This window comes from Hyperolius riggenbachi, chromosome 5, assembly GCF_040937935.1.
Source record: "Hyperolius riggenbachi isolate aHypRig1 chromosome 5, aHypRig1.pri, whole genome shotgun sequence".
In the NCBI taxonomy this organism is placed as follows: domain Eukaryota; kingdom Metazoa; phylum Chordata; class Amphibia; order Anura; family Hyperoliidae; genus Hyperolius; species Hyperolius riggenbachi.
The window spans coordinates 441,950,145-442,022,233 of record NC_090650.1 but is presented as its reverse complement, the minus strand read 5'-3'; the positions used below and the strand labels follow the sequence as shown (position 1 = coordinate 442,022,233).

The following is a 72,089-nucleotide window of genomic DNA, read 5'->3' as shown; positions in this document are numbered from 1 at the left end:
ATGAGAAGATATCATACAATATTACACTGTTATACAAGCTGTACACTGACTGCCTTACATTGTATCACAGCGTCACATCTGCAGTGTTGTCTCATGAGAAGATATCATACAATGTTACGCTGTTATACAAGCTGCACACTGACTGCTTTACATTGTATCACAGTGTCACATCTGCAGTGCTGTCCCATGAGGAGATATCATACAATATTAGACTGTTATACAAGCTGCACACTGACTGCTTTACATTGTATCACAGTGTCACATCTGCAGTGCTGTCCCATGAGAAGATATCATACAATATTTACACTGTTATACAAGCTGTACACTGACTGCTTTACATTGTATCACAGCGTCACATCTGCAGTGCTGTCCCATGAGAAGATATCATACAATATTACACTGTTATACAAGCTGTACACTGACTGCTTTACATTGTATCACAGTGTCACATCTGCAGTGTTGTCCCATGAGAAGATATCATACAATATTACTGTTATACAAGCTGTACACTGACTGCTTTACATTGTGTCACAGTGTCACATCTGCAGTGCTGTCCCATGAGAAGATATCATACAATATTACACTGTTATACAAGCTGCACACTGACTGCTTTACATTGTATCACAGCGTCACATCTGCAATGCTGTCCCATGAGAAGATATCATACAATATTACACTGTTATACAAGCTGTACACTGACTGCTTTACATTGTATCACAGTGTCACATCTGCAGTGCTGTCCCATGAGGAGATATCATACAATATTTACACTGTTATACAAGCTGTACACTGACAGCTTTACATTGTGTCACAGCGTCACATCTGCAGTGCTGTCCCATGAGAAGATATCATACAATATTACACTGTTATACAAGCTGTACACTGACTGCTTTACATTGTATCACAGTGTCACATCTGCAGTGTTGTCCCATGAGAAGATATCATACAATACTACACTGTTATACAAGCTGTACACTGACTGCTTTACACTGTATCACAGTGTCACATCTGCAGTGTTGTCCCATGAGAAGATATCATACAATATTTACACTGTTATACAAGCTGTACACTGACTGCTCTACATTGTATCACAGCGTCACATCTGCAGTGCTGTCCCATGAGAAGATATCATACAATATTACACTGTTATACAAGCTGTACACTGACTGCTTTACATTGTATCACAGTGTCTGTGTATCTGCAGTGCTGTCCCAGGAGAAGATATAATAACATATTTACAAACATAAGGTTAGCAGTTTATTTGGAGAAACGACGCCTTAGAGGGGATCTAATTAACATGTATAAATACATCAGAGGGCAATATAATAGCTTGGCGGATGAGCTTTTTGTCCCTAGGCCTTCTCAAAGGACTAGAGGACATGATCTGTGCATGGAGGAAAAACATTTTAGCCATTTATTTAGGAAAGGGTTCTTTAAAGTAAGAGTGATTAAGATGTGGAATGCATTGCCACAGGAAGTCGTTATAGCAAACTCTATACCTGCATTTAAAGGGGGCTTAGATGCTTTCCTTGCATTGAAAGACATCCATGGCTACAATTACTAAGTAATGCCCAGTGGTGCTCAGCAGAGCTCGAATATTCGAGTAGCTCGAATATTCGAGCTCTTTTTTTAGCTATTCGAGCTCGAATACCGAGCTCGAATAGCTGCAGCTACTCGAATGGGCTATTCGAGTGAACTCGAATACTTAGCCCATTCACTATTCGAGCTATTCGAGCTAACAGCGCTATTCGAGCTCGAATACCGAGCTCGAATAGCGTCATAGCCCAGATTGATGTCCTTAGAGCCAATCAGAGGGCTCCCAGGCCCTCTGACGGCAGCCAATAGCAGAGGGGGACCCTGGCCAGCCCCTACCCTATAAGTAGCGGCCGCCATGTTCAGTTTTTCCGTCCTTGCCTGACTTTGTACAGAGAGAGATCTGCTCCTTTGTGCTTTGGCTTAGCAAGAGCTTTATTGTGGTCAATTACCTAGCGTTTTTGCTCACATACACCTCCTATACACACCTATATTGGGCCTTGCCTGTGTGGGCAGCTGTCCTCCTGTGACTGTCCTCTGTTAGTTTATTATACCAGTGTTTCTGCTGTCCTACCTTTACTACTGAGTGATTGTATTTTGTAGTAACTGTACTAGGACACTCACTGTCACTGTTTGTTCATAGCTCCTGCGTGTGTGCGTGCACAGTACACACACTCTTTTTCCTTCTGATTACTATTGATTATTGTAATTTCTAGTTGTACACTTACTTACTACTACTTACTACTAGGGACACTCAGTCACTGTTCATAGGCTAGCTCCTGCGTGTGTGTGTGCGTGCACTCAGTACACACACTCTATTTCCTTCTGATTACTACTGATTATTGTAATTTCTAGTTGTACACTTACTTACTACTTACTACTAGGGACACTCAGTCACTGTTCATAGGCTAGCTCCTGCGTGTGTGTGTGCGTGCACTCAGTACACACACACACTCTATTTCCTTCTACTTAATCTGATTACTACTGATTATTGTATTTTCTAGTTAGTGTACTAGGGGACACACTCACTGTTCACTGTTCACACTTATACTGATTACTGAATTATTGTATTTTGTATTAGTACTGTACTAGTAATCACTTAGCGATCTAATCACTTAGTGATTAGTGTCACCTCACCCACCAATCCACTCCATTAAAGTACCCCACTTTTTCACCCGCCCTTTTAAAAAACTTTTTTGTTTACGCCCAAAACATCAAAGATGTCTGGAAGTGGCAGCCAGCGCGGTTTGGGCAAAGGGAAGGGCAGCAAGGGAATCAAGAGGAGAGGGAGCAGCATAGTGGCAAGCCGCGGCCGCGCCACGATGCACAGTTCCGCAGCAGCAGCAGCTGCATCAGTGGCTAACATTCCTCCTATAGCCACTGGCCGTGGACGCCTTGGGCGCCGCCCAGCAGGAGCAACTCACGCTGCAAAGACACAGCAGCAGCAGCGTGTAGTACCTGCTCCTATTTTCCTCCAGCCGGGTCGGAAACGTCCCATTGAGGAAAAGGATGCAGACACTGTGGTGCAACTGATGACGGAGGATGAGCAGCCCGCCATCAGCTCTGCATCCGAGGCCTCCACCCTCACCACCACCACCACCACCCCTGTTCGCAGCAGCCGCCCAGTAAGGCCTGGGGAGGAGGCCAGTTCACCGTCAGTCGCCGACCTGTCATTCAGCAGTCTTTTGACCCCAGGCATCATGAGTAAATTGTCTGCTGTTGTTGGCGATCTTGAGGAGGAGATGCTGATGGGCACTTTGGGGGAGGAGGGATTGGACAGCAAGACTGTGGCGACAGTCAAGCAGCCCATCCATGCATCAGGAGAGGAGTTTGGGGGGTCATCATCCCAGCAGGACATGTTTCAGGAGGGGGAGGATGATGATGATGATGATGACGTGGTGACAGACAAAGACTGGGTGCTGCCACGACCAGCACCTGGGGATGTCGTCATCAGCAGCTCGGAGGAGGAGGATGCGCTTGTGGGCCTTGCAAGGAGGCGCATCATTGCAAGCATTGGCAGCAGTAGGCAGGTCCCACAGCCTGCTGGTGTCTCAGGCTCAGCAGCAGCAGCAGCAGCAGCATCTGCCAGTACCACCACCAGCCGCACCCAAGCCCCCGCCCCAACCACCACAGGGAGACAGGCAGCAGCGGCTCCAGGCCGTAGGGGGTTGTTTTTGTCACCAATCTGGCGATTTTTCACCATGCCCACAGTGTACAGCAAGGACGCCACTTGCAACCACTGTCAGCGGAAGTTGAGCAGAGGTGCAGACCCCTTAAAGTTCAGCACCAGCACGCTCATCAACCACCTTGCTGCGAAACATTTCCACCAGCATGAGGAGTTCCAGAGGCTGAAGGCATCTGGTGCTGGCAGTGGCACCACACCCATCACTGCACAGCCTTCAGCAGCAGCAGCAGCAACAGCAGCCACCCGCCCTCCTTCTCCTCCAGCAGCACCAGCAGGAGTGCGGAAACGCACTGCTCCTCCCCCCTCTGCAACTCCTGCTGCCGACACTGAGGCCTGTTCTGGCAGCCAGTCCTCAGTGGCCTCCTCTGCTGTGTCCGCTGATTCCCGTGCCAGCAAAAGGCCACGCCAGAGCCTTTTGAGCGAGTCCTTCCAGGGGGTGGTTAGGGCTCTGCCTCCCACCAGCTGTCGCGTGCGTCAGCTGAACGGCTTGCTGGCACGGGCCATGTGCTCCCAACTCCTGCCGTACACGCTCGTGCAGGAGGGGAGCGACATGCGTGCGCTGCTTGCTTGTGCAGCCCCAGACTGGCAGCTCCCCAGCAGACACTTTTTCGCCCGCAAGGCCATTCCTTCACTGCACCTCTTTGTGATGGCCAATGTGGAGCGAGGGCTGGAGCACGCGGTTGGTGAAAGGGTCCACGTCACCATGGACTCCTGGAGCAGCCGCTTCGGGACAGGCCGCTACCTGTCCTTCACTGTCCACTGGGTCAGCTTGGTGGAAGGGGGTGAGGATGGGAGAGCAGCAGCGGGCACAGCAGCAACAGCAACACAGTGGGTGGTGCCACCCCGCAGGGTCAGGGGAACTGCAGCAGGTTCCTCCGATCCTCTGCCATCCTCCGGCACACCTGGCCAAACCCCCCGCCTCAGCAGCAGCGTGAAGGCCCGCCACTGCCAAGCGCTGCTGCAGTTGGTCAGCCTTGGGAAGACCAAACTGACGGCAACCCATGTGTTGGCCAAACTCCAGGAGCAGGAGAGGAGTTGGCTGACCCCCAGAGGCCTCAGAGTCGGAGAGGTGGTGGCCGACAATGGGGCCAATCTGGTTGCCGCAATTGACAGGGGAAACCTGACCCACATCCCCTGTCTTGCCCACGTGCTGAACCTGGTGATGCAGAAGTTCTTGCGCACCAACCAGGGGATGGGCGAACTGCTGGAAACGGCAAGGAACGTTGTGCGTCACTTCCGGCGCTCGGCTGCAGCCTGTGCGAGCCTGGAAGACGTGCAAAAGGAGCTGGAGCTGCCACGCCATCGGCTGATCCTTGACGTTCCAACTCGCTGGAACTCCACCCTGGCGATGTTGGAGCGTCTGGTTGAACAGAAGCACGCTGTCAACCAGTACCTTGCCCAGGCCACTGTTTCCGCCGCTCAGAGAAGGGACAAGACCAGCAACATCCCGTCCATCGTCCTCGATGATGACTGGAGGCACATGCAGCAGGTGTGCTTAGTGCTGGCTCCCTTTCTGCAGGCCACTAACATGGTGAGCAGGGACCATGCTATGGTCTGCGAGTGGGTGCCCCTGGTTTGTCTGCTGAACAGGGCCCTCGATGCTTTGCTGGAACAGGGAGCGGCAGCCTTGGACCAGCAGGAGCGGCAAGCCTCTGCACAGTCCACCTCTGAGGGGGAGGAGGAGGAGGACTTGGTGGAGGTCCCTAACCTTGCTGCTGATGAGGGGGATCAGCACAGCGCAGCTGAGTTGGTGCCGGGGTGGAGAGAGGATGAGGCGGCAGAGGAGGAGGATGAGGACAGCACTGCCGTCGATGTGCCAGCACACGTGGCCCGCCTCTTCCCAATGGCAGTGCACATGCTGACGTGCCTGCGCAAGGACCCCAGGGTGATCCAGATGAAGCAGAGGGAGGATATCTGGATCAGCATGATGTTGGACCCACGCCTCAAGGGGAAGTTGAGCCAGTTCCTGCCGCCTGCAGGAGGAGACTAGAGTTGGGCCGAACCTCCGATTTTAGGTTCGCGAACTTCCGCGGAAGGTTCGGTTCGCGTTAAAGTTCGCGAACCGCAATAGACTTCAATGGGGATGCGAACTTTGAAAAAAAAAATAATTATGCTGGCCACAAAAGTGATGGAAAAGATGTTTCAAGGGGTCTAACACCTGGAGGGGGGCATGGCGGAGTGGGATACATGCCAAAAGTCCCCGGGAAAAATCTGGATTTGACGCAAAGCAGCGTTTTAAGGGCAGAAATCACATTGAATGCTAAATGACAGGCCTAAAGTGCTTTCAAACATCTTGCATGTGTATACATCAATCAGGTAGTGTAATTAAGGTACTGCTTCACACTGACACACCAAACTCACCGTGTAACGCAGCGCAAACAGCTGTTTGTGTAGTGACGGCCGTGCTGGACTGGTGCGCACCATGGCGAGAGTGCAGGTTTTGGTGGCTTTACAGCCCATATGGTCGCCTGGCTGATGTAGCTGAATGACAGAACAGTGACTGTCCAGCTGATCAAATTTGGTCTGACCACAATGAGGCAACGACCTTATTATCGTGGGTGTGCCCCCCGAGACACTCATCTAGGCGCCGGTCATTGCTTCTTTGTGATACGCAAGCCCCTTCACCACGGCAAGGTAATGATCACGAAGGGGAATGGGCGCATGTACATGCCTTTTCTTTTGTTGTTGCAGCTGCCCGCAGTGCAGCCAGAAAAATTAGGCAGTCATGTACACGCACCAGAAAAATTATTACAGCGGCCGCTGCTAGCAGCGGCCTAAAAAATTCAGCAATCCGCCTGGAGTCCCGGACCCTGTTGGTGGTGGCGGAGAAGGTAGTCAAGCGGCCTGCAGGCAGACATGCTGTGTGGAGGGACTGGGAGCGACTTAGTCTTCTTGGGGCAGGCCAGGCAGCCAGTCACACGGCGTGCAGGCAGAGATGCTGTGTGTGCGGGGACTGACTTAGTCTTGGGGCGGGCAGCAGCCCTCCGGGATCCATGCCTCATTCATTTTGATAAAGGTGAGGTACTTAACACTTTTGTGACTTAGGCGACTTCTCTTCTCTGTGACAATGCCTCCAGCTGCGCTGAAGGTCCTTTCTGACAGGACGCTTGCGGCAGGGCAGGAGAGAAGTTGGATGGCAAATTGGGACAGTTCTGGCCACAGGTCAAGCCTGCGCACCCAGTAGTTCAAGGGTTCCTCATCGCTGTTCACAGCAGTGTCTACATCCACACTTAAGGCCAGGTAGTCGGCTACCTGCCGTTCCAGGCGTTGGTGGAGGGTGGATCCGGAAAGGGCTACGGCGAGGCGTTGGACTAAAGAACGTCCGCATGTCCGACATCACCATGAGATCGCTGGAGCGTCCTGTCTTTGACTGCGTGGACACGGGAGGAGGATTAGTGGCAGTGGTACCTTGCTGGCGTTGTGCCGTCACATCACCCTTAAAGGCATTGTAAAGCATAGTTGTCAGCTGGTTCTGCATGTGCTGCATCCTTTCCACCTTCCGGTGAGTTGGTAACAGGTTCGCCACTTTGTGCCTGTACCGAGGGTCTAGTAGTGTGGCCACCCAGTACAGCTCATTCCCCTTGAGGTTTTTTATACGGGGGTCCCTCAACAGGCAGGACAGCATAAAAGACGACATCTGCACAAAGTCGGATCCAGTACCCTCCATCTCCTCTTGCTCTTCCTCAGTGACGTCAGGTAAGTCAACCTCCTCCCCCCAGCCGCGAACAATACCACGGGAAGGTTGAGCAGCACAAGCCCCTTGCGATGCCTGCTGAGGTTGTTCTCTTGCCGCTGTCCCCTCCTCCTCCTCCTCCCCCAAAGAAACACCTTGCTCATCATCCTCTGAGTCTGACTCGTCTTCTGCACACGACTTCTCTTCTTCCTCCTCCTCCCCCCTCTGTGCTGCCGCAGGTGTTGAGGAAACAGCTGGGTCTGATGAAAATTGGTCCCATGCCTGTTCCTGCCGTAACGGTTCCTGGTCACACTCATTCACAGCTTCATCCGCCACTCTACGCACAGCACGCTCCAAGAAGTAAGCGTAGGGAATTAAGTCGCTGATGGTGCCCTCACTGCGGCTCACCAGGTTGGTCACCTCCTCAAACGGCCGCATGAGCCTGCATGCATTTTCCATCAGTGTCCAGTTGTCGGGCCAGAACATCCCCATCTTCCCAGACTGTTTCATTCTACTGTAGTTGTAGAGGTAGTGGGTCACGGCTTTCTTCTGTTCTAGCAGGCGGGAGAACATGAGCAGGGTCGAGTTCCAGCGAGTCGGGCTATCGCAAATGAGGCGTCTCACCGGCATGTTGTTTTTGCGCTGAATTTCCGCAAAGCGTGCCATGGCTGTGTAAGACCGCCTCAAATGCCCACAGAACTTCCTGGCCTGCTTCAGGACATTCGCTAAGCCAGGGTACTTTGCCACAAATCTTTGAACCACTAGATTCATGACATGTGCCATGCAGGGTATGTGTGTCAGCTTCCCCATATGCAAAGCGGCAAGCAGATTGCTGCCGTTGTCGCACATCACGTTGCCTATCTCCAGGTGGTGCGGGGTCAGCCACTCATCCACCTGTTTCTTAAGAGCAGCCAGGAGAGCTGCTCCAGTGTGACTCTCCGCTTTGAGACAAGACATGTCTAAGATGGCGTGACAGCGCCGTACCTGGCATGCAGCATAGGCCCTGCGGAGCTGGGGCTGTGTAGCTGGAGAGGAGAACTGCCACTCAGCCAAGGAGGAGGAGGACAGCAAAGAGCATGTAGCAGGAGGAGAGGAGGTGGCAGGAGGCCTGCCTGCAAGCCGTGGAGGTGTCACAATTTGGTCCGCTGCGCCCTGCTTGCCATCGTTCACCACCAGGTTCACCCAATGGGCTGTGTAGGTAATGTAGCGGCCCTGCCCGTGCTTGGCAGACCAGGCATCCGTGGTCAGGTGTACCCTTGACCCAACGCTCTTCGCAAGAGATGACACCACTTGCCTCTCAACTTCACGGTGCAGTTGGGGTATGGCCTTTCTCGAAAAATAAGTGCAGCCTGGCATCTTCCACTGCGGTGTTCCGATGGCCACAAATTTACGGAAGGCCTCAGAGTCCACCAGCCGGTTTGGTAACAGCTGCCGAGCTAACAGTTCCTCCACGCCAGCTGTCAGACGCCGGGCAAGGGGGTGACTGGCCGAAATTGGCTTCTTCCGCTCAAACATTTCCTTCACGGACACCTGACTGCTGCTGTGGGCAGAGGAGCAGGAACCGCTCAAGGGCAGAGGCGGAGTGGAGGAGGGTGCCTGTGAAGGTGGAAGGGAGAAAGCGGCAGAAGCAGATAATGCACCTGATGGAGGAGGAAGAGGAGAAGGAGGGTGGCTTTGCTTTTGTGTGCTGCTGCTGCTTTTGCTCAGGTGGCCATCCCATTGCTGTTTGTGCCTTTTCTCCAGGTGCCTTCTTAAGGCACTTGTCCCTACGTGAGTGTTGGCCTTTCCACGGCTCAATTTTTGTTGGCAGAGCGAACAGATGGCTTTGGTCCGATCTGAGGCACACACATTAAAAAATTTCCACACCGCTGAGCCACCCTGGGATGTGGGCACTATGGATATTTTATTATAAAAATCAAATTCAGCGCATACAAGATGATAAATAGAAATAAAAAGTATGCAAACGTTACAGAAACCAAAAACTGTACAGGAAACAGTTGTATACAAACATACTCCTGAAAACAGAAAAACTTATTGTACAGATGATCCCAAAACAGGGAAAAGTATAAACAGTTGTTTACAAACAATATCAAGAACTATATACACACAAGAAGAAAGAGTCTAGATCAAAAGACTCCAGAAACACATTAATACTGATGAAGAGGTATCATTCACTAAAAACTTTCACTCAGACTAAGACAACCAGACAAAAATCAAAGGAAAAAACGTGTAACATGAAACCACCCAAAAAGGAGACAGTGACATCACCTACACTACACCATTCAAAAACAACAGGACATAAAATAAAGAAAGGAAAGCAAAAACACATAACATATACCACCACCTAAAGTGAGAGACAGAACCTACATTACACCATACACTCCACATACACACCGCGAGACTTTTACGCTCGCAAAAACAATAAAACTTCACATAGGGACTAAGGACGCCACATAAAACGGGACAAGAAACAAAAATTTAAAACCCCATAACGAGACAAGAACCACACCAACAGGTAAGAAGAAGCATAAAGGGACACTCCTTTTGTGCCTGCGGCCAGACTTCAAAAATGGTTAATGAAAAAGTCAAAATCTACAGTGAAAAGAGAAAGAGACAGGAAGCTTACACCCAGGAGAGGCCTCCACCAGTTCAAGGGGGCTTGATGTTCTGCCACGCCAGAACCCAAGCTCCTCTCCCTAGCTTCTTCCTCTCCAAGAACCGAATTTTCCCAACCTCACCGAGAATGCCGTTCACCACCACCTGGACAGGCGAGATTTTCTGCCTAATTACTACATCACACCGTGCCAACCATACGTGTCTCCTAACCACTAGGCTAACTACGTATAAAGTGCATAAATCAAAACCCTGGCGTTGGTTGAAAGCTCCATAAGCCCACTCAGCATAACTTAGATGCTCCAGAAATGGGATACCTAGGGCCCTCCCTACCTGTTTGTACACTTCTATATTAAAGGGGCATGCTGTCAGAAAGTGGTCCATGTCTTCCTCAACAGAACATTCCTGCCGAGGACAGCCACGAATCTCAGCTCTCCGACCCCACATGTTCCCTCTAACATAGAGTTTGCCCTGGAAAGTTAGCCAGGCAATGTCCCAGAATTTGTTCGGAACGCGCGGTGAATTAAGTAACCGCAAACCCTCCTCCAAAATCGGGCCTGGGCAATCCTTCAAGGCCAATGGGTCATGGAAATAAGAATCCACCACTCTAGTCAGCAGGACTTTCCTGCCGACCGATCTGATGTCCTCCACTCCCAATCCCCACTGCCGTAGTTTCTTCATGCAAGGCAAAACATAGGCCGGAAGGTAGCCATGACGTGCGTTCAGACTCTTCACTGAACCACCACTCATCCAATCCCTGAGAAAAGGTCCACACCAGGTCTGAAAGAAACTTACCCAAATAGGCGGGCTCTCTGCTAACAGACTACCAATATTAAACTTAATAAACATCAGAGAGAAAAAGGCGATCGGGTTGACCATTCCTAAGCCACCCTCCCGTCTGGTTCTGTAAGTGATGTTCCTTCGTACCGGGTTCGTTTTGTTCCCCCATAACATCAGGAAGAACAAAGCGTTAATCCTGGTGTACAGTGATGCTGGCAAAATTGTAACGTAGCTAACATATAACATTATTGGCACCAGGTAGGTTTTAATCAAGTCAACCCGTTCCCTGAGAGTCAAATGCCAACCCTTCCAGCGAGCTACTTTAGTGTCGACATCTTTCAGCTTGCTTTCCCAATTTCGCAGGCCGTAATCGCCTGGGCCAAACTTGATGCCTAGAATTTTGATCTCGATCTGAGGCACGGGAAAAGAGCCAGGAAGTGTAAAGGATTCTCCTTCTTTACCCAACCAGAAAGTTTCGCACTTATCCGGATTAACTTTTGAACCAGATGCCAACGAGTACAGAGCAATCTCTTCGGCCACCACCAACGCCTCCTCCGCCTTCGAGATCACAACTGTAACATCGTCAGCATAAGCCACCACCTTTAGAGGCGAGACACCAGAGATGCCCACAGGAACCCCACCGAGCGTGCTACCCTCTAACCTTCTCACGAAGGGGTCGATGGCAAACACGTACAGTAAAGAACTCAGCGGACAACCCTGGCGGACCCCCGAGCTCACCTCGAAAGGCTGGCCGACCCATCCGTTGATAAGCATAAAACTCTCAGCCTCTCTGTACAAAGTCTGTAACCAATTGATGAACCTCCCCTGCAAGCCGTACACACTAAGCAGCCGCCATAGGTACTTATGATTGACTCGATCAAAGGCCTTTGACTGATCCAATGTTAGCAAGAACTTTCCCCAGCCCTCAGCCCTGCACCGTTCCAGGACTTCCCGAACAGCTAACAGTGCTGAGAAAGTACTCCTTCCTGAAACCGAGCAGTGCTGGTGGCGAGAAAGCACATCCGTTACCTGGGACAGACGCCAGAATAAAATTTTTGCCAAGATCTTCCTGTCGACATTGAGAAGGCTGATGGGACGCCAATTCTCAATCATCTCAGGATTACGACCTTTTGACAGCAAGATTACCACGGATTGCCTCATGGAAGGTGGTAAATGACCCTCAGCAAGGCAGTCATTAAAGGCACCAGCCAATTGGGGGGCCAAGACAGACCTGAAAGCCTTGTAAAACTCGGCCGTCAGGCCATCTGGGCCCGGGGATTTTTTAGGCGCGAGACCATCAATGGCCCTCGCTACTTCATCCGTGGTAATCTCAGTTGCCAAATCAATACCAGAAACATCAAAATCCCCCAGACCTGGTATGGAAGCCAAGAAATCATCCATCCTTGCCTGGTCAAGGGGCTTCTCCCCAAGCAGTTTAGCATAAAACTCTCCAGCGATGGACAAGATCTCCGACCTGGACTTTGCCAGAGACCCCGATCCATCCCTGAGACCGTGGACCGTCCTAAGCGCTGAACTTCGTTTGAAACTCTGGTAAGGGTCAGGCGAGTGGTACTTACCATGATCCCTCTCCAGAGCCAAAGAAGCCAACCGGTCATACTGCAACTGCTTGAGGCGGAGTTTGACCTCAGAGATCTCCCCCGGATCCCCGCCCTCAGAGACAAGGATGTTTAACTTCCCCCTCAGTTCTTGGTAAGCAAAATCTCTATTAATACTTTTTCGAATAGCTAGGCCCTTGAAGAGTCTGGCAGCACGTTTTTTGACTTCCTCCCACCACTCAGACCTATTGTTAAAACAGTCCAGGATGGTAACCTGTGCCTGAAAAAACTCCTCAAAGGATTGTCTTACCTCACTTTCCAGCAGCAAGGCCGAATTCATCCTCCAGATACCCCTACCTCTGGGAGGAGCGTCTAGAGCATTCAAGCACACCGACAGAATAAGGTGATCGGAGAATTCCACCGCCAACAGCTCAGGGGCCGAAGTGATGAGATTCTTCGAAACAAAAAACCTATCTATTCTAGACCTACTGCTACCGCTATAAAAGGTGTAACCCGTGAGACCTGGTGAATGTCGAATGTGTACATCCACCAGATCAGCATCTTTAACTATCCTATCTAAAAACTTACCATCACTGCTTATCCGGACCCGGGCACTCGCCCTGTCTCTGGCCCTAGTGACGGTGTTAAAATCACCACCCAGGATCACAGGACAAGCTGAAAAAAGGAAAGGCCTGATCTGTGTGAAAAGGCGCTTCCTCTCCCCCTTAATTGAGGGGTGAGCATAGGCGTTGATAAGCCTGAGGTCCTGCCCTTTCACACAGACGTCCAAAACCAGACACCTTCCCATCTCCGCCTCAATAACTCGCCGGCATGTTACCATATCGGTCCTAAAAAGAACCGCTACACCACTTCCAGGCTCTCCCGCAAGAGACCAGAAACTCTGACCGGACACCCAGTCCCTCTCAGCTAACCAGAGGTCAGCTACAGAGGAGAGCCTGGTCTCCTGTAGGAAAATGATATCAGCCTCCAGGCTGGCCAGAATTGTAAACGCCAATTTTCGAGCTCTGGGGGTTTTGATGCTAGCAACGTTGATTGTTGCCAACATTAGTGGTGAGGGAGCAGCCATTAGAATGATTGAGGTTTCCTTTTACTCTCCTTTGGACAATGATACTGAAAACAAAGAAAAAAGGACAACATCAACAAAAAAGAAAACATAGACACAGGAGACTATACCCCTTCAATCAGTGGCAGTATTGCCAACCACCATATCCTCCTCCTCTGATGACAGAGGACCTTTAGTTAGTAGGCAAAAACGATTGGCCAGTTTAATATCCTGGCGCTTCTGCTCCAAGACTTCCCAATTCTTTTGAGAAGTGTTTTTTATTAGAGGCCCAGTCTTGGGTCCTCTTCTTGTTTTTAGCCTCTCTTTCAGGAAAACTTTCGCATCTGAGGGCAGGGGTTCCTTGCCCTTAAGCTGCGAGCGAATACTCGCAAAAGGAGTAGGGCGAGACGGCCCAGTAACTACTGATGTGGTCGAAGGGGAGGGAGATGAGGGATCAGGAGCTGTGTCATCCGGAGGGGGAGGGGGGGGGGCAGGAGCAGAGTCATCAGGAGGAGGAGGGGGGGGAGGGGGATCGACGACAATGTCGTCAGGGAGGGGAGGGGGGATGATAAGGTTATCATCAGGGGGGGTGGAGAGGGGAGGGTCTGTCGGAGGGGGAGGGGGGGGAAGATGATCAGAGGAGGGAGAGGGAGAGGGAGGGGGCAAAGAAGAACGATTCGAGGAATAAGGCTTGAGGGCCCTTCTACTTTTAACAGACCTCGAGGGTCTTATACGTTGTGCTTTGGGAGGAGAGCCTTCCCCCCCATGAGCAGCATCCCTGAGACGGCCAGATCTCCTGAGCCCAGACTGCCCCTCAGGGGCCATGCCGGTCTTAACAGGCCGAGAGGAAACAGCAGGGGAAGCAACAAGAGGAGGGACAACAACAGACTCTGGTGTGGTAAGGACTGGATCAGACTGGACAGACACATTGAGGGTCGGCAAAGGGACGAGCTGATTCCCCTCGTCCATGCGGACCAACATGGCTCTCCTGAGATCCTCAGGCATAGTCGCCCAGGAGATCGGGCATTCCGTATATGGATGACCATATTCAAAACAAAAATTGCACTTTATACGGCGGCAACTACCGGAGGAATGCCCGAACTCCTGGCACTTGCTACACCTGGGATCAGGGCAGTTACTGGCGAGATGGCCCCGTTTTCCACACCTATTACAAGTCCTGGGCTGACCGGGATAATATACTATAATTTTATCACGCCCTATGAGGGCAGACCGGGGAATATGGGTGACGATTCCCTCCTTAGTATGAAGCTTTATCGCCACCTCATATTCCCCCCACCAAATTCCCAGGTCGTCCAGGACTCGCTGCGGAGGGGCCATCACGTCAGCATAATGCTGAACCCAGGACATCAGGTCCCTCACAGGGATGCTCTCGTTCTGCACTACGACGTGAGCTTTCTTCTCCAACGACTGCCGGGATAGAGGGAGGACTGAGAAACCATGCCACTGGTTGTTGACTGACACTCTCAGCCTCTCCTCTAGGAAAGACTCCATCCCATGCAGCGACAAAAAGCTCACGTCATAGTACTGAGGGGGATCCCCTGGAGCTATGATCGCATTCAGATCACATGGTTTTGTCCCTAGATCCATAAGAAAACGGACAAATTCCTTTTTGTTAGGAATGGTGGTAGAGTGTTCCCATCTAAGTCTCACCACATTCTTTCTACCAGGAACAAAAGTCTCGGACTCTAGCTCCAGGGGAGCTAGTACTCTCCTCCCAGAAGGGGCACTTCGTATCGCTCGAGAGTATGATCGAGGCTGGGCAGCAGGTGCCCCCTGAGCCGGGGTCGCCATGGAAGCAAGGGCTCCCGGGTTGGAGGCAGGACCCAAGGCAGGAAAATCAAAGCCTACCCTGGTCACGCTCTCCAACTCTGGCAACCCCGACCCAGCAGGCACCCCACCAATCCCAGCCCCACCAAGCTTGTCACCAGGCGCCTTTTCAGGCACCAAGGTGACCACAGGGGGCACAGGGGGGGGGGGGGGGCTCATACTTCGGGGCATGTGAACTCAGACCAAAGATGGTCTCACTGAATTCAATTTTACCCGCATAGTTGAACCTTTTTATTATTTCGTTTTCCACCAAAAATTTTCTGCCTTTTGCTCTGAATTCAAGTTGGTGACCGCAGTTTGGGTTGCCTTTGCCCACCATGTAGAGACCTTTGTAGTCCCCCCCTGGTTCCACTGGATAGATCTTTGTCTCTCCTGAATGACCTTCCATTATTATTAACCTCTCTTTTTCCAATCTGTAAACACAATCCATTGTGCGGAATTCCGTTATCAAGTCTTCCATCACAATGGGTGGTGGTTCTATATGTTTTTCTTTAAACTTTTTTTTCTTTTTCCTCTCCCTATCTGAGTCAGAACTATTGTCATCAGAAAGGGAGTAAAAATTATCGACTAGTAAGGAATCTAATCCTTTACAAACTTGACCATTCTTTACCATGATAATTTCTCCATTTTCTTCCCTATAAAGGACAAAAGCCCTTTCTGCATTGCTATGATCAGGGAGAAGAGACGGATCTTTTGCTGCTGTTTTCAAACTTAGGGTGAGGTCTGCAATGGAAGTGTTTGGAAAGGCTTCATCTGCATCTTTGTCTCCTCCCCCCTGCAAACTTAGCCCCACCTCAGCACTCCCATCCGAGCCACCACTAGGTAACACACAATCTTTAACAACAACATCAGTTTGGTGGACCTCTTGGGCACCACCCACTTCTACATTTATATTTGCATTTTCTACAACAGTGACTTCCTCCTCCATTGAGGATATTTCAGTCTCCTCTACTACAGTGACATTATCAACATTTCTTTTTCCCCTACCCCCACCCGTCACAGCAAACGTAGCCCTCTTTAACTTATTCCTTCCCTTTTTAATTTTAACCTTTTTGGAAGAAATCATAGAAGACAACTGTTTCTCACCCGTCTTCTTTTGCTTTGCTCCTCCCACAGGGAAGTCCTGACCATCAGCAGGGGTTTGGAAGTCCTTCCCAGATATGCTGATGCCAGCTCCAGACTTGGAAGTTTTGGGGACTTTTCCTTTCTCCTCTAGAGACACCCCTTGTCCATTGGGGCTCAAAGGTATCTCTTCACATGTTACATCCATCTCCACTGCAACTTTCGCATTGGAATGCGGACTTCCGGTTGCTTCAGATTCACCACTGTTGATACGCTTGGTCGTATCCTCTGTACGCTTATGCGGCTTCCCAGCCGCATTAGGATTTTCACCATGCGTCCCCCCGGCCGCTTCAAGAAAGCCTGTTCTTATGGCGCTATGCGGACGGATGGCCGCGTGGGGAACGCTTGCCGCCTTTCCATGCGGCTGATTGGCCGCTTCAGTTGCACACATCACTTCCGGTGGGCGGACAGGAAGTTCCCCCGGCGTCTCCTCGATAACATTCGGCGTCTCGGCGCCATCTTGGCCCATTGAAACAACGCTGCTGGCGCCACCGCGGGAAACCACGCTCTCAGCACCGCCAGCTCCATTACAGGTCTCCTTCTCCACAACGTCAGGTACTGTGTCACCGGCACCATTGCGGGTCTCCTCCCTTATAGCCACAGATGTAGTAGGGCTAGTGCCACCACGAATCTCCGCACCCTCATTGCGGATAGGTTCTGGGGGACTTTCCCTAAAACCCTGGGCGCACTTCTCACCCCCCGCAGCATCCCCAGACACCACCAGAGGACCGGGTAAGGCCCTGCTAGTAGCATCCAGGGGAGCAGGGGGAGATTCAGTGCGGGCACCCGGGGAGGCCATCACAGCCCCATCAACCCCACCGCTAGATGACATAGCAGGGGGCACAGCTTTTACAGCCTTGGTGCTAGCAGCACCCACCCCACCACCCATTACCACTCCAGGGGCCCCAGCAGTAGTTACACCACTTAGACCCCCGGCAGCAGGGGAAACAGGGCAGGCACTACCCACACCCTCCCGGGCACCCACCTCAGGGCTAGGTACTCCGTCCCCCTCACCTTTTTCTTTCTTAACCCAGTCAGGTACTTCCACCGGTGTACTGGCAGACTCCATCACCATGCACTCCTCATCCTCACTGCTGGAAACGATATCAGGATCCGGGCCCAACATACTGCGGAAACGCCGTCTGTGTTGATAATTCTCCGCCAGAGGCCCTCCGGTTTTCTCCAGGTGGTATAATTTCTCCTTTTGTACTTTCAACTCTTGTCTAATCAAAACCAGGTCTAGGTTCGTTTGGGACATCTCTTTCTTCCATGATGCCCCATATCTGTACTTTATCGTTTTGTACTTTCTCCGCAGGTCCTCCACCAACTCCATTCTCCATTTTACTTCCCTGAACCAGGACACAGCGTCCACCTGGCCAGGGGCATCCCCTAGGTAAGTTGTTGAAGTGTTAGGGGGGGTATGAGCCGGCCGCTCCATGGCTGGAGCGGCCGGTTAGCACAGGCAAGGCCCCTGCTAGGCCCAAGCCAAGCAGGGACCTCAAGTGAAAATGATGCCCAGGAAAGTGCTCCAAAATCGGCTACAAGAATCAGCAAATAGACCCTCCTCTGGAAGTCCGGGAGCTCCTCAGCACACGTCCTCTCACTATGGGGACCTCAGCAGCTGATGCTGAAGGGCAAGTTGGCTGGCTGTACATAGGTGGCGATACATGGTGCCGGACTCTGCCACCAGCTGTTTCTGACGAAGAGCTGCCCCAGCTTCTTTCAGCAACTTCTCTCCTCCTACTACTCTCTGACTCCCCCTCTGAACTGTCCCCCTCTTCATCTCCTCTATTGGGAACATACAGAGGATCCCTATTACCGTCATCATCGTAGTCATCCTGCCCAGCTTCGCTTGCCTCAGACAAATCCAAACTTGCACCATCAGTAGGTCCTTCATCCTCCTGACACGTTACATCCATAGTGTTGCCGCGTAACTCAGACATATTAGCTGGTGAAAATTCATCTGGCTGTAACAACAATGGCTGTGCATCAGTGATTTCAACACTAAATAATTCTTGCGAAGTGTCAAATGCAGCGGAAGTGGTGCTAGTAGTAGCGCTGGTGGCTGAGCAAGATGAGGTGTTCTGTGTCGCTAAATACTCAACCACGTCCTGACAATCTTGGGAGGTGATGGGACGTGCCTTCTTCCGAGCACTGTACTGTGGGCCAGGTCCACACGAAATTACATTTACACGACCTCGCGCAGACCTGCCGGGTGGCCTTCCTCTGGCTCTGGCACTACCTCTTCCTCTACCTGTTTTGTCCATATCGGGTATGCACGGAGTGGTATATCACACTGCGTGCACTCACGTAGGTAGGTGGGTTCACTTAACTGCACAGGTATGCGCACTGATGCGGTGGGTTCACTAAACAGAACAGGTATACAGTGGCGGGTTCACAGAACAGGTATGCAGTGGCAGGTTCACTGAACACAACAGGTATGCAGTGGCGGGTTCACTGAACAGGTATACAGTGGCGGGTCCACTGAACAGAACAGGTATGCAGTGGCGGGTTCACTAAACAGAACAGGTATACAGTGGCGGGTTCACTAAACAGAACAGGTATACAGTGGCGGGTTCACAGAACAGGTATGCAGTGGCAGGTTCACTGAACACAACAGGTATGCAGTGGCGGGTTCACTGAACAGGTATACAGTGGCGGGTCCACTGAACAGAACAGGTATGCAGTGGCGGGTTCACTAAACAGAACAGGTATACAGTGGCGGGTTCACTAAACAGAACAGGTATACAGTGGCGGGTTCACAGAACAGGTATGCAGTGGCAGGTTCACTGAACACAACAGGTATGCAGTGGCGGGTTCACTGAACAGGTATACAGTGGCGGGTCCACTGAACAGAACAGGTATGCAGTGGCGGGTTCACTAAACAGAACAGGTATACAGTGGCGGGTTCACTAAACAGAACAGGTATACAGTGGCGGGTTCACTAAACAGAACAGGTATACAGTGGCGGGCTCACAGAACAGGTATGCAGTGGCAGGTTCACTGAACACAACAGGTATGCAGTGGCGGGTTCACTGAACAGGTATACAGTGGCGGGTCCACTGAACAGAACAGGTATGCAGTGGCGGGTTCACTAAACAGAACAGGTATACAGTGGCGGGTTCACAGAACAGGTATGCAGTGGCAGGTTCACTGAACACAACAGGTATGCAGTGGCGGGTTCACTGAACAGGTATACAGTGGCGGGTCCACTGAACAGAACAGGTATGCAGTGGCGGGTTCACTAAACAGAACAGGTATACAGTGGCGGGTTCACAGAACAGGTATGCAGTGGCAGGTTCACTGAACACAACAGGTATGCAGTGGCGGGTTCAATAAACAGAACAGGTATACAGTGGCGGGTTCACTGAACAGGTATACAGTGGCGGGTCCACTGAACAGAACAGGTATGCAGTGGCGGGTTCACTAAACAGAACAGGTATGCAGTGGCGGGTTCACTGAACAGGTATACAGTGGCGGGTCCACTGAACAGAACAGGTATGCAGTGGCGGGTTCACTAAACAGAACAGGTATACAGTGGCGGGTTCACAGAACAGGTATGCAGTGGCAGGTTCACTGAACACAACAGGTATGCAGTGGCGGGTTCACTGAACACAACAGGTATACAGTGGCGGGTCCACTGAACAGAACAGGTATGCAGTGGCGGGTTCACTAAACAGAACAGGTATACAGTGGCGGGTTCACTAAACAGAACAGGTATACAGTGGCGGGTTCACAGAACAGGTATGCAGTGGCAGGTTCACTGAACACAACAGGTATGCAGTGGCGGGTTCACTGAACAGGTATACAGTGGCGGGTCCACTGAACAGAACAGGTATGCAGTGGCGGGTTCACTAAACAGAACAGGTATACAGTGGCGGGTTCACTAAACCGAACAGGTATACAGTGGCGGGTTCACAGAACAGGTATGCAGTGGCAGGTTTCACTGAACACAACAGGTATGCAGTGGCGGGTTCACTGAACAGGTATACAGTGGCGGGTCCACTGAACAGAGCAGGTATGCAGTGGCGGGTTCACTAAACAGAACAGGTATACAGTGGCGGGTTCACTAAACAGAACAGGTATACAGTGGTGGGTTTACTAAACAGAACAGGTATACAGTGGCGGGTTCACAGAACAGGTATGCAGTGGCAGGTTCACTGAACACAACAGGTATGCAGTGGCGGGTTCACTGAACAGGTATACAGTGGCGGGTCCACTAAACAGAACAGGTATGCAGTGGCGGGTTCACTAAACAGAACAGGTATACAGTGGCGGGTTCACTAAACAGAACAGGTATACAGTGGCGGGTTCACTAAACAGAACAGGTATACAGTGGCGGGTTCACAGAACAGGCATGCAGTGGCAGGTTCACTGAACACAACAGGTATGCAGTGGCGGGTTCACTGAACAGGTATACAGTGGCGGGTCCACTGAACAGAACAGGTATGCAGTGGCGGGTTCACTAAACAGAACAGGTATACAGTGGCGGGTTCACTAAACAGAACAGGTATACAGTGGCGGGTTCACAGAACAGGTATGCAGTGGCAGGTTCACTGAACACAACAGGTATGCAGTGGCGGGTTCACTGAACAGGTATACAGTGGCGGGTCCACTGAACAGAACAGGTATGCAGTGGCGGGTTCACTGAACAGGTATACAGTGGCGGGTCCACTGAACAGAACAGGTATGCAGTGGCGGGTTCACTGAACAGGTATGCAGTGGTGGGTTCACAGAACAGGTATGCAGTGGTGGGTTCACAGCACAGGTATGCAGTGGTGGGTTCACTGAACAGGTATACAGTGGCGGGTCCACTGAACAGAACAGGTATGCAGTGGCGGGTTCACTGAACAGGTATACAGTGGCGGGTCCACTGAACAGAACAGGTATGCAGTGGCGGGTTCACTGAACAGGTATGCAGTGGTGGGTTCACAGAACAGGTATGCAGTGGTGGGTTCACAGAACAGGTATGCAGTGGTGGGTTCACAGAACAGGTATGCAGTGGTGGGTTCACAGCACAGGTATGCAGTGGTGGGTTCACTGAACAGGTATACAGTGGCGGGTCCACTGAACAGAACAGGTATGCAGTGGCGGGTTCACTGAACAGGTATAGAGTGGCGGGTCCACTGAACAGAACAGGTATGCAGTGGCGGGTTCACTGAACAGGTATGCAGTGGTGGGTTCACAGAACAGGTATGCAGTGGTGGGTTCACAGCACAGGTATGCAGTGGTGGGTTCAATGAACAGGTATACAGTGGCGGGTCCACTGAACAGAACAGGTATGCAGTGGCAGGTTCACTGAACAGGTATGCAGTGGTGGGTTCACAGCACAGGTATGCAGTGGTGGGTTCACAGCACAGGTATGCAGTGGTGGGTTCACAGCACAGGTATGCAGTGGTGGGTTCACAGAACAGGTATGCAGCCAGACAGGAACAAGTTAAGCCTAACTAATCTTTCCCTGAGAGACAGTCTGCAGCAGCTCGCCCTACTCTCACTAACGCAGGCAGTACACGAGTGACCGTAATGGCCGCCGCTGCCTGCCTTATATAAGGGGGGGGTGGGGCTCCAGGGGCTAGTGTAGCCTAATTGGCTACACTGGGCCTGCTGACTGTGATGTAGAGGGTCAAAGTTGACCCTCCATGTGCATTATGGGGCGAACCGAACTTCCGCAAAGGTTCGCCTGCGGGACGCGAACGCGAACCACTGAAGTTCGCATGGAACCGTTCGCAGGCGAACCGTTCGGCCCAACTCTAGAGGAGACCCAGCGCAACAAATAAGGAGCTTGCAGCAGGCCCTTGTTGAGCGCTTGGAGGAAGCCTTCCCCCAGCCTTCCACCCCCACTGTGCAGCCAGCACAGAGGCAGCAGCAGGTGCCTGCATCCAGCAGCAAGCGCCCCACAGACCTGCTGTCTCTCAGCAACGAGCTCTACAGGACTGTAGAGGCTCTGGCAGCAGTGACTAGAGAGGAGGTGCATGCAGCAGCATCCTCCTCCGGTCACAGCCAGCGCCTGACCCGAATGGTGGCTGACTACATGGGGTCCTACAGCGGGCTTGACAGCGATGCCCCTGTTGATCCCATGGAGTATTGGGTCAAGCGCCTGGAGATCTGGAGCGAGCTGGCGCAGTACGCCCTGGAAGTGCTGTCCTGCCCCCCTTCCAGCGTGCTGTCCGAGCGCTGCTTCAGTGCAGCTGGTGGCGTGGTCACCGAAAAACGCTCACGTCTGTCTCACAAGTCTGTGGACAGACTGACGTTTCTCAAGATGAACCAGGCGTGGGTGGAAGGCGAGTTCCTGGCCCCTGTTGTCGGCGAGAGGGGGACATGAACTGGCTACCGGAAGAACCATCGTTAATGTGCCTTACGACCCTTTACCACCTCCTGGCTCCTGCTCACTAAGCCAGCCTGGTTCACTTTGACTATTACGTCGCCTGCAGCCACACATTTTACATCTACAGTGGGCTGCTGTGTACTGCCCTTCTGCTGTCTGTCTGTCTGTGTTTCCCACTGCCAGGGTACACAGATTTACCTTCTGCTGCCACTCTGCCACCAGCTATTACGTCAAACAATAGCTATATCTGTGTAATTTGCTGTAAAAAAAAAAAAAAAAAGTAAACCATTAAAAAAAAAAAAAAAAGTTTAATTTTTCTGAGGTGCCCGGGTTGAAAACTGTGTTGTCCCAGTTGTGTATTGGACACGATGTGGGCTGCACGACCGCTGTCTGGGACCTCCTGTTGTGTTTATTTACAGCCCTGGTATCAACGCTAGGTACCAGGGCTATTATGTCACGCTGCCTACCTACCTGCTGCCACACTCACACTACTCTCCTCCATTCCTCCTCCTGCTGCTGCTGCCTGTCTGTGTTTCCCACTGCCAAGGGTACACAGATTTTACCTTCTGCTGCCGCTCTGCCACCAGCTATTACGTCCAACAATAGCTACTCTCATTACTCCTCCATTCCTCCTGCTGCTGCTGCTGTCTGTCTGTGTTTCCCACTGCCAGGGTACACAGAATTACCTTCTGCTGCCACTCTGCCACCAGCTATTACGTCCAACAATAGCTACTCTCATTACTCCTCCATTCCTCCTGCTGCTGCTGCTGTCTGTCTGTATTTCCCACTGCCAGGGTACACAGAATTACCTTCTGCTGCCACTCTGCCACCAGCTATTACGTCCAACAATAGCTATATCTGTGTAATTTGCTGTAAAAAAAAAAAAAAAAAAGTAAACCATTAAAAACAAAAAAAAGGTTTAATTTTTCTGAGGTGCCCGGGTTGAAAACTGTGTTGTCCCAGTTGTGTATTGGACACGATGTGGGCTGCATGACCGCTGTCTGGGACCTCCTGTTGTGTTTATTTACAGCCCTGGTATCAACGCTAGGTACCAGGGCTATTATGTCACGCTGCCTACCTACCTGCTGCCACACTCACACTACTCCTCCATTCCTCCTGCTGCTGCTGCTGCTGCTGCCTGTCTGTGTTTCCCACTGCCAAGGGTACACAGATTTTACCTTCTGCTGCTGCCACTCTGCCACCAGCTATTACGTCCAACAATAGCTATATCTGTGTAATTTGCTGTAAAAAAAAAAAAAACAGTAAACCATTAAAAAAAAAAAAGGTTTAATTTTTCTGAGGTGCCCGGGTTGAAAACTGTGTTGTCCCAGTTGTGTATTGGACACGATGTGGGCTGCACGACCGCTGTCTGGGACCTCCTGTTGTGTTTATTTACAGCCCTGGTATCAACGCTAGGTACCAGGGCTATTATGTCACGCTGCCTACCTACCTGACTGCCTGCTGCCACACACTCATCCTCCTCCTCCTGCTGCTGAATTTACCTCCTGCTGTCTGTGTGTTTCCACTGCCAGGGAGCACATACAATGGCGCTTCCAACATGCGTGCGCCACCAGCTATTTATTACGCTCAAAAATAGCTGCATTTCTTTAAAAAAAAAATATATAAAAGAGAAATAAGTGAAGAAGAAGAAGACGATATAGAAGAAGAAGAAGATATAGAAAAAGAAGAAGACGAAATAGAAAAATAATAATAAGAAGAGGATATAGAAAAAGAAGATATAGAAGAAGAAGAAGATGAAGAAGAAGATGAAGAAGAAGAAGAAGAAGAAGAAGAAGAAGAAGAAGAAGAAGATATAGAAGAAGAAGAAGATATAGAAGAAGAAGAAGAAGATATAGAAGATAAAGAAGAAGATATAGAAGATAAAGAAGAAGAAGAAGAAGAAGAAGAAGAAGAAGTATATACACTACTGAGCAGAATTTTGGACACAACTTCTCTTCTCTTTCCACCTTTTTTTTTAAAGGAACATCCCCACATAATCACTTGCTGTTGTTACTTGGGAAAAAAGATGTTTCTTGCATCATTCACCCTCAAAACAAGTGTTGGAAGCTATTTAAGGCCAATTCGAATAGTCAGCTCGAATAATGAGCTTGAATACCGACTCGAATAGTGAGCTCGAAGTCCGAGGTCGAATCGAATAGCAAAAAATATTTGACTTGAATATTCGACCGAATTCGAATAATTTACTATTCGAATTCGACCAAACTCGAATAATAAAAAGGGGTATCCGAGCATCACTGATGCCCAGTGGTGTTGATGCAGGGATTTTATCTGATTGCCATCTGGAGTCGGGAAGGACTTTTTTTCCCTTTTGGGGCTAATTGGACCATGCCTTGTAAGGGTTTTTTTCGCCTTCCTCTGGATCAACAGGGATATGTGAGGGAGCAGGCTGGTGTTGTACTTTGTTCTCTGGTTGAACTCGATGGACATATTGTAAGAAACGAGGCAGCTGCGGCGAACAGCACCGCCGCCGCAGCTGCCTCCATGCGGCCATCCGTCCGTTCGGCATCCAGGACGGCGAGGACAGAATGTCCTTCCGTGCAGGGGGTTGCCTTAGCGCGGGGGCGTGCGCACAGACGGAACCTTTATGCGGGGAGGAAGCCCGTCAGCTGACCTGCTGGTCGGCTGACGTCAGTGGAGACCCACGGCGCCCAGGATTGGCTGATGAGAGGGGGGCGTGCCAGTGAGGTCTCCTCTGCTTCATAAGCCTCCGGGCTTCATTGTTACATTGTCTGTTGTCGTGAATGCTTGCGTGTTAGCGCTCAGACCTTAGGCTAGTTCCCTGGTGTTGATGCTAAGGATTTCACACCTAGACTAGGATATTGCTATCTTGTTATTGTTATTTGTTTAGACTAGTTCCCGGGTGTTGATGCCAAGGACTTCACACCCAGACTAGGATATTGCTTACTGTTTGATCTCCTGTGTATGACTCTCTGCAATTACCCTGACTCTGATCCTGCTTTCCGATCCTGTACTTTCGCTTATCTGTCTACCTGTTGCTGAACCTCTGCCTGATTACCGATTACTCTTTTGTCTCACGATCCTGTACTGATACTTACCTCTCTGTTGCCGAACCTTGCCTGCCTGACCATTCTACTCACCGGTGGGCCCTCGCCACTGGTGAGGTGTTAACTACGCCAGCTCCGCTGGTGAAGCAGTTCTGCTAGGCTTTAGTTCAGCCTTAATTACCTGCTCGTTAGGTACCTGCCATTTTAGTATTACTGTGTCTTGCAGGCTGCAGTACAGTCTGTCTCACCCGCCCCTCGGGTGTTCATTTGCCTACAGTATATTCTGAAGCACCCGCTCCTCGGGAGATTCAGCCTCTTCAGTATTGTTCCTCCAGCTTGCTGGAGGTTGTACGTTAGTACACGGTCAGTGTACTGTTTGTACCTCACCAGCCCCTCTGGTGAGGTCTCATTAACCATTAAAGTTACGGTTGCACCAAATCACTACATTTTTTGCTCCTTGTCTGCTATACTGGTATTGTTGGTGATTCTGCAGATCACCCATAATCGGGTATAGCGTCTGTATTATTGGTGATTCTGCAGATCACCTAATAATCAGACATCTGAGCTACGACACCCTACTGTTACACATATGTCTTTTTTTCAACCCAAATAACTATGTAACTATGTAACATGTAAGAGATGTACTCACTTTTGCAAGATAATATACATCTGTTATTTTCTGCTCTTTTTTTCCCTCTAAATCATTTATGATTATTGCTTTCCTTTGTCAAAGTTATTCTCCATAGTCAGTACATCTAAATATGAATTGACTGAAATTGCCAGCTATTTATTTTTTTAAAGTACCAATGCCAGCCATCTTTGACCTGTGCACCAAAGTCCACATTAGTCAGCAGGATTGTCCTCGAGACGCATATACATTTGAGAACATTCCATTCAGAATTATGCTAATTAATGATACATAATGATGATAATTATTATGAAAATCTTAACTGAACTAATCAAATCTTACAGTGAAAGCATTTCATAGGTCTATTTTCAGGCTGCATAGACCAGTAACTAATATTTGCAAGGTTCAGCATCAACTTAGAAATATTTTGCATATTGCAAGAAAAGAATAAAGTTGGCACCGAGCGTAAACTTTGCACTAAACGCCAGGGCAGTTTCCAGGCTATAGAGCTCCCAGGGCGAGGGTGTGTTGCCCCCCCCCCTTCCTGTGCCCCAGGTGATGCCCCGCCTTGCCTTGTAGCTGTCCATGACTTAAGAATATGGGGACACAAAATGGCCTGTAGACGTACTTGGTGTATGGATGTGAAAACAAAGAACTCCTATAGATGGCAGTATAAGGGTTGAAGAACAGCTCGGGTGTAAAGTAATATTTATGCATGGCTAATTGTATCTAGTTGTAATGCTCGAGCACATTCTGATATAGAAAAAGATGAGACCGTTTTCTGCAATCGGTCAGAGATATGTGCGAGTTCCCAGCTGATACCGGCATCGGTGAGACTTCTTACTAACAGGGAGTAGGGATTAGATTGTGAGCCCTTCTGAGGGACAGTTAGTGACAAGACAATATTCTCTGTACAGCGCTGCGTAATATGTTGGCGCCATATAAATAAATAAATAGAATAAATAACAAACTCTGCACGGACGTTACAACTTGATACCATTATTCTATGTAAGATTTGTTTTGCGGCTCAATCATCTATTCCTCACCTACTAAAGAAGAACGTCACCCCAATCAGTAGCTGATACGCCCTTTCAGAGGTATCGGGGGGCTGTATGGCTGATATTGTGAGGAAACCACTCCCACAGTGTGATGTCAGGGCCATGGTCCTGGCAGTTTCCTGTCTGTGAACCACGTTACATTGTGGGAAATAACAGCTGTTTCCAACTGCCAAGCAAGTAGTGTCTACAACTGTGAATGTATGAAAAAAATCACATTGTTAGTGGGCGTGATTATAGATGCTGGTAGTTGGTGCTTCCTAGTTTTTTTTCATGGCTGCCAGTAGTAAGGATGATGCCCTGCAGGCTGATTGTGGATCTAACAACATGAATGAATTACAGGGTGAATCTCAATCACTTCTTGATCTCTCTTCTATGTTTTAACTTCTTACTTTGCAGTTTACTGATTTTTTTTTTCTCCGTACTATTTTTTGGTTCCTCTTAATGATGCACCGCACAATTTGTGATAGTCATGTTACTCTATGGCAACACCATTTTTTTTTCTTTCCAAACGCCGGTGTTGCAATACATTTCCATGTACCCAAAACAGGAAGTGACCACAAGCGCGTGTCACTTCCTGCTTGGCTGGTGGCCAGACAGGGAACACCGTGTACTGGAGGCTTGTTTTTGGCGGTGTGGCACGGTGGGTGCGCCGCACCGCTGACGCTGGCTTGCAGTGTGAAACCAGCCTAAAGGACACCTGAAATGAAAGGGATATAGAGGCTGCCACATTTATTTCCTTTTAAACAATGCCAGTTACCTGGCTATCCTGCTGATTCTCTGCCTCCAATACACTTATTACGCTATAGGGCCAGGGCCGGGCCAAGGCAGAGGCAAGAGAGGCTCCAGCCTCAGGGCGCAGTGTAGGAGGGGGCAGTGTAGGAGGGGGCACAGGGCTATGCCGGGGCAGAGGCGAGAGAGGCTCCAGCCTCTGGGCACAGTGTAGGAGGGGGGCACAGGGTGGGGCCGAGGCAGAAGCGAGAGAGGCTCCAGCCTGAGGGCGCAGTGTAGGAGGGGGCGCAGGGCCAAGGCAGAGGCGAGAGAGGCTCCAGCCTCAGGGCGCAGTGTAGGAGGGGGCACACAACTCACTCAGCTATCATTCCCCTATTGTGTTTGAAGCAGAGAGAAATAAGAAAAGGGGATACATGACTTTGACTGCAAGCCAGATAACTAGAGATTAAGGTGTTGGGGGCCCTGGGGCGTTTCATAGTCTAACAGCAATCAGTGTGTGACGGCTGGGGTGGGAGGGATGGAGGGGCCTCTTAGTCTAATATCAATCAGTGTGTGATGGCTGGGGTGGGAGGGATGGAGGAGGGGCCTCTTAGTGTAATAGCAATCAGTGTGTGACGGCTGGGGTGGGAGGGATGGAGGGGCGCACTTTGGTGGCTCAGCCTTGGGTGCTGGAGGACCTTGTCCCGGCTCTGCATAGGGCCCATGACCAATGAGTGCAAATTCACATTGCGAAAATTCAAAAATTCAAATTAGCACTGAAAGCAATGCCATTTCATGTAGTGATTGTCAATTCCGCTAGACGCATGTGAAAATTTGCCTAAAAATTAGCATACAACAATAATTTGCATATAATAATGATTGCGCCATGTTCCTGTATCAGAACGAGCACAGCCACACTGCGCAGGCACAGGGCTCAGCATAAAAAGCAGAGCGTGATCAGCTCCATGTTACTGTGCAGGTGCGCACCAGCCTGCGCACTGCACCCACGCTCTGTCAGCAATCCCTTATCGATAAAGTTTGGGGGTCACATCACTGGAATAGCCAGGTGGAGGGGGGCGGGGAAGCATCCTGACTGAGGTAAGTATCTATATTGGGCCGTTTGTTTTCTCTACAGGTGCCCTTTAAGCTCTGCGATGGGCAGGATCTCTGAGAACAGTAAACAAGCGATGTCTGGGTGACCATGGCGGGGAGACAGCCTCGTCTCGCTGCCTGCGAGTTACAGAACGCTGTCTGCAGCCCCCGCCTCCCCCGCCACTTACAGCTCGCTATTGTTAAAAGCTCCAGATAACTTATAGAGAGACATTGCAGAAGTGGCAGTAATGATTTTTCATGTCACTTAGACATTTCAGACGTCCTTAATTACTCTTTGGCAAAGGGCATCGTTAAAGAGGAAGAGAAGAAGTCCGGCACGAGCATGAATAATTGACGCTCTTACAAACAGTCATATTGGCTGCAGCGATCGCTGGACATTTACAGGAAGCAGCGGTGGGACCGGCCAGAGGAGCAGCGAGAGGGAACTGCATGTCTCCCTATTACTTGTCCTATAGGGGACCCCAGAATACAAGGGGGGCTTAGGGTGATCAGATATCCTCCAGATGGGTGACAGGTCCTCTTACATTTACAGGAAGCAGCGGTGAGACCAGCCAGAGGAGCAACGAGAGGATGTCTCTCCATCACACTTCCTATAGGTGACCCTAGAATACAAGGGGGGCTTAGGGTGATTAGATATCCTCCAGAAGGGTGACAGGTCCTCTTACATTTACAGGAAGCAGCAGCGGGAGCAGCCAGAGGAGCAGCGAGAGGGCGCTGCATGTCTCTCCATCACACGTCCTATAGGGGAGCCCAGAATACAGAGGGGGGTGGGGGGGTGTAGGGTGATCAGATATCCTCCAGAAGGGTGACAGGTCCTCTTACATTTACAGGAAGCAGCGGTTGGACCGGCCAGAGGAGCAGCGAGAGGGCACTGCATGTCTCCCTATTACCTGTCCTATAGGGGACCCCAGAATACAAGGTGGGCTTAGGGTGATCAGATATCCTCCAGAAGGGTGACATGTACTCTTTTATTTTAACATGGTTTCCTCCGTCCTCCTCCAGGCAGACCAAAAAATGTGTTTAAATCCTTCTTTCACAGAATCACAAAGAGGTGACCATATTTGACTAATTAATTATGATTTACTAGTAGACCCAAGCCCGTTTAAAAATGGGCACTAGGTCTGTTTCATAACATAACCTGCCGTTCATGCGCGCGCTCGCACACACCTGCCCACACGCTCACTGTGTCCCCATCCTCCTGTCTCAACAGATATCCAGGTCCGTGCAGTGCATACACACAATAGCAAAAAGCACGAACCCAAGGACACAGTGTGTGTGTCTGTGTGTCCCACTGACACTTGTGTTGCATAGACAGCCTTGCTAATTTATACTGTGTGTGTGCCACTGCCAGGCCCAGCGCATTCAGTGACTACCTGTGTGTGTGACAGGTGCACATTGTAATACCCATTACTGCATATACCTACCTGTTGTGTTCAGTGCACCCACCTCATCACTGTATATACCTACCTGTTGTGTTCAGTGCACCCACCTCATCACTGCATATACCTACCTGTTGTGTTCAGTGAACCCACCTCATCACCACAGCCTGGCGACAATATGGGCTTGGAAACCGCCACAGCCTGCAGTCTCGCCATGGTGCGCACCAGTCTAGCACGGCCGTCACTACGCAAACAGCTGTTTGTGGTGCGTTACACGGTGAGTTTGGTGTGTCAGTGTGAAGCAGAACACTCCCTGATTGATGTATACACATGCAAGATGTTTTAAAGCCTGCAATTTAGCATTCAATGTGATTTTTGCCCTTAAAACACTGCTTTACGTCAAATCCAGATTTTTCCCTGGGACTTTTGCCATCTATCCCACTCATCCATGCAAAAACTCAGATGTTAGAACCCTTGAAACATCTTTTCCATCACTTTTGTGGCCAGCATAAGTGTTTCTAGTTTTCAAAGTTCGCTTCCCCATTGAAGTCTATTGCGGTTCGCAAAAGTTCGCTCCAACCGAACCTTCTGCAGAATTTCGCGAACCCGGTTCACGAACCGAAAATCGGAGGTTCGACCCATCTCTATCCAGGGCAGGTTCAAGTTCCAATGGGGCCCAGGGCAGGGGCAAAGTTAATTACCCCCTTTGCCTTAATGGCAGCACTTGGCCCTGTCTTTATCCAACTTGCGAGCTGCAGTTTGGTGTCAGAGAGCACGAGGTGTCAGCACCACAAAAGACATTTTCATTATTAAAAATAATAGTGATAATAATGACTGCAACACTTTCCAGGCAACAATCGCAGGAAGTAATGTAACCACAACCCCTTTTTTATTTCAGGTTATTGGAAAGCAGCCTGGCGATACTGAAAGCCTTGCAGTTCTGTTTCCTGAGAGCGTAGACCCATTTTAAGCTCCAACGCTTTGCGGCAACCAACCCAGAGACGGATCCCACCGGCCCGCAGGCCAGAACCTTCGGTACCAAGTTGGTTAGCGGAAATAAATCAGTCATTAGGAGCTGAGATCTCGGCGGACTCTTTAAGCCCGAGTTTATTTATCACGGCTGTTTCTCGGTGGTCCCAGCGCTGTCAGATGGGCCCAGCCAAGATGACAATGGGCTTCTCCTTGATGGATGAGGAGTCGGAAAGAGAAGGTGCCTCTAAACGGGAGCCTGAGGGGAAACGGATCTCTGCGGAGAGAGGAGGGAGGAGGGGGAGAGCGAGGGAACCAGCCCTAGAAGATTCCTGCTCCAAAGTGCATGTACTTAAAAACCACAAGAAATGAATAAATAATCTAATCAAATGGGCTGCCGGGAACACTTTATCCCCCGGCCCAGCTGTGTTTACAGAAAGCTCACCGGGAAGCCTTCAGCGTTGTGCGGTTAGAGAGGCCCGGTCTGTGGCTCACTTTATAGCCCCGTGATTGCGATTTCCTCCTGTTATGTCTCCCTGGTGTTTTGTGGGTTTTTTGCCCCACCGCGACCGGTTATTGTTGTGGTTGTCGGGTCATCTCATCATTGTGATTTCTTCATTCTCAGTCACCAGTTTAGCACAAAAAATTAATTTACTTATTAGCTTGTTCGCCACAAACAGAGCGGTCGTCTGACTGAGGGATAGAGATGGGCTGGTGGAAATGCTGGAATAGGTTGCACGATGGAAGAGTGATTATTGGAAACATTTTCCCCAAAATGAAATAACGGGGCAAGTGCCGGTCGTATACACTCTGACTCCCTCCTACAGCTACGGCTTACCGTAAAGCACTGTAGGCACGTGCCTACAGGCACCTGATAATGGAAAGGTGGCCCCCTCCCCTCCCCCTAGTGACTCCCTCCCTCCCGCCTTCCCTGTGCAGAGTCCCGAGCAGAATATAAATGAGAGGTCACTCACCCAGCTCTCGGCGTTCCACTGACAAGATCTATCTTCAGATGGGAGAATCACTAGCTACTTAATACTGAGGGTACCTTTGGCTACCTAATGTTAATGAGAACCTGAACTGAAAATAAAAAGTCAAAATAAACATACACCGGTCATACTTACCTCCTGTGTAGTCTATTCCTCAATCTCTTTCTCCTCTTCTGCGTCCTGTTTGTCCACTGTGATCAATTGATTTTTCTGTCCTCCATTTCGAAAATGGCCATTATCCTATAACATTTTACCGGTCCACACCAGAGCCGGATTAAGGCTAACTGGGGCCCTAAGCAAAGTAACTGATTTGGGCCCCCCCATCAAGTCGTAATAGAATAAGAAGATGCAGCTGCACAGCAACATGCTGCACACACCGGGGCAGCCAAGCTACTGGTTGCTATGGGCAACAGCCCGCTTTCCTCTGTGGGTGCACAATGCAGGGAATAGCAGCGGCAAAATGCAGAGTGAGAGATGAATGGCTGGGACATTTGCACTCAGGGGCTGGGGCACCCCTGTGAAGAGGGCGCCAGATATCACAGCAGCAGTACTTTCCCCCGGCATCTCCAGCCTGGCAATAGCAGAAAGCTCTGGACACCGCCAAACCGGAAGCCGTTCCCCAGACAGAATTACATAACCACCCCCACCACCGAACAACCGATTTCCTCCCAAACTAGACAGCCACCATGCAGCCTCCATCCCAGTGAATACGATAGTCCAGCAGAGAAGGCAGCCGCAGCGGGGGAGAATGACAGCACCAGATGTCTCACATTCACCTATTGCGATCCAAGCAATAGAGGTCCCGTCATCCGGAGTCCATCTGTCTCCTCTAGAGTGCTGCCGCTCTGTTACTACTACTATTACTACTTCCTACTTCCTGTCTGATCTGAGAATCAGGAAGTTCAGAGCGAGCGGCTGCACTGTAAAAGAGACAGATGGGTTTCAGATGACGGGATCTCTATCGCTTGGATCATGGATAGGTGAGTTAGCGTTTACCATCTGCTGCTATCATTCTTGCTGCAGCTGTGGTTCTCTGTGGGAAGGGAGGGAGGAGTGGACAGTGGCAGAGCGCACAGTAGCAGGAGGGGGACCTAGGAGGAGAGCCTGGCTCTGAAGACAGTCAGGAGCGCACGGCATCATTTGACAAGACAAGACAAATAACATTTATATCGCGCTTTTCTCCTGGCGGACTCAAAGCGCCAGAGCTGCAGCCACTAGGCAGTAGCAGTGTTACAGAGACTTGCCTAAGGTCTCCTAATAGGTGCTGGCTTACTGAACAGGCAGAGCCGAGATTCGAACCCTGGTCTCCTGTGTCAGAGGCAGAGCCCTTAAAGGGACTCCAAGCAGTGGCTGTGGGTATGCCTTTAAGCATACCCACAACTAATTAATTACTTCCTCACACCTACCAGCATGATGTTTGTAATTATATCCCCCTGGGTTTCTTATATTACATTGCATTGTGCTGAATCTAGCTGCCGACTTTGGAGTAAAGTCATCCTGTGTAATACAATGTAACTATGGAAAGATGCATATCATTTTGAAGCTCTCTTTCTCCTCTTTCCAATGATAGATAAACTGCCACCCTACGCCTTTTAGTTTTTGCTATTTTCGCGATCGAAATTGCCGTGGCTGTGATTTCGATCGCGAAAATAGCGAAAACTAAAAGGCATAGGGGTTTATATATCATTGGAAAGAGGAGAAAGAGAGCTTTAAAATGATATGCATCTTTCCATAGTTACTGCACTGCTCAGAGTCCCTTTAACTATTATACCATCCAGCCACCGCTGACAGGATGGCGAGGGCTGGTTTATGTGCTCATGGGGCCCCTTTGACTCTGAATGGGGTCCCAAGCGACTGCTTTTGTTGCCTGGTCGGTAATCCGGCCCTGGTCCACACACTGTTAAACTATAACATTGCCCACTTGAGCCATTGGGTAACATAGACATTACCTTGCACATTCAGTTGTAACTGACAGCTGCTTATATATAACTGTCAGCAACTGGTTTATTTCAGTTCTGACAGAATATTGTAAGAACTGGAAGGGATCACTGTAAGAAGAAAATGGTGAGTTTCTGAGAGGGACTGACGGCGAGGTAAGTATGCAATATGCATTTGCAGCTACGTCATGTGTTTATTTTAAATAATTGTCCTCGCTTCAGGTTCCCTTTAAGGGACACCTGTGGCTACCTATGATGGGCAAGGGAAGTAAGGGAGGAGTGACAGCTGGGATAGCCAGCACACTTGCAGTGCGGTTCGTTGGGGGTTTGTAGGTTCATGAAGGGAGAAGTCTAAGGTGCCAGGACATACTGTATGTGCCTATAGGCTCCTGTGATGTAAAACCAACCAAGCCTATCTACAGCTCATGAACAGAGGTATCTTCTCAGTGGACCACCCTTTACTCACTTCACTGTGAACACACAGTTGTAATTAGTTCCCAAGTCTCTGTCACGCGTCTGTGGAAACGGGGCGGTCAGGCAGTGAAGATGATGCCTATGTGATGGTCCTCTGATGTTTGTAGGGAGCTTGAGGCACCTCTAGCAGTTGAGCAGGTTCCATACAGATGCCTGAGGCCTACTGGAATTTGAAAACACTGAATTCAAACTCTGACACAAATACCATCAACAAAGCGTAGCCACGGGAATCGGCACAATGGGGTCAGGTTCACAATGAAGACAGAACAGGTTCCTTCAGGGGAGTGTCTTTAGTAGCTACAGCGAAACACAATCTTACTAGTTTCTCTACAAAAGTTCAGGTTATTGCGTAACCTCCAATGTGGACACAACCTAAACTGGGACTCCAATAGACTACCAGGGGATTGAATGAAGGGCACAAAACTACCTGAAACTGTATAGAGAGGCTTTAGATTACCAGAGAATTGAATGGGGTAGGTGGGGTGCCACTAGACTATCAGAACACTGTATGGGAGAATGAGAGGGAAGAACTAGACTACCAGGGAACTGTATAGGGTAGGGGGGCAACTAGTCACCAGGGCACTGTCCTGTATAGCAAAGGATGGGAAGGGCGCTACACACCAGAGAGCTTTATGAAGGAGGGAGGGGGGACTACTAGACACCAGGGAACTGTATCAACAAAGGAGTGAGGCCACCAGACACCAGGAAACTGCATAGGGGAGGGAGCGGGACCACTATACACCAGGAAACTGTATGGGGGGGGGCATTAGACACCAGGAAACTGTATGGGGGGGGGGGGATTAGACACCAGGAAACTGTATCAACAAAGGAGAAAGCCTCTATACACCAGGAACTGTATCGGAAAAGGAGGGGACCACCAGACACCAGGGAATTATAAAGGGGAGAGGTGAAGTAGGTAAAAAAGGTGCATACAGCTAGCGGCTAAAAGGGGCACCGTATAGAACACAAACATTGTGGTATTAGCAAAACAAACCTAAATTTCATATTTATAAGTGTACTAACTGTGTCCGTCTCCAATTTCCATCAATTCACCTGTAATAATTAGACATCCCTTATTCCGCGTCCGAGAGGCCGGCAGACGACCGTTTACGATGACATTGAAGCTGGGGAGGACAGAGGCTCGTTTCAAGCACATCAATTCATTTGGATGGTGGAATGGAGGTAAACGGAGCACCGCGGGGCCTCCGGAGCGATATATTTACTCTGCGTGTTATTATACGCCATCTCGTCCCATTAACATGAAGAGGACACCATGAAACGCCGCGGAAATAGGCCCAGTCTGGTAAGATGCGTCACGAATGGATAGGTTGGCGTCGGCGCCGAGTTTAGGGAGCTCGGCGGTCTTAAGCCGGAGAATAGAGAAGTAAATAAATCTCGCTGGGATTCTGCTCAACACACAACTGCATTGATATTCAAATGCATTATAATGGCGGCAAATGGGTAACAGCTGCTGCCGCCAGACCGCGAGACGGTGACGAATGGATTCAAATAATCCACAGTTTCCAATGGAAAGTATAGAAGAATGCCAGAGGAGGTGAGATTCACTGGAAGCCGGTGCAGGAAGGAGCAGCTGAGCCGAGGGGGGCTGGAGTATGGGGACTTCGTGTCACTGCTCCATCTTAGAACACATCTCTGGGGCCAGTGGCGAAGCAATAGGGGTTGCAGAGGTTGCGACTGCATCGGGGCCCGTAAGACCCTACCTCAACTGCAGATTTAGCTATTTATTGGTCCTGCGCTCATAATAATCACTTCTATAGATACTTTGAATGGTAGCAATCATAAACACACTGTTCCCCATCCCCTTCCTGCACCTCTGACACTGTGATTGTCCATGGCAGGTTTTAGTGGGCGGTATTAATTGTTATGTAAAGAGTTCTTGGGGGGGAGGGGGAGGTCCCAGAGCTCCTTAACTACACCACTGTCTGGCGCCATCCCAAGTGTACCAACCTGAAGCTCCACCGGCAGAGCAGAAAAATGTCACTTTTCTGCACAATATAAATTTGTCTTCTTAAAACAGGAAGTATCTATATATATATATATATATATATATATATATATATATAATAGAGTAAGTGCCTCAACCTTCGAGCAAGAAGAAGAAGTACTTTGCATGAGAAAATGTATGCGTGCTGAATCACCAAGTTTTAGGCTTCTTTTCCATGGACTGTTGACCTGTGTGCTCAGCAAGCAGTTACCAGGCAGCAGCAAGCAGTTACCAGGCAGCAGCAAGCAGTTACCAGGCAGCAGCAAGCAGTTACCAGGCAGCAGCAAGCAGTTACCAGGCAGCAGCAAGCAGTTACCAGGCGGCAGCAAGCAGTTACCAGGCGGCAGCAGCAAGCAGTTACCAGGCGGCAGCAGCAAGCAGTTACCAGGCGGCAGCAGCAAGCAGTCACCAGGCGGCAGCAGCAAGCAGTTACCAGGCGGCAGCAGCAAGCAGTTACCAGGCGGCAGCAGCAAGCAGTTACCAGGCGGCAGCAGCAAGCAGTTACCAGGCAGCAGTGAGCAGATACCAGGCAGCAACAAGCTGTTACCAGGCAGTAGTGAGCAGTTGTAAGAGTTTGAGAGGCATGTTACTGCCTATGAACTGTCCGTGGAAAAGAGGCCTACCCTAGCAAGTCTGGCTTTGCAAATCTGGCCTAATTGGCTATTCATGAGGCAATGCTCATGCAAATATGTATTTGCTTTTGCATGCCAAACTATGCAGGGTCAAAAAACCAATACCGCAAAGCGGTCGCCCTGCTACATGCCAGTGATGAGCGAAAATGCAAAAATTTGTTTCGATAAATTTTTACCGAATTTTCGCCTAATTTCGTTTTGACAGGCAAATTTTCCATCTAATTTTTTCACGTTAATTTTCGCCTAAGGCCAGTCATTTTCGCATTACTTGCGTATGATTGCGGACATTTTCCACATAAGGGCATTAGCGCCCGCATTCAGAGAAGTTTCTTGCGCATTATTGCGGGCATTTTTCTGTATAAACATCCGCATAGATTGAATTTCCATGCGGATTATTGTGGACATTTTTCCGCATAAGATTTTCGTGAAAATTCGCCAAAAAACGAAAACGGGATTTTCGAGGCGAAAATTCGCAAGCAACACTGCTACATGCTACATTAGCACTATCCAGGAGCGCCACGGGGAGGATTCCCAATGCCCCCCTTTTATACAACCGGGGGGACCACAGGGTCCCAGGCTCTCTCACTGCCTGGGAAACACAGCGACACCCCGGAGGGGGAGGTGCAGGCGACCCCCCCAAGCGTGGCCAGGCACTTACCTTAACGTCCATTGCGTTCTGCTACATGCGCATTAACTTGGGGGCACCACATGAGAAAGGAGTGAAGCATGGGTCACCCCGAGCTTTAGAGCTCAGGGCTGGCTCACATACAGCACTCCAGAGGGGGGGGGGAGGACAGGTGCAGACAACTCACTCCAGGGCTCACACCACCGGAGCAAGCCATCCACCACCTGCCTCCAAAGAATACAAACTGCAAAAAATGCTTTCCATGAGAAAATTAATGCGCATGTAGCAGAACGCAATGGACGTTAAGGTAAGTGCCTGTTTTTAATATTGGGAGGTGGGTGCAGACGGCTCTCCCTGGCGCTGGCCACGCTTGGGGGGGGGGTCGCCTGCGGCACCTAGCCTCCCCCTCCGGGGTGCCGCTGTGGTTCCCGCGGTCCCTCCGGTTGTATAAAAAGGGGGCATTGGGAATCCTCCCTGTGGCGCTCCTGGATAGTGCTAATGTAGCATGTAGCAAGTCATTTTCGCATCGAAAATCCTGTTTTCGTTTTTTTTGGCGAATTTTCACGAAAATCTTCAGAAATATTTGTGTTTTCGACCAGCATCGAAAATTCATTGTATGCGGATGCTTATGCCCTTATGCGGAAAAATGTCCACAATAATCCGCATGGAAATATAGACTATGAATGTATTTTGTAGGTACTGATCTTTTGCAGGAACGGATCTTTTGCAGATAATGATCTTTTGAATGTGTACAGCAACTTTGTGTGCAGCATCTTGCAAATATTTCTATCTAATGGGGAGTGCAGCATCTTGCAAAGATTTCTGTCTGATGGGGAGTGCAGCTCCATAGAATAGACTGTGTAGGTGTGGCTCTCATACTACATGGAAGGGGGTAAAATTGGTCTGTGATCTTTCATTTTTCCAAAGACTTTTATCTGATGTGTGTACCCACCTTTATTCTTCTTGCTTCAAGGTTGAGGCACGTACTCTATTAGATAGATAGAAGATGCGGCGTATGCTACGATGCGGGACGGCTAGTTTGTAATAATTCACCTTTAATTTTAAAGTGTAACTGAGATCAGGCTTGGGTTTACCTCACAGGAGCCCATAGGCACACATGTTCTGGTACCTTAGACTTCACCCTCTATGAACCTAAAAAATCCCTACAGAACCGTAAATCAGTGAATAATGGCGCACAGCGCCTATGCATAAAAATGGAGCCGCATTAAAAAGATACGCTTATCGCTATTTATCGTTAGTACTGCATAATAATGGCGCACAGGGAAAAATGTAGAAAAACGGCACACACTAACGTTATTTATCAATAGCGTCGTTCATATGCCAAACAGCAGACATTATTGCGCACAGTAACGTAATGTATCAATAGTTAACCTACATAAGCCAAACTGCAGACGTTATTTAACTGCAAAACGGTGAATGGATTTAATGTAACACTGTCAAGGTTAGAGTTAGGCACCACCAGAGGTCTTAAGGTTAGGCACCACCAGAGGTCTTAGGGTTAGGCACCACCAGGGAGGTCTGAGGGGTAGGCACCACCTGGGGGTGCTTAGGGTTAGACACCACCAGGGGGTCTTAGGGTTAGGCACCACCAGGGGGGTCTTAGGGTTAGACACCACCAGGGGGGTCTTAGGGTTAGGTATCGCCAGGGGGTTGGTTAGAGTTAGGCACCACCATGAAAGTGGTTACGGTTAGGCACCACCAGGGGGGGGGGGTCTAGGGGTTAGGGGTAGGTACAGAGAGGGTTCCGTGTGTTAATGCTAAGTAACGATAAGGCTTTAACGCTAAATAGCGATAAGCAACAAACGGATTAGTGGCAACACCGTGAGCCATTATTCGCAGGCGCCATTTTCAGATGGATCCAGGAGCAAGACCACAGGCCTAGCTAATGCTTTCCCTACCTATCTGCAGCAAGTGTGACCCTGCTTAAAGGGCGCAATTCCACTAGAGCAGCACGCATCTGCGAGACGCCGGTCTGCGGGGAAAACAGACGAATCCCATCAGCCGTGCCATGCACGGCTATGGGATCCGCAGCCTCCCGCGCCGATTCGGATGGAAAAGCCGGCCGAATCGCTAGCAATTCGGACGGCGTTACCATCGCACCCTATGGCAGAGTTTCCCCGCACTATTCGCCTGCGGGGAAACTCTGCGGATACACGGCGGTTTCCGCTCAAGTAGAAAAGCCGCCCTAACAGTCAGCAGCCAGCAGAAAAAGAATCCAATATGGCCACCGCAACTGCTTTTTGATACTGGTTTGGGGGTCCAGGAAGGGGTGCTAGCTGATTGGCTGCCATGTGTCTTCTGACTGAGAGGTAAGGGGTCAAAGTTTAGCTCAATGATGATCTATCGGGGGCGAATCGAACACGCCAAATGTTCGCTATTCGCCGCAAATGCAAACAGCCGATGTTCGCAGAATACTGCTCGCCGGTGAACAGTTCGGCTCATCTTTACCTCTAAGTATTTAATACTGAGGCTACATCTGGTTACCTAATGCTAAGGGACACCTGTGACACCTACAAGGAAGGAAAGTAAGGGAGAGGTGACACCTGGGCCAGCCAGCACATTTGCGGTGCAGTTCTACCCCTTGCTCCTCACTTGCTGTGAAAGCACCCCAAACAGCCCTATTGAGGGCTAGTACATCGGTCTCGTGTGTTTTTTTGTGACATTCCAAAGCCCACTGACACCCAGAGCTGTGTATAATGTGATTTCTGCCCTTTAGGGATTAAAACCCAACTTTGCGTCAACTCCGTCATGTTTGGTGAGACTTTTGGCATGGATCACCCTCCGGCATGCCCCCCTCCAGGTCTAAAGCTACGTACAGACATGCGATAACGATCGTTCGTAAGCAACGACGAACGATCAATTAAGGAGAGAAATGAAAAGGTCGTTAGTAAAGAGGTGTTGAAAGTGGGAAACGATCAGATCGTTTCCGAACGAACGATGCGGAAGTGACGAACGTATGATACAGCGCATCTAGTATGCTAAACGTTATTCAGATCAATGAACCCGGAACGAACGTCATTGTTAATGGCCAGTAGGAAAGAGGAAGTTGCGTACATATATATATATATATATATATATATATATATATATATATATATATATATATATATATATATATATACACACACAGGGAGAGAGAGATATAGATAGATATATCTCTATCTATGTCAACATATATCTATATATCTCTATACATCTATCTACATCTATATATATATATATATATATATCTATATACATCTCTCTGTCTCTCTCTCTCTGTCTGCGCATGTACGGTACTTAACGAACGATCGTTTTTGTAACGATCAGCATACACACGTACTTTTGCTAACGATCGTCGTTACAAAAAATCCGCCAGGACGGATTTCCAGTTTGCAACGACTTCAGTCGCTGATCGTTACCCTTAACGATCGTTAGCGGTTATTTTGTAACGATCGTCGTTATAAACGATCGTTAGTCGTTCGTTACCAACGACTTTAGTCGCATGTCTGTATGCCCCTTTAGACCCCTTCAAACAACTTTTTCATCACTTTTGTGGCCAGAAACAGTCTTTGTAGATTTAAAAATTTGCCTGCCCATTGAAGTCTATGGTGGTTCACCAGATTCGCCCAGTTCGCGAACAGTTTTCGGAAGTTGGCATTCGCCGTTTGCAAACAGAAAATTCTATGTTCGTGACATCTATACTTAGAGGTGCCCCTGTCTGAAGGGAGATCTGGTCATTGGAATGCCGAGACCCGTTTACATTTCATTTACACACTTATCAGGACTCTGCATTAGAGGTGACCTGAACTGTTTGCCGGCAGACAGTTCCTGGCAAATAACGCGTATTCGCGTTCGACCCTTCACCCCAAATTCAGCAGACCCACGGCAGCCAATCAACTATCCCTCCCTCCTGGACCACACCTTCTTCCCCTATAAAAACGTCAGCACGTCAGCCATTTTCAGTTTGCCTGTGTACTGTGTGAAGCAGCGTGGGGAGAGCGGGCTAGCAAAAAAGGGCGCACAGGGATAGTGGACAAAAAGGGCTCCGCCATAGACTGCAATGCAAAATATCGGCTATTCGGCGCCCGACAGGAAAAAAGGGCGCCCGAGAAATAGCGGTTACAGGGATCGTGTTAACAAAAGGCTCCGTTTACAGGATAAAGTTTATAACAAATATCGTTTACAAGTTCGTTTTGACTTTGGATTATACTTATTTTTTCGTTTGTAAATTTCGCTTATATGAGTTTTAACTAGTTTTTTCGTTTTAAAATTACGCTTACAAACCTATTACAACTAAAATTTCGTTTACACTCCTTTTAGCATTTAAAATTCGTTTTCATATGTATAATGCTTAAATAACGTTTCTCAACCTGATTGTATTAGAAATACATCGCTTTTGGTATTAACTTTGTTTTTACACTTATAATGCGTTGATTATAGTTACTAAAATATCGCTTTAAATATTACTGTTATTTTACGATTTCTAATGCATAAGTGATTGTAAGGTTATCTATTGTATTGTATGTGTATATATATTATATATACCTTTTTCTACTTCTAATATTATTAATGTATACGTGATTTTAAGGCTACCTATTCCATGACAAATATATAAATTATTTTATTCATGTTATTTGGAGTGAAGTATTTTAAGGATTAAATATATTATTGTTTATATGTGTTTAGCGTGTTTGTGCAGTGGGGATGGTTAGGTTTAGGCATTACCAGGGGGGTCTAGGGGTTAGGAATAGGTACAGGGAGGGTTAGGTATAGTTACAGTGCAATATACACCACCAGGGGGGTGGTTAGGTTTAGGCACCACCAGGGGGTTTTTAGGTTTAGGCACCACCAGGGGGGTTATTAGGTTTAGGCACCACCAGGGGGGTCTTAGGTTTAGGCACCACCAGGGGGGTCTTAGGTTTAGGCACCAACAGGGGGGTCTTAGGTTTAGGCACCACCAGGGGGGTCTTAGGTTTAGGCACCAACAGGGGGGTCTTAGGTTTAGGGACCACCAGGGGGGTCTAGGGGTTAGGGATAGGTACAGGGAGGGCTCTGTGTGAGAGTAAGGTAAGGTATAGTTATAGTACAATATATGTCATATATACAATTTATTAAATTATGTGTATTTACACAAAGGGGGGGTCTAGGTGAGAGGGATAGGGATAAGGAGATATATCTGTGACCCTAAAGTTAGGTATAATTGTAGTAAAATACCTGTAAAACCTACCATTCTAATACTATGCTTAATACAAGTGTAAATGTCGTTTTTGTTATAGACGCTATTTGACGTTTTATTTCAGAATTCGTTTACTGTTATAGACAGTATTTTGCCATTTCATTTCCGTTTATTTAACCTATTTAGCACTAAATTATCGTTTATAACATATTAAACGAAAATATGGTTTTGCATTCAAACGTACAATTTCGGCTACACCCCGCGCCCTTTTTTCCACGCGCCCTTTTTTGATAGACGCTCTGCACAATGCCATGGAAAGTTGAGAAGGAAGTCACACATTACCTGACATCACTGAGTGAGGAAGAGCAATCTCGTCATGTTGCACACCAGTCCAGCACGGCCGTCACTACACAAACAGCTGTTTGCGGTGCGTTACACAGTGAGTTTGGTGTGTCAGTGTGAAGCAGTACTCTAATTACACTCCCTGATTGATGTATACACATGCAAGATGTTTGAAAGCACGTTAGGCCTGCAGTTTAGCATTCAATGTGATTTCTGCCCTTAAAACGCTGCTTTGCGTCACATCCAGATTTTTCCCCGGGACTTTTGGCATGTATCCCACTCCGCCATGCCCCCCTCCAGGTGTTAGACCCCTTGAAACATCTTTTCCATCACTTTTGTGGCCAGCATAATTTTTTCTATTTTTCAAAGTTCGCCTCCCCATAGAAGTCTATTGCGGTTCGCGAACTTTTCCGCGAACCGAACCTTCCGCGGAAGTTCGCGAACCCGGTTCACGAACCGAAAATCGGAGGTTCGCGACATCACTAGTGTGCACCAGCCCTCCCTCATTCACCTTTGTTTCCCTCTTCCCCTAGAGCTGGCTGTGTCTTCTTGTCATACAGGAAAGCTAAATACCGTATATACTCGCAAGCAAGCCGAATTTTTGACCCCCCAAAAGTGGGCCAAAAGTTGGGGGGTCGGCTTGCTTGCGAGTCATGTGTGGGTGGGTGGGTGGATAGGTGCTGTCCCTCCCCGCTCCCCCCGCGGCCACCGCTGCTATTACCTTAGGCGGCGCCGCTGCCTCTATCCCCGTCCTCCTCCGGTAACTCATTCACAGCAGCGCGCCCCCCGCTGCTGTGATGACGCAGGAAACCATAGAGAGCGGTTCCCATAGTAACGGCATCACGCTACAGGAAGCCGCTCTCTATGGTTTCCTCGTCATCACAGCAGCGAGAGGCGCGCTGCTGTGAATGAGTTACTACCGGAGGAGGACGGGGATAGAGGAAGCGGCGCCGCCTGAGGTAATAGCAGCAGCGGCGGCCGCAGGGGGAGCGGGGAGGGACAGCACCTACCCACCCATACTGGGGCATTATGCTAGCTATATGGGGCACTATACTAGCTATAATGGGGCACTATACTAGCTATAATGGGGCACTATACTAGCTATAATGGGGCACTATACTAGCTATACTGGGGGCACTATACTAGCTATACTGGGGGCACTATACTAGCTATACTGGGGGCACTATACTAGCTATACTGGGGGCACTATACTAGCTATACTGGGGGCACTATACTAGCTATACTGGGGGCACTATACTAGCTATACTGGGGGCACTATACTAGCTATACTGGGGGCACTATACTAGCTATACTGGGGGCACTATACTAGCTATAATGGGGCACTATACTAGCTATACTGGGGGCACTATACTAGCTATACTGGGGGCACTATACTAGCTATACTGGGGGCACTATACTAGCTATACTGGGGGCACTATACTAACTATACTGAGCACTATACTAGCTAAACTGGGGCACTTCACTAGCTATACTGAGCACTATACTAGCTATACTGAGCACTATACTAGCTATACTGAGCACTATACTAGCTATACTGGGGCATTTTACTAGCTATACTGAGTACTACCTACCTATACTGAGCACTATACTAGCTAAACTGGGGCACTTCACTAGCTATAATGAGCACTATACTAGCTATACTGAGCACTATACTAGCTATACTGGGACATACTGGGGGGATCACGCGGCCAGCGTTTCCTACCCCCGGCTTACATGAGGGTCAATCATTTTTTCCTGTTTTTTGGGGTAAAAGTGGGGGGGTCGGCTTACATGCGGGTCGGCTTGCTTGCGAGTATATACGGTAAGTGCAATCCTGGTGAGGTAAATTATTGATATTATTATTTAGTATTTATATAGCGCCGCCATATTCCGCAGTGCTGTACAGAGCATATTGTCTTGTCACTTAACCATCTTCTTCCTTCTCTTTCAGCTTTTCTCTCCTCACCGTTTCTCCCCTTCTCTGCATAAGAGCGCAGACACACTATAAGCGCTTTTCTGAGCGATTTTACCGCGATCATGATTTTACCATGATTTTAATGTAAGTCAATGGAAGCCCTTTTTAAAAAGCTCTTAGAAAGTTCTGATGGCTAAAAAGTGCTCATAAAATCGCTTATAGTGTGTCTGAGCCCTTAGTATTTGTATGCTGCGGGTGAGTTGGGCGCCAGGAGCGCCGAATGATGGCTCTTCCTGCTGCAACTAAACCCCCTGGCAGTGTTAAATACTATTCCCCCTCCGAGTCGTTGCAACTCTGAGGGAGGTGTAATTTGGGGTACGGCTATCACCAGAGCCCCGAATTTCCCTTACGCACCCCGCGCAGCATATTATTGCTGCTATGGGTCCAATCTTGGTATTAGAAACCATAATCTAAAATTGGCCATACATGCATCAATTGTTACGGACAGATTCTTTCACTATGATCGGATCATAATGGCTTTTCCACCTGTCAGTACTGAGTATGGATGTGGCCTATAGGGTTTTATACTATAGTGAAGTGGGTCGTGTGCAGGCGGTGATTCACTGCCACTGACCACCAATAAAAAGCAGGTAAGCAAGGCATAGATGTTTGGGGGGGGGGGGAGTGAAACAGTGATGGATGGAGGAATACCGAAACTTTGGAAATTAGCATTAACGAGGCAGGGATCATGGTGCCAGCAGGAAGGTCATTAAGGATGTGTCTGGTAATGGGGGAGGGGATATCCGAGGTGGAGGAGGGGCATATTTGAAGGATTAGTAGAGATGGTGGCGAAGGGGAGGACATAAGTGTGTGGGGGAGGGGGAGGAATGAGCTTTGGGGAATTAAAGTGGCCATACATCTGTTGACCTGACAGCCAATTGACCAATCGTTTTGATATCATCGAATCAGATAAAAATTTTGGGTGGAAATTGGTTGAATGTATCAATCTGAGATGTTGGGAAATCTCAGGCCAATGTATTTGTCAGGTGCGATAATCACGGCATGCGATAACCACGAATGATAGACATGACGTAAACCCCGGCCGTTGTCCCTCAAAATGTACTATGTGCACCTGTTGCCTGTATTTCCGCATTGGCGCTCCACGTGACTACTGGCACATACGACGTGGGGTGCGTGTGTGACATCATTTGGGCTGGGGATGTCATTATAATGGGCCTCTGGTTTGTGTTTCCCCCCAGGCCAAAAGGTCCCAGTCCTCCCCTGCTCCGACTGACGGAAGAGCGTGGACCTGGTTCTTATAGTTGCAAGCGGCAGAGGACGGCGGCATGGGAGCGATCGGAGCGGATGTGGCTGGAGAAAGCCCCAGGTATGTATAAAATATTTTCTTTATTTCCTCTCCGGTTCTCTTTAAGTACTGATGTACAGATCTATGTAAATAAATGTATTTTTTTACTGAAATAAAGTGTTTAATTGACTCTAAACTGTATCTCCATCCTTTAAATTGATGTATTTCTATCAATCAAATCTTAATATAAAGGAAAATGAACCAAGATAGAAATGATTGACCAGTATGGTTTGAATTATAAAACTGTCAGGATCTGTCCCATGTCCTGTTGGTTGCAGTGGAACTGCAACCAGGCAGTTCTGACTTCTCTGCATGCATTCAGTCGCATAGTTTGGATTGCATTCACAATAATGGTGCGTACACACTTGAAAGATAAATGAAAGATATCAGACCAATTTTCCCCCCTTCCATGTAGTATGAGAGCCACACCTACACAGTCTATTCTATGGAGCTGCACTCCCCATCAGACAGAAATCTTACCCCCTTCCATGTAGTATGAGAGCCACACCTACACAGTCTATTCTATGGAGCTGAACTCCCCATCAGACAGAAATCTTACCCCCTTCCATGTAGTATGAGAGCCATACCTACACAGTCTATGCTATGGAGCTGAACTCCCCATCAGACAGAAATCTTACCCCCTTCCATGTAGTATGAGAGCCACACCTACACAGTCTATTCTATGGAGCTGCACTCCCCATCAGACAGAAATCTTACCCCCTTCCATGTAGTATGAGAGCCACACCTACACAGTCTATTCTATGGAGCTGCACTCCCCCATCAGACAGAAATCTTACCCCCTTCCATGTAGTATGAGAGCCACACCTACACAGTCTATTCTATGGAGCTGAACTCCCCATCAGACAGAAATCTTACCACCCTTCCATGTAGTATGAGAGCCACACCTACACAGTCTATTCTATGGAGCTGCACTCCCCATCAGACAGAAATCTTACCCCCTTCCATGTAGTATGAGAGCCACACCTACACAGTCTATTCTATGGAGCTGCACTCCCCATCAGACAGAAATCTTACCCCCTTCCATGTAGTATGAGAGCCACACCTACACAGTCTATTCTATGGAGCTGCACTCCCCATCAGACAGAAATCTTACCCCCTTCCATGTAGTATGAGAGCCATACCTACACAGTCTATTCTATGGAGCTGCACTCCCCATCAGACAGAAATCTTACCACCCTTCCATGTAGTATGAGAGCCACACCTACACAGTCTATTCTATGGAGCTGCACTCCACATCAGACAGAAATCTTACCCCCTCCATGTAGTATGAGAGCCATACTCTACACAGTCTATTCTATGGAGCTGCACTCCCCATCAGATAGAAATCTTACCCCCTTCCATGTAGTATGAGAGCCACACCTACACAGTCTATTCTATGGAGCTGAACTCCCCATCAGACAGAAATCTTTGCAAGATGCTGCACACAAAGATGCTGTACAGACAGATGCTGCACACATTCAAAAGATCTGTTCCTGCAAAAGATCCGTTCCTGCAAAATGCATTCATAGTCTATGATATCTGCAGATCATCATACACACCTTGTTTAACGGACAATTACTGTATGCAGTTCACTTTTTTCACCTGAGTTTTCTCCTAGGAGATAATTTTTAATCTTTGATTTAAAATAACATTCCACCAGTTTTTAGCTAAAAAAGTACCAAAAAGTAGATGAAAAAGTACTATCAAAATTATTTTCAGTATTTTCTTACTTTCTGGTGGATTAAATGGGATTTTATTGACAAGTTTAAAAATATCACCAAGGAGAAAACTCAGGAGAAAAAATGAATTGCATATGGGCCCAAGTATTTTAGCAATAAAATTAACTAAAAAGGTGCAAAAATCACAAACTTATTACAAAAAGATTTTCAATGGCATTTTTCTGCGAAAATGAATGCGAAAATAATATCAGCATTTTCGTTCATCACTGAATATCATTACCAACACAATCAGCACCCGATGCTGATAACCCCTGAACCTGCTTCACTGCTATATAATCTATACATCTCGAAGTGCTTTACATACAGTGCCAAAGGTCACCATTCATAACTGTGTAACCGGCTGCACCTTACTTGTCATGTGACAGAGATATATAACCTTTGCTTATCTGGTTCCAGGTGTGACAATGTGACAATGGCGTCTGCTGCTGTGACTGCTGAGCTCCGCTGCTCCATCTGTATGGAGATCTATAGAGATCCTGTGACCTTGCCGTGTGGCCACAACTTCTGCCGGGGCTGCATCACACAAGCCTGGGACCATCAGACTCATCTATGGGAATATAAATGTCCTGAATGTCAGAAGAGATACCTGAATAGGCCTAAGCTGGTGAGGAACACAACATTACATAATATCTGTGAGGCTTTTCATGCTACAGAGACAGATCAGGAGCAGACCGGGGTCTTCTGTCATTACTGTGACTTTCCTGTTCCTGCTACTAAATCCTGTCTGCAGTGTGAGACCTCCTTGTGTGATCATCACCTGAGGAAGCATGACAGGTCAGGGGAACACACTTTACTGCCTCCCACCACTGACCTGGGGAAGAGGAAATGCTCCGTCCATAAGGAAATACTGAAGTATTACTGCACTAAGGATGCCTCATGTGTCTGTGCGTCCTGCTCTGTGATCGGGGGACATGTAGGACATAAGATGATGTCACTGGATGAGGCCTCTGAGGAGAAGAAGAAGAAGCTGAGAAATGATCTGCAAACACTGATGGCAGAGACAGAGGAGGCTGAGAAAAGAGTCCAGAGTCTGGAGGAACACAGAAGAAAAGCACAAGAAAAAGCAGATGGTGAAGCAGAGATAGTCACTACCCTGTTTAGAGACCTCAGGAGACGGCTGGAGGAGCTGGAGAAGAAAGTCTTAAGTGACATCATGAGGCGGATACAATGCTATGATGACATCATCAGACAGCTGGAGATAAAGAAGGAGGAGCTGTCCAGGAAGATGTGTCACATTGAGGAGCTGTGTAACATGACTGATCCACTGACTGTCTTACAGGAACCAGACACAGGTGACTTGTGTGACACGGAGGACAGACATGATAAGCAGCTCCATGATGAAGAGGATCTGGATGTGGCCGGCATCTCACATACATTACACACAGGACTGACTGATATCATGTCTGGGGTAACTGGGAGGATCTCTGTACAGCCTGCAGACATATTACTGGATGTAACCACAGCTAGTAATGATCTACATATATCACATGACAGGAAAACTGCATCCAAGTCACTATGGCAGAACCGCCCAGAAACACCAGAGAGATTTCAGGATTATACTCCTCAGGTATTGAGCAGCCGGAGTTTCTCCTCAGGGCGACATTACTGGGAAGTGGATGTTGGAGGATCAGATTACTGGACAGTCGGGATGTGTTACCCCAGTATAGACAGGAGAGGAGGAGATCAGTCAGTGATTGGATGGAATAACAAGTCCTGGGGTTTGTGCAGGGAGGGTAATCAGTGCTCAGTGATACGTGAATTGAAAGTGATCCGGTTTCCTAATGGGATCCCTAGTTCAAGAGTCAGGATATATCTGGATTATGAGGCCGGGCAGATCTCCTTTTATGCCCTGTGTGACCCCATCAGACACCTCCACACCTTCACTGCCATCTTCTCTGAGCCCCTCCATGCTAGGTTGTATGAAGCTATCTGGGGGGAATTGGGGATAGTGAAAGCTCCGCCCACTGGTGACATCACAGGGAGGGAATTGTGATTGGCTCATAGTCCAGCCAATCCTTACTAGCTGTCTGTGATTTCCAGGGACAATTCCTGGTTTCTGTCCTGAATAATTATATCCTGAAATCCTCATTTATTGTCACATGATTATAATTGTATTTTTATGGTGTTGTTATTTTTATGGCATGCTTATAGTGATGGGCCGAATATCACATTTTCGCGAATTTCAAACCCGAATCTCCGCAAAAATTTGTGGATCTGGAGAATCTGCAAATCTCCATAGACTTCAATGGGGGGGAATGGCCGCTGATTTAGTGGTTAATAGCAAAGCCCCCTTACGTGCTAGAAACACCAAATTTTCAAGGTAAGTGGAGAGGGGCAGTGGCTACAAGAAGAAAAAAAATCAAAAAGACTTTATAGTTTTTGAGAAAATCGATTTTAAATGTGTCTTAGGAAAAAAGTTACATTTAAATGCAGTAAATGACAGGCAATGTAGCAAACATACAGATAATGTAGCAATACCTAATGGTAGTGTAAATTTACATGTATCAAAAGAAAGAGCAATGAATTTCATGACAGAGTCAGGGTTTCCAGGGGTTTCATACACACCCCCAGGTAACCCCTCCGAAGTCGCAATGCTTTGGCCAGAAATCGCTATACAGCCGCATTATGGCTGTATAAAGATCCCTAGTAGTTAGTGTATTTGGGAGAAACAAAATATACATGCTTTTTTCCAGCCTTTCAAGCTAATTGGTGTGGAAAGCTTCTTTATCACCTTCTTGTAAAGAGTACTGGAGATGGGTGTTCTACTTTCCTACTTGTTTCCTTATTTCTTTATATTATCTTTTATAACATCATTGGCAGTCACTATGTGCATAAAATAGATATGTTTTCTATTTCCGCGTTAGATGCGGACGTTATCACGCATGTCCCTTTAGTATCCCTATGTAGCCTTCCGTATTTGGTATAGAGGTTGTGGATTTCTGTCAGGATTAGGTCAGACGCATGCTATCAGACAACTTTCCGCGTTGTTTGTGGTAGTTGCGGAGTTTACGCATGTCCCTTTAGTATCCCTATGTAGCCTTCCGTATTTGGTATAGAGGTTGCGGATTTCTGTCAGGATTAGGTCAGACGCATGCTATCAGACAACTTTCCGCGTTGTTTGTGGTAGTGGCGGAGTTTACGCATGTCCCTTTAGTATCCCTATGTAGCCTTCCGTATTTGGTATAGAGGTTGCGGATTTCTGTCAGGATTAGGTCAGACGCATGCTATCAGACAACTTTCCGCGTTGTTTGTGGTAGTGGCGGAGTTTACGCATGTCCCTTTAGTATCCCTATGTAGCCTTCCGTATTTGGTATAGAGGTTGCTGATTTCTGTCAGGATTAGGTCAGACGCATGCTATCAGACAACTTTCCGCGTTGTTTGTGGTAGTTTCTTCTGCATTGGAGGCGGATAACGGGATGCATGCGTCACCAAGCCTCTGAGGTTAGACATAAGGGTTGTGTCACTTGTTGCGATTAATTTTCCGCATATGATGCGGATTATGTGGCGTATTTGTTGTCCTTCTCCTGATTGGCTAGATATAAGGGTGAGGGCGTCTATTGCGGCTGTTCCTCCGCATGTGATGCGGAGGAAGTGACGCATGCGTTCCAGCATGGACCTTTTACCATAGTGCATGGTCATTGGTTGGTGTGATAGTTACATCATTTCCCTTTTTCTGTATTAGTTCAGATTAACCTCAGGTGTGTTCTTAATGGAGCATGCTCAGTTCCATCTTTGCAGGTATTTAAGCCACATTCATTTGTTGAATAGTCACCACCCTGTTTGGATGTCCGGTCTCCATGCGGCTCTTTGTTTGATCTTGTGGTAATTATCAAATATCTATTTATTGGTGTCATTTGAGGAGATAAATTGACTTTGACTGCTTAGGCCATCTAGTTATTTGTTGTTAATGGATTTATTTCTGCTTATTTGGATCCTGCATTGATTGGGCAGAGGCGGCCATGCGCCGCGATTGTGAAATTCCTTATGCGGCCCAGCCTCATCCTGACTTTGCCTCCTGCGGCCCCCCAGCCCAGGTAAATGGAGTTTGAGACCCCTGAGTAGGTGATGTTTCACTTTCTCACGTTTTCACGTCAATTGGTGTTCTTTTGTTCACTGTATGCTCTTATGGGTTACTCTATTTTATTCACACTTGTTTCTCTTAAAGGGGAAGTGTCCCTTTTTTGCTCTTAAAGAGACTCTGAAGCGAGAATAAATCTCGCTTCAGAGCTCAAAGTTAGCAGGGGCACGTGTGCCCCTGCTAAACCGCCGCTATCGCGCCGCACAAAGGGGGTCCCTTTACCCCCAAACCCACCCCAGCACGACTTGGTCGTGCATTTGGTCGCTCCTGGAGGCAGGGCTAACAGCTGCAGCCCTGCCTCCAGTCGCGTCTGTCAGAGGCGCATCGCCGCCTCTCCCCCGCCCCCTCAGTGAAGGAAGACTGAGAGGGGCGGGGGAGAGGCGGAGATATGCACTGACAGACGCGCGTGGGGCAGGGCTGCGGCGGTTAGCCCTGCCCCAACCAGGAAGCGCTCCCCCGCATTACGGAGGGGGATTTGGGGGTGAAGGGACCCCCGTTAAGCCGCGCTATAGCGGCGTTTTAGCAGGAGCACACATGCCCCTGCTACCTCTGAGGTCTGAAGCGAGATTTATTCTCGCTTCAGTCTCTCTTTAAGGGGAATTGTCCTTTTAGATTGTACTACAGTTCTCTTGATTGTATTACAGTTTTTAATTGTGTTGTTTTTATACTTTGTAGATGTTCACTGTATATTTAAAGGCCTGAAGAAGGGTTACCAACCCGAAACAAATCGATGTTGTTGCCTTTTTTCCAATCAATTATATGCACTTTTTTACGTGATTAAAGATTTTGTATACATATTTCTGCACCTTTTTGCAAATAAAAAAGAAAAAGTAATTTTTCGATCTTCCGTGTCCTTGGTATATCCCTGATTATTATTTAGTGTATAAAGATCCCTGGCATCTTTACCTATTTTTGGAAAAAAAAATGTTTTAATGTCTAGAGCAGGCATGGGCAAACTCGGCCCTCCAGCTGTTACGGAACTACAAGTCCCACAATGCATTTGCCTTTGAGTCATAACTGTGGTTGTCAGACTCCTGCAATGCATTGTGGGACTTGTAGTTTCTTAACAGCTGGTGGGCCAAGTTTGCCCATGCCTGGTCTAGAGTGTAGGAAATTAAAACAAATTATGTGGGGTTCCCCCTTCTGAGCCTCTTTAACCCTTTGTCTCCCATGCAGGCTGGGATAGCCAGAATGCAGAGCCCCAGCCGAGTGGGGCTTCGCACCCTGAGCTATACTAGCCCGCATGGTCAATGGTATGGGGGGGGGGGGCACTGGGGGAGAGGGGCGGCCAAGCCTTCCCCTCTCCCCTGGAGCCCTTGTCCAATCCATTGACAAGGGGCTCTTCCCCACCTTCGGTGCCCCAGGAGGAGGTGGGGGCTACGAATCCCTGAGAGGGTTTATGGTGGCATCTGGTAGACCCCTTTAAGAAGGGGACCCCAGATTCCTCCCAGGAGAAATGAGTATAGGGGTACAAAGTACCCCTTACACATTTTCACAAAGGGATAAATGAAATAAAACACAACAACGTAAAAAGTCCTTTAATATTCTTAATTGACCAGAAATACTTACCTGTACCTTTTCAAAAAAAGTTCCCACGCCAATATCCTTAGAAATGTCCCATGCCAATATCCTCTAAATCTTCAATTACATCTTGATTGAAGATCTCCATGCACCGCCACCACACACGCTGCTCCCGCCACCAGCTCTCAGTTATAAGTATAGCTGTGAGCGCGTCCTATGCAGACACTTTACCACCAGCTCTCGCTGTCCTCCCCGCCTAGAGATGAGCGTAATGACGTAATTACGATTTCGCGAAATTTCACGTAATTAGTGTAATTACGATTATGGCCGTAAGTACATAATCGTAATGAAGAAGGATTTCGCGAAATTTCGCGTAAGCGTAATTTTCGCGTAATTTTCGTATTACAGTGGGTATTACGAAATTAATGCGTATGGCCATGCTCCCAAGCGGAAAAGTTGACGCATGGATCAATGTTAGGTAGCCGCCGACTTTAAGGGTTAATAGCAAAGCCCCCCTAAATGCTAAGAGCCTCAAATTTGGAGAATATATTAAGGAGATCAGGAGGAATAAGAGGAAAAAATTTTTTTTCAAAGAGACCTTATAGTTTTTGAGAAAATCGATGTTAAAGTTTCAAAGGAAAAATATAAACCGTAACGCTCCGTATAATATAAAAAAGCCGCCGAATTTAAGGGTTAATAGCAAAGCCCCCTTAAATGCTAAGAGCCTCAAATTTGTAGAATATATTAAGGAGATTATGAGGAATAAGAGGAATTTTTTTTTTTTTCAAAAAGACCTTATAGTTTTTGAGAAAATCGATGTTAAAGTTTCAAAGTAAAAATGTATACATTTAAAAACCCGCCGACTTTAACGGTTAATAGCAAAGCCTGCTTAAAGTTTAGGAACACCAAATTCCCAGGGTATATTAAGGGGATCAGTGGGAATAAGAGGGACATTTTTTTTTTCAAAAAGACCTTATAGTTTTTGAGAAAATCGATGTTAAAGTTTCAAAGTAAAAATGTATACATTTAAAAACCCGCCGACTTTAACGGTTAATAGCAAAGCCTGCTTAAAGTTTAGGAACACCAAATTCCCAGGGTATATTAAGGGGATCAGTGGGAATAAGAGGAAATTTTTTTTTTCAAAAAGACCTTATAGTTTTTGAGAAAATCGATTTTTAAGTTTCAAGGGCAAAAATGTCTTTTAAATGCGGAAAATGTCAGTTTTTTTTGCACAGGTAACAATAGTGTATTATTTTCATAGATTCCCCCAAGTGGGAAGAGTTTTACTTACTTCGTTCTGAGTGTGGGAAATATAAAAAAAAAACGACGTGGGGTCCCCCCTCCCAGACCTCTTTAACCCCTTGTCCCCCATGCAGGCTGGGATAGCCAGAATGCGGAGCACCGGCCGCGTGGGGCTCCGCACCCTGACTATACCAGCCCGCATGGTCCATGGATTGGGGGGTCTCGGAAGGGAAGGGGCAGCCAAGCTTTCCCCTCCCCCTCCGAGCCCTTGTCCAATCCAAGGACAAGGGGCTCTTCTCCACCTCCGATGGGACGCGTAATTGCTGCGGCGGCTGAGCGGCGAGTGAAAGGATATGTAGGTATATATGTATATATATATATATGTATGTATATATATTAGTATATAGATCAATTTCATATACAAGCATACATGTATCTAAGTCTGTGCCTCATGTATCTATTCAGTGTGATATTAATGTGTCTATAGAACAATCAGCCACCCACACACATCTGTGCAGGAAGAGCTGGCTGCATGAGGTAGAGAATAGCCAAATTCTTCTCTCTGGGCAAAACCCATAAACACCCCAAATGGGGACACCTGGAATGTCATAAATAACATGTTTTCCCCGTGATCATTGAACTGTGTTAATTCTCGTAAATCACATGACTTTCTGTAATTATGGTGACATATGATGATATACTGCGCATGAGCAAAATCCTGTATTGAGTAGGATATAAGGAAAGCAACTGTAATAAAGATTCAGCATAACTTGTGCTCACAGCTCCTGTGTGTGTGTGTTCTGTTAACCTCTTTATGTCCTAGCGCCAGGAAATGAAGTAATTTAAAGCATCTGATATCTGACATGAACTAAAATAGATCCGACTCCTTTCAGCGAGTGACGTCGGGTGCGGCGTAGTTACAATGTAACAAAGTTGTTACATTGTAATAACTTTGTTACATTGTAACTGATAGAACATTTCCGAGGCTATTGCGAGGGATCATTTATTTAAAGGGACAGGTAAGTATTAATGGTTAATTAAGAATATTAAAGGACTTTTTTCGTGGTTATGTTTTTTGTTCAATTAAAATACTTTTTCTAAGTGTTTGTGTGTTTATTTACTTTTAACTCTTAACCTCCTGAGCGGTATGAGCTCGTCCATCACCGCTGGAGGCTGCCGCTCAGGCCCTGCTGGGCCGATTTTCTTCAAATAAAAAGCAGCACACGCAGCCGGCACTTTGCCAGCCGCGTGTGCTGCCTGATCGCCGCCGCTCTGCGGCGATCCGCCGCGAGCAGTGGCGAAAGAGGGTCTGCCCAGCCGCCTGAGCCCAGCGTAGCCGGAACAAAAAGTTACAGCCAGCGCTAAGGGCTGGATCGGAGGCGGCTGACGTCAGGACGTCGGCTGACGTCCATGACGTCACTCCGCTCGTCGCTATGGCGACGATCTAAGCAAAACAAGGAAGGCCGCTCATTGCGGCCTTCCTTGTTTATTCTGGGCGCCGGAGGCGATCGGAAGAATGCCTCCGGAGCGCCCTCTAGTGGGCTTTCATGCAGCCAACTTTCAGTTGGCTGCATGAAATAGTTTTTTTTTAATTAAAAAAAAACCCTCCCGCAACCTCCCTGGCGATCTCAATAGAACGCCGGGGAGGTTAAAGGAAATGGGTAAGGGGTACAAGTACCTCTATACTCATTTCTCCTGGGAGGGGGGGGTGGGCATCTGGGGGACCCCTTTTTAAAGGGGACTCCCAGATTCCACCATGAACCCCCCCAGGAAATCGCGGCCTCCACCTCCACCGCCCATCGGAGGTGGAGAAGAGCCCCTTGTCCTTGGATTGGACAAGGGCTCGGAGGGGGAGGGGAAAGCTTGGCTGCCCCTCCCCTTCCGAGACCCCCCAATCCATGGACCATGCAGGCTGGTATAGTCAGGGTGCGGAGCCCCACGCGGCCGGTGCTCAGCATTTTGGCTATCCCAGCCTGCATGGGGGACAAGGGGTTAAAGAGGTCTGGGAGGGGGGACCCCACGTGGTTTTTTTTTATATTTCCTACACTCAGAACAAAGTAAGTAAAACTCTTCCCACTTGGGGGAATCTATGAAAATAAAACACTATTGTTACCTGTGCAAAAAAAACTGACATTTTCCGCATTTAAAAGACATTTTTGCCCTTGAAACTTAAAAATCGATTTTCTCAAAAACTATAAGGTCTTTTTGAAAAAAAATGTTTTCCTCTTATTCCCACTGATCCCCTTAATATACCCTAGGAATTTGGTGTTCCTAAACTGTAAGCAGGTTTTGCTATTAACCGTTAAAGTCGGCGGATTTTTAAATGTATACATTTTTACTTTGAAACTTAAACATCAATTTTCTCAAAAACTATAAGGTCTTTTTGAAAAAAAAAATTCCTCTTATTCCTCCTAATCTCCTTAATATATTCTCCAAATTTGAGGCTCTTAGCATTTAAGGGGGCTTTGCTATTAACCCTTAAAGTTGGCGGCTTTTTTATATTATACGGAGCGTTACGGTTTAACGCGAAATTACGGTAGCGTTTAATGCGAAATTACGGCATGAACGAAACGCGAAATTACGCGTTGAAAATTACGCTTACGGTATTTTCAATTACGATTTTAATGGCAATTACGCTACCGTAATTTCGCATCGTAATCGCAAATTTTGCATGCGTAATTATAGTAATGCGAAATTATGAAAATTTCGGCTCAACTCTATCCCCGCCCCCCACACCTGTCACCCCCCCATTCTGGCACCTAGTGCACTCATGGGACACCCATAACCATTACATCTGCACAATACCAAATTGTAAAAAAAATCACCTGGTGGTCACTAGGGGGCTTTAAGCCTGTGGTCCTCAACTGGTTAAAATAGATTTTCTCAAAAACTATAAGGTCTTTTTGAAAAAAAAAATAGCACGTAAGGGGGTTTTGCTATTAACTGCTAGATTTGGCGTCCATTAAAGTCTATGGGGAAAATGCAAATGCAAATAAAAAAACAAATTTGTGTTGAAAGCGAATTTCGAATATTGCTGGTTCGCTGCGAAGAATTCAACGGCAGAACAGTTTGGCCCATCTTTATTTGTTTATCTGTCACTGATGATAATCTATATACATTAACACCCCCCCCTCCAGTGGCGTAGCTAAGGAGTTGTGGGCCCCGATGCAAGTTTTACAATGGGGCCCCCCAAGCACTCTATACATAACAATTGATGCGGCCCACCAAAACCTGCCAAAGGCAACTACTGTGTCAGAGGTGCAAGAAGGGGATGGGAAACAGATTGTTAATGATTACCACTATTCAAAGTATCTATAGAAGTGAGTATTATGAGCACAGGACCAATAGAGGGCAAATACTGTAGTTGAGGGAGGGCCCTGCGGGGCCCCTCTGGCCCAAGGGCCCCGATGCGGTCGCAACCTCTGCACCCCCTATTGCTACGCCCCTGCCCCCCTCCCCCATTATCCAGCAGCAAAAGGGATTGGCTGATGCTGGAGAAGTGCAGTTTCTGGTTGCTTGAGAGTGAATGTTAAATGGAACTAAGCACCCCTTCTTTCACTGGAATTTTTCTTGGCATAGAAGCTGCCATGTCCCCCCTCCCCTTCTCACAGTCCTTATTTACAGAAGTGAGAGATGCTATCTTGACACATTAGATAATGTCTACATTCTGGATAATCTCTTTGGAGAAACTGTCCTAATAATTACCCACCTCCCTCTGTTGATGAAAAGGTATTGTTTACTTCTTGGTAATGACTACTATAAAAAAAAAAAAAAATTAGCTTCCTGAAATCTCTGCGGCCGTGGACGGACGGGCAGGCCTGCTGAAGTAGGCTAAACTTAATTGCTAAACTTTGAATGGAAAATAAAAGGTAAAATGGAAGTTTATTTTAATAATGAGACATATTGTTGGCATGCATTTTTCATGTGCTATTGAGATGCGCTGGCCGCTGGGTGCTAAAAAAAAGGTGCTCGGTTCACTTTAAAGGGAGTCTGAAGTGAAAAAACAAAATAAAAAAACAAACAGATATTTACCTAAGGAGAGGGAAGGTCTGGGTCCTCCCAAACTTTTTCGGCCAAGGGCCGGGTGAACAAACTTCAGACTGCTGGGGGGGCCGGAACATACATAAAATGATCTTGCTAAACATGACATTGAATCTAGGTATTGATTCCCCCAATCATGCCCGGAGGAGACCTCCCAGCAGCAGCCATTCAGTCATGCGGCACCCAAAGAACGTCTTTGTGCACCAGACAGTGAAGCACACACAGGTGACACCTGAGTGTTTTTGTCGCACCGCAATGCGCCGTTCCGTTTCGCACGCACCGCGTTCTGTGCGCACAAAGTTTTGTATTTATCACTCCTAAACTAACTTTAGGCGTGATATAGGGCTTTTCACAGGCGTGCTAACACTTAGCAAGGTTTACTGAATCCAGCCCCTTGTGTTTGGGGGCCAGTAAAAAAGCCCCGGGGGGCTGTATTTGGCCCACGGGCCTTAGTTTGAGGACTACTGCTTTCGAGCCTCTCCGTTCTCCTCGAGTGCTTCAGATGTCTCCCACGGTGGGAGATTTTAAATGAAGAAGTCTGGGGGGGGGGGGGGGGGGGGGGGAAGGGGAGAGGTGACCAAGAGAGAAACAGGAAGGCTCTATAGGACCCAGAGCTTTCTCTCTCCATAGGTGATTATCTGTTTTTTATTTTATTTTCTTTCTGCTTCCGATTCAGCCTAGCTAAAAAGCAATACTTTACCCTACACTGTATACTTACCATAAACTCTGGATTCATGTTGAAATACAGCAAGAGAAAACAAATTAGGTCAAAGGACAAGCTTAACTTAATGTAACAGAAGTTTTATTACAGTATAAAGAAGAGTAAAGGTAGATTTATGCATCCTGCAAGGCCAGAATTTTTTTCTGAGTGCTTGAGACTTCTGGGTAATGGAGATTTTGGATGTGGGGGGGGGGGGAGTTTTACTCTGTTCTACTTCCAGTGAGGATCTGCCTGTGATAAGAAGCATGTAACATGAGGCAAATTATTCCTTTATCTTTTTCTTATATTCTGGAATTATATTACAAATACATAAATGTAAAAAAACAACAACTGATAAACAGGAAGCAATACTCATGAATACAAATATTTACTGAGAGTGTCCAGTAGGGGGAGCTTCAGACACTTCAATAGTAGTGTTGCTTTTACTAAGGGGTGTTAACTTACCCATGCGGCCATCTGATCCGATGTGCGGAACGCGGCGTGTGACGTAAATAGAGCGCATCAGATCAGACGGCCCCATGGGTAAGTTAACCCCCCTCTCCAGCGGTCACTGCGGTCTAATTTAAATTTTGATTCCAAATAGCTGAGAGTATGTAGCTACTTGGTATTAGCTAGAGATGTAGTGAACGGTTCGCCGGCGAACGGTTCCAGGCGAACTTAGGGGGTCCGCGTTCGCCTGCACCAGGCGAACTTTTGCGGAAGTTCGATTCGCCCCATAATGCACTATGAGGGTCAACTTTGACCCACTGCATCACAGTCAGCAGGCACATTGTAGCCATTCAGGCTACACTAAGCCCTGGAGCCCCACCCCCCCTTATATAAGGCAGCCTCCGGCGGCCATTAGCCTCACTCGTGTGCCTGCTAGAGAGAGGAAAGGGACAGCTGCTGCAGACTTTTTCTCCTAGGGACAGATTAGTTAGGTTCTAGGCTGCTTTGCTTGCTCCTGACTGATTATTATTACTTTTAAAGCACCCATCAACAGCAACAGCTCTTTTCAGAGCTCATCCTGTACATTTTTTTTTTTTCTGTGTGTCAAACTGACACTTTTGTTGCATGCACAGCCTTGCTAATTGATAGTGTGTGTGCCACTGCCAGCAGCCCAGCACATTCAGTGACTGACTGCCTGTGTGTGTGACAGGGAGCTGCACATTGTACTACCCAGTACTGCATATACCCCAGTACCTGTTGTGTTTACTTAACCCACCTTATCACTGCATATACCTAGCTTTGTGTTGAGTGAACCCAGCTCACTGCATCTAACTATCTGTTGTGTTGAGTGAGAACCCACCTCACTGCATCTAACTACCGGTTGTGTTGAGTGAGAACCCACCTCATCGCATCTTAAGTACCTTTACTGTTCAGTGAGCCCAGCTCACTGCATCTTACTACCTGTTGTGTGATGATGGTGATGATGAGGAAGGTGTTTCTGCGGAGGAGGAAGAGGCGGCGGAAGAAGAACAACCGCGGCAGCCGTCACAGGGGGCTTCTGCTGCTCCACGTTCCCGTGGTATTGTTCGTGGCTGGGGGGAGGAAGAGGAGTTGCATCCCGTCACTGAGGAAGAGCAAGAGGAGATGGAGAGTTTGTCTGCATCCAGCTTTGTGCAGATGTCCTCTTTCATGTTGTCCAGCCTGTTGAGGGACCCCCGTATCAAAAAACTCAAGTCGAATGACCTGTACTGGGTGGCCACGCTACTAGACCCTCGGTACAGGCACAAAGTGGCGGACCTCTTACCAACTCAACAGAAGGCGGAAAGGATGCAGCACATGCAGAACCAGCTGTCAACTATGCTTTACAATGCATTTAAGGGTGATGTGGCTGCACAACGCAATCAAGGTACCACTGCCAGTAATCCTTCTCCTCCCAAGTCCACGCAGGCAAGAACAGGACATTCCAGCGATCTCAGGGTGATGTCGGACATGCGGACGTTCTTTAGTCCAACTCCTCGCCATAGTCCTTCCGGATCCACCCTCCACCAATGCCTGGACCGGCAGGTAGCCGACTACCTGGCCTTCAGTGTGGATGTAGACACTGCGAGCAGCGACGATGAACCCTTGGACTACTGGTTGCGCAGGCTTGACCTGTGGCCAGAGATGTCACAATTTGCCATACAACTTCTCTCTTGCCCTGCCACAAGCGTCCTGTCAGAAAGGACCTTCAGTGCAGCTGGAGGCATAGTTACTGAGAAGAGAAGTCGCCTAAGTCACGACAGTGTTCAGTACCTGACCTTTATCATAATGAATGAGGAATGGATCACTGGGGGCTACTGCACGACCGAAGACTAAGTCAGTCCCCACACACAGCATCTCTGCCTGCAGGCCGCTTGCCTTCTCCGCCACCACCAACAGGGTCCAGGACTCTAGGCGGATTCCTGAATTTTTAAGGCCGCTGTTAGCAACGGCTGCTACACTAATTTTTCTGGTGCGTGTACATGCCTGGCTAATTTTTCTGGCTGAACTGTGGGCGGTTGCAACAAAAAGACAAAAGGCATGTACATGTGCCCATCCCCCTTCGTGATCATTACCTTGCCGCGGTGAAGGGGCTTGCGCATCACAATGAAGCAATGACCGCCGGCTATTTGAGTGTCTCGGGTGGGGGTGGCACACCAAAGATAATAAGGTCATTGCTTCATTGTGGTCAGACCAAATTTGATCAGCTGGACAGTCACAGTTGTTCTATCATTGAGCTACCACAGCCCGGCGACCGTATGGGCTTAAAAAATGCCACGGCCTACACTCTGGCCACGGTGCGCACCAGTCCAGCACGGTCGTCACTACGCAAACAGCTGTTTGCTGTGCGTTACACAGTGAGTTTGGTGTGTCAGTGTGAAGCACTACCTTAATTACACTACCTGATTGATGTATACCCATGCAAGACGTTTTAAAGCACGTTAGGCCTGCAATTTAGCATTCAATGTGATTTCTGCCCTTAAAACGCTGCTTTGCGTCACATCCAGATTTTTCCCCGGGACTTTGGGCATGTATCCCACTCCGCCATGCCCCCCTCCAGGTGTTAGACCCCTTGAAACATCTTTTCCATCACTTTTGTGGCCAGCATAATTTTTTCTATTTTTCAAAGTTCGCCTCCCCATTGAAGTCTATTGCGGTTCGCAAACTTTTCCGTGAACCGAACCTTCCGTGAAGGTTCGCGAACGGGGTTCGCGAACCGAAAATCGGAGGTTCGCGACATCTCTAGTATTAGCAACAGTATTCGTTACATTTGTACTGCCTTGTTTATCAGGTGTAGTTCTGTAATGAGATTTAATCGCACTGCAGACCGACTTACACAGGAGCAACACAGTCCATATATATACATATATATGTGATTTCTTTATTCAAGATGGCGCCATGCATGGATGCCGCAGCCACAGGGCTCTGGCTTTTTTTTCTCTTTCTTTTTACCCAAATTCCCCCGCTTGCATTCACCCGATCTCTTCTATCTATCTGAGGAACGGGAGTATTAAACAAGCTGCCCAGCAGATCGGGGAAGTTAGAAGCTTTGGGCTCTGGGATGGACCACTGCAGCCGGGTGGGGGGGCAGGACGAACCATGCAGCTGACCATTGCTCTCTGTCCACACTCCCTCTACACTGCCTACACTCCATCTCCACTCAACTTCCGCTGTGGCTGCAAGGGGCTACATATTCAGGCTGCATATTCAGGGATCAAGACGCCCCATGGAAGGGAGCCTAAGCAACTGCTCATAGATAACCAGGGCTGCCGCCAGAGTCTGACTCCCACATGGAGGGAGGGCACAACTGCTCCACCACCACTGACACTCTCAGCCCCTCTCTGCACACTTTTTGGGCAGGGGGGACTGAATCGCTGCCTGGGCCACAGGGGTTAGTGCTGCCTCTCCTCTAGCCTACAGCTGATTGCTCACCACCTGCCACTGTATTGCTCACCTACATCATAGGGCCTGATCATCTGAGCGGCTGCCACCCATGTGGTTGTGTGACCACAGGCCCAGGAGCTTCTTCACCCCTGACGCAGGTACCTCAGCCACCAGCCAACATGATGTCTCCCCTGAGGCTGGTACCTCAGCCAACATGATGTCTCCCCTGAGGTGGGTACCTCAGCCAACATGATGTCTCCCCTGAGGCGGGTACCTCAGCCAACATGATGTCTACCCTGAGGCGGGTACCTCAGCCAACATGATGTCTCACCTGAGGCGGGTACCTCAGCCAACATGATGTCTCCCCTGACGCAGGTACCTCAACCACCAGCCGACATGATGTCTCCCCTGAGGTGGGTACCTCAGCCACCAGCCGACATGATGTCTCCCCTGACGCAGGTACCTCAGCCACCAGCCGACATGATGTCTCCCCTGACACAGGTACCTCAGCCACCAGCCGACATGATGTCTCCCCTGACACAGGTACCTCAGCCACCAGCCAACATGATGTCTCCCCTGACGCAGGTACCTCAGCCACCAGCCGACATGATGTCTTCCCTGACGCAGGTACCTCAGCCACCATCCGACATGATGTCTCCCCTGAGGTGGGTACCTCAGCCACCAGCCGACATGATGTCTCCCCTGACACAGGTACCTCAGCCACCAGCCAACATGATGTCTTCCCTGATGCAGGTACCTCAGCCACCAGCCAACATGATGTCTTCCCTGACGCAGGTACCTCAGCCACCAGCCGACATGATGTCTCCCCTGACACAGGTACCTCAGCCACCAGCCGACATGATGTCTCCCCTGACACAGGTACCTCAGCCACCAGCCAACATGATGTCTTCCCTGACGCAGGTACCTCAGCCACCATCCGACATGATGTCTCCCCTGACACAGGTACCTCAGCCACCATCCGACATGATGTCTCCCCTGACACAGGTACCTCAGCCACCATCCGACATGATGTCTCCCCTGACACAGGTACCTCAGCCACCAGCCAACATGATGTCTCCCCTGACGCAGGTACCTCAGCCACCATCCGACATGATGTCTCCCCTGAGGCAGGTTCCTCAGCCACCAGCCGACATGATGTCTCCCCTGACGCAGGTACCTCAGCCACCATCCGACATGATGTCTCCCCTGACACAGGTACCTCAGCCACCAGCCGACATGATGTCTCCCCTGACGCAGGTACCTCAGCCACCATCCGACATGATGTCTCCCCTGACACAGGTACCTCAGCCACCAGCCGACATGATGTCTCCCCTGAGGCAGGTACCTCAGCCACCAGCCGACATGATGTCTCCCCTGACGCAGGTACCTCAGCCACCATCCGACATGATGTCTCCCCTGACACAGGTACCTCAGCCACCAGCCGACATGATGTCTCCCCTGAGGCAGGTTCCTCAGCCACCAGCCGACATGATGTCTCCCCTGACGCAGGTACCTCAGCCACCAACCAACATTATTTCTCCCCTGACGCAGGTACCTCAGCCACCAGCCAACATGATGTCTCCCCTGACCTAGGTACCTCAGCCACCAGCCGACAAGATGTCACCCCTGATGCAGGTACCTCCGCCACCAGCCGACATGATGTTTCCTCTGCCGCAGGTACCTGAGCCAACATAATGTCTCCCCTGAGGTGGGTAGTAAGTACCTCAGCCACCAGCCGACATTATGTCTCCCCTGACGCAGGTACCTGAGCCAACATGATGTCTCCCCTGACGTGGATACCTCAGCCACCAGCCGACATGATGTCTTCCCTGACGTAGGTACCTTAGCCAACGTGATATCTCCCCTGAGGCGGGTACCTCAGCCACAAGACGACATGATGTCTCCCCTGGTGGCTGACATGATGTTTCCCCCGATGCAGGTACCTCAGCCTCAGCCTACATCATAGGGCCGGATCAGCTGAGCGGCCATCACCCACGTGGTTGTGACCACAGGCCCAGGAGCTTCTTCACCCATGATGTTTCCCCTGGTGGCCAACATGTCTGCCCTAACGCGGGTACTTCAGCCACCAGTCGACATGATGTCTCCCATGATGCAGGTACCACAGCCACCAGCCGACATGATGTCTCCCCTGATGCAGGTACCTCAGCCACCAGCCGACATAATGTCTCCTCTGATGCAGGTACCTCAGCCACCAGCCGACATGATGCCTCCCCTGAGGCAGGTTCCTCAGCCACCAGCCAACATGATGTCTCCCCTGACGCGGGTACCTCAGCCACCAGCCGACATGATGTCTCCCCTGAGGCGAGTACCTCAGCCACCAGCCGACATGATGTCTCCCCTGAGGCGGGTACCTCAGCCACCAGCCGACATGATGTCTTCCCTGACGCAGGTATCTCAGCCACCAGCTAGTGTTGGGCGAACATCTAGATGTTCGGGTTCGGGCCGAACAGGCCGAACATGGCCGCGATGTTCGGGTGTTCGACCCGAACTCCGAACATAATGGAAGTCAATGGGGACCTGAACTTTTGTGCTTTGTAAAGCCTCCTTACATGCTACATACCCCAAATTTACAGGGTATGTGCACCTTGGGAGTGGGTACAAGAGGAAATTTTTTTTAGCAAAAAGAGCTTATAGTTTTTGAGAAAATCGATTTTAAAGTTTCAAAGGGAAAACTGTCTTTTAAAGAGGAGCTGTTAGGTATAGGGTTTTAGAGAAAATAAACACATATATCAGTAGCTAAAGATTGGCTGTACTTACATTACATATGCATTTCACTGTCCACGTTTGGATTTCACAGAATTTGTATATAGTATATGCAGAGATAGATGCTCCTGACAGCTCATGGCAGGCTCCATGTTTTTCTGTCAAATGTGTCGTCATGTCCTGCCTGCTTCCTGATCACAGATAAGCTCCTACTTGAACAACACAGTGTTCAGTGAATATTAATGAGCCATGTGGCTAGGAACAATAGCTGACTCCTGCAGTGTACTCTGCCCGGATATTTATCAGTGATACGCGCTGGACTCGTTAGAAGCTCCTGTAACGTCTCATTAGCAGCCGAGGGGAGGGCCCCAGAATGCTTTGCAGTTTAGTCTGCGGCTTGCGTCCTTATGATTCTATAACAGACTTGCTGATAAGCACACATCAAAGGTAACTGAGATTTTTATCTTCACTAATAGCTTTATGGCTTCCTTCTAAACTGTTTAACACAGGAGAATAGAGGTTTAAATTAGCTTCTGCAGCCTGACAGTTACTCTTTAAATGCGGGAAATGTCTGTTTTCTTTGCACAGGTAACATGCTTTTTGTCGGCATGCAGTCATAAATGTAATACATAAAAGAGGTTCCAGGAAAAGGGACCGGTAACGCTAACCCAGCAGCAGCACACGTGATGGAACAGGAGGAGGGTGGCGCAGGAGGAGAAGGCCACGCTTTGTGAGACACAACAACCCAGGCCTTGCATGAGGACAAGAAGCGTGCGGATAGCATGCTTTGTACCGCCATGCAGTCATAAATGTAATAAAGATAAGTGGTTCAATAAACAGGGACCACGCGGCAACGCTAACCCAGCAGCAGCAGACGTGATGGAACAGGAGGAGGCGCAGGAGGAGAAGGCCACGCTTTGTGAGACACAACAACTCAGGCCTTGCATGAGGACAAGAAGCGTGCGGATAGCATGCTTTGTACCGCCATGCAGTCATAAATGTAATAAAGATAAGTGGTTCAATAAACAGGGACCATGCGGCAACGCTAACCCAGCAGCAGCAGACGTGATGGAACAGGAGGAGGCGCAGGAGGAGAAGGCCACGCTTTGTGAGACACAACAACCCAGGCCTTGCATGAGGACAAGAAGCGTGCGGATAGCATGCTTTGTACCGCCATGCAGTCATAAATGTAATAAAGATAAGTGGTTCAATAAACAGGGACCACGCGGCAACGCTAACCCAGCAGCAGCAGACGTGATGGAACAGGAGGAGGCGCAGGAGGAGAAGGCCACGCTTTGTGAGACACAACAACCCAGGCCTTGCATGAGGACAAGAAGCGTGCGGATAGCATGCTTTGTACCGCCATGCAGTCATAAATGTAATAAAGATAAGTGGTTCAATAAACAGGGACCACGCGGCAACGCTAACCCAGCAGCAGCAGACGTGATGGAACAGGAGGAGGCGCAGGAGGAGAAGGCCACGCTTTGTGAGACACAACAACCCAGGCCTTGCATGAGGACAAGAAGCGTGCAGATAGCATGCTTTGTACCGCCATGCAGTCATAAATGTAATAAAGATAAGTGGTTCAATAAACAGGGACCACGCGGCAACGCTAACCCAGCAGCAGCAGACGTGATGGAACAGGAAGAGGCGCAGGAGGAGAAGGCCACGCTTTGTGAGACACAACAACCCAGGCCTTGCATGAGGACAAGAAGCGTGCGGATAGCATGCTTTGTACCGCCATGCAGTCATAAATGTAATAAAGATAAGTGGTTCAATAAACAGGGACCACGCGGCAACGCTAACCCAGCAGCAGCAGACGTGATGGAACAGGAGGAGGCGCAGGAGGAGAAGGCCACGCTTTGTGAGACACAACAACCCAGGCCTTGCATGAGGACAAGAAGCGTGCAGATAGCATGCTTTGTACCGCCATGCAGTCATAAATGTAATAAAGATAAGTGGTTCAATAAACAGGGACCACGCGGCAACGCTAACCCAGCAGCAGCAGACGTGATGGAACAGGAAGAGGCGCAGGAGGAGAAGGCCACGCTTTGTGAGACACAACAACCCAGGCCTTGCATGAGGACAAGAAGCGTGCGAATAGCATGCTTTGTACCGCCATGCAGTCATAAATGTAATAAAGATAAGTGGTTCAATAAACAGGGACCACGCGGCAACGCTAACCCAGCAGCAGCAGACGTGATGGAACAGGAGGAGGCGCAGGAGGAGAAGGCCATGCTTTTTGAGACACAACAACCCAGGCCTTGCATGAGGACAAAAAGCGTGCGGATATAGCAGCAATGCTTTTTGCCGCCATGCAGTCATAAATGTAATACAGACGAGAGGTTCAATAAACAGGGACCGGAAACGCTACACCATCCCAGATGTTCATTGGTCATGTTACTTGGTTGGGGTCCTGGAGTGTTGCGTAGTCATTTCCAATCCAGGATTGATTCATTTTAATTTGAGTCAGACGGTCTGCATTTTCTGTGGAGAGGCGGATACACCGATCTGTGACGATGCCTCCGGCAGCACTGAAACAGCGTTCCGACATAACGCTGGCTGCCGGGCAAGCCAGCACCTCTATTGCGTACATTGCCAGTTCGTGCCAGGTGTCTAGCTTCGATACCCAATAGTTGAAGGGTGCGGATGGATTGTTCGACACAGCTACGTCATCTGACATGTAGTCCTTGACCATCTTCTCCAGGCGATCGGTGTTGGAGGTGGATCTGCACGCTTGCTGTTCAGTGGGCTGCTGCTGCATAGGTGTCAGAAAATGTTCCCACTCCAAGGACACTGCCGATACCATTCCCTTTTGGGCACTAGCTGCGGCTTGCGTTGTTTGCTGCCCTCCTGGTCGTCCTGGGTTTGCGGAAGTCAGTCTGTCGGCGTACAACTGGCTAGAGGAGGGGGAGGATGTCAATCTCCTCTCTAAAGTCTCCACAAGGGCCTGCTGGTATTCTTCCATTTTGACCTGTCTGACTCTTTCTTCAAGCAGTTTTGGAACATTGTGTTTGTACCGTGGATCCAGAAGGGTATAAACCCAGTAATTGGTGTTGTCCAGAATGCGCACAATGCGTGGGTCGCGTTCAATGCAGTCTAGCATGAATTGAGCCATGTGTGCCAGAGTCCTACCAGAATCCTCATCATCCTCTTGTGAGCGTTGTGATAGTTGTTGTGATGCATCATAGTCGTCACCTTCCTCCTGGTCTGCTTCTGCTGACCATTCGCACTGAATTGTGGAAGTCCAACGTGCACCGCTCTGGCCCTCGTCAGTGGTGGCATGAAATTCCTGCTCCAACTCCAGCTGTTCCTCCTCCTCTTCTTCGTCATAGCTGCTGGGGCCAGCGTTCCCTGAGGCGGATGGCCTGATGTTGGTACCATCACGCTGATCGTTTTCTCCTTCAGATTCCCCCAGTTGCATCATGACAGCTGTTTCCTTGATTTTCAACATTGACCTCTTCAGTAAACACAGCAGTGGTATGGTGATGCTGACTGAAGAGTTGTCACTGCTCACAAGCAACGTGGATTGCTCAAAATTTTGGAGGACTTGGCAGAGGTCCAACATGTTGGCCCAATCGGATCCACAGAAGCTTGGCAGCTGTCCGGATGCGCCTCGGTACTGCGCCGTCATGTACTGGACCACTGCACTCTTCTGCTCACAAAAGCGTGCTAGCATGTGCAGCGTAGAATTCCAGCGCGTAAGGACATCACACAGCAAGCGATGGTGGGGGAGATTGAAGCGCTCCTGCATCTTGGCGAGTGCCCCCGAAGCAGTACTGGAATTTCTACAATGTTTGGCCACTCGACGCACCTTCAACAGAAGATCGGCCACGCCTGGGTATGTCCTCAGGAACCGCTGATCTACTAGGTTCATCACGTGCGCCAGGCAAGGGATGTGTGTCAGCTTAGCCAACCTTAAAGCGCGAATGAGTTTACTCCCATTATCACACACAACCATGCCCGGTTTCAGGTCCAGCGGTGCCAGCCACAAATCCGTCTGTTCCTTTATTCCCTTCCAAATTTCCTCCCCTGTGTGCTGCTTATCCCCAAGGCAGATCAGCTTCAGCAACGCTTGCTGACGCATGCCAACAGCTGTGCTGCACTGCTTCCACGATCCTACTGCTGCTGGGTTAGCGTTTCCGGATGAGGTACAGCTTTGAGATGCGTTGGAGGAGAAGGAGTCAGAGAGGTAGGTGCTGCTGTTGTTATCCAGTGGGAGGGACGGCGGTGCAGCTGTTTGCGGCGTGGGCAACACCCGCGCCGTAGCAGGTGAGGAATCGCTGCCAGGCTCCACAAGGTTCACTCAGTGCGCGGTAAGGGAGATGTATCGACCCTGTCCGAACGCACTCGTCCAAGTGTCAGTGGTGAGGTAAACCTTGCAGGCAACGGCATTCTTCAAGCTTCGGGTTATTTTGCTGACCACGTGCTCATGCAACTCAGGCACTGCAGAGCGCGCAAAGTGATAGCGGCTGGGAACCACGTAACGTGGGATGGCCACTGACATCATGCCCTTGAAGCTGTTTGTCTCCACCACTCGATATGGCAGCATTTTGCAGGCCAGAAGCTTGGCTATGCTGGCTGTTACTGCCACGGCCCGGGGGTCATTTGCTGGCAATTTCCTCTTGCGCTCAAACATCTCCGACACAGACAACTGAACCGTAGCGCTGCACACGGAAGGGCTGTTGGTTGTTGTGTTTGATGAACACTGGGAGACCTCAAGAGCACTACTCCGGAAAGTGACAGTGTCAGCGTCGTCTGATGTTTGTGAATGTTGTGAACCACGCAATGGCTGGGCTACTGCTGCTGCTGAGGCGGGTCTGGTGAACCCAAGGGAGGCAGTGTTGCTAGTACCCTGTCCTGCCGCGTTTGCCCACAGAGTGGGATGTTTGGATAGCATGTGGCGGCTCATGCTGGTGGTGGAGAGGTTGTTAATACTTTTCCCCCTGCTCAGGCGGGTCTTGCACACCTTGCAAATCGCCATGGTAACATCCTCAGTGCAGTCTTCAAAGAAAGCCCAGACTTTGGAGCACCTGCCTTGCTGGCGATTTCTGTTTGCTCCTCTTTTGCCTCTCACTTGAACTTCCACGCTTGTGGTGCCTGAAATTGCGCGCCGCCTACCTTGTGGCACAAGGCAAACTCGTGCAGC

General features: G+C 48.8%; 1 protein-coding gene across 1 annotated transcript; it reads left to right on the top strand.

Annotated features, from left to right (window-relative positions):
* Positions 1–49,194: 49,194 nt before the first annotated feature.
* On the top strand, positions 49,195–64,434 carry LOC137519484 (E3 ubiquitin-protein ligase TRIM8-like). The gene is made up of 2 exons (XM_068238440.1): positions 49,195–50,029; positions 64,346–64,434. Exons 1-2 carry the CDS (start codon positions 49,195–49,197, stop codon positions 64,432–64,434), a joined length of 924 nt encoding a protein of 307 aa, XP_068094541.1.
* The last annotated feature ends 7,655 nt before the right edge of the window (positions 64,435–72,089 follow it).

Coding starts and splice junctions, on each gene's coding strand:
- LOC137519484 (XM_068238440.1), top strand. CDS start 49,195: ATGGCGTCTGCTGCTGTGACTGCTGAGCTCCGCTGCTCCATCTGTATG. Junction 50,030..64,345: donor GTGTCACATTGAGGAGCTGT/GTAACATGACTG, acceptor GTGTGACCACAG/GCCCAGGAGCTTCTTCACCC.